This window comes from Hevea brasiliensis, chromosome 14 (assembly GCF_030052815.1).
Source record: "Hevea brasiliensis isolate MT/VB/25A 57/8 chromosome 14, ASM3005281v1, whole genome shotgun sequence".
Classification (NCBI taxonomy): domain Eukaryota; kingdom Viridiplantae; phylum Streptophyta; class Magnoliopsida; order Malpighiales; family Euphorbiaceae; genus Hevea; species Hevea brasiliensis.
Genome location: NC_079506.1, coordinates 67,012,138 through 67,084,226, shown reverse-complemented (window position 1 = coordinate 67,084,226; position 72,089 = coordinate 67,012,138). Strand labels below are relative to the sequence as shown.

General features: G+C 36.3%; 4 protein-coding genes and 1 non-coding gene across 5 annotated transcripts in view; all 5 read left to right on the top strand.

Moving 5' to 3' along the window:
• Positions 1–368, top strand: part of LOC131172971 (uncharacterized) — a 1,468-nt gene extending 1,100 nt beyond the window's left edge. Inside the window, exon 2 of the mRNA XM_058134607.1 lies at positions 1–368. This exon is cut by the window's left edge and continues 717 nt beyond it. Within this exon, the coding sequence (XP_057990590.1) occupies positions 1–368 (368 nt within the window).
• A 9,945-nt stretch (positions 369–10,313) lies between these two features.
• On the top strand, positions 10,314–10,420 carry LOC131173534 (small nucleolar RNA R71). Its single transcript, XR_009143850.1, has one exon. It is a non-coding gene; the product is annotated as a small nucleolar RNA R71 (small nucleolar RNA).
• Positions 10,421–47,187: 36,767 nt separating this feature from the next.
• On the top strand, positions 47,188–48,456 carry LOC131172970 (uncharacterized). Its single transcript, XM_058134606.1, has 2 exons — positions 47,188–47,192; positions 47,508–48,456. Exons 1-2 carry the CDS (start codon positions 47,188–47,190, stop codon positions 48,454–48,456), a joined length of 954 nt encoding a protein of 317 aa, XP_057990589.1.
• An 87-nt stretch (positions 48,457–48,543) lies between these two features.
• Positions 48,544–49,047, top strand: LOC131172969 (uncharacterized). The gene is made up of 2 exons (XM_058134605.1): positions 48,544–48,825; positions 48,940–49,047. Exons 1-2 carry the CDS (start codon positions 48,544–48,546, stop codon positions 49,045–49,047), a joined length of 390 nt encoding a protein of 129 aa, XP_057990588.1.
• Positions 49,048–51,872: 2,825 nt separating this feature from the next.
• Positions 51,873–55,018, top strand: LOC110637329 (dnaJ protein homolog). The gene is made up of 7 exons (XM_058135696.1): positions 51,873–52,034; positions 52,171–52,351; positions 52,840–53,005; positions 53,097–53,238; positions 53,317–53,593; positions 53,687–53,885; positions 54,429–55,018. The coding sequence occupies exons 2-7, from the start codon at positions 52,202–52,204 to the stop codon at positions 54,746–54,748; spliced, it is 1,254 nt and encodes a 417-aa protein (XP_057991679.1). The 5' UTR covers positions 51,873–52,034; positions 52,171–52,201; the 3' UTR covers positions 54,749–55,018.
• The last annotated feature ends 17,071 nt before the right edge of the window (positions 55,019–72,089 follow it).

The window sequence follows — 72,089 nt, the reverse complement described above, 5'->3', positions numbered from 1 at the left end:
GTTATGTGTCAAACATGGGTAGGTGTATAGACATGCGAAAACTAAAGTTGTTTGGGATGAAAAGCCATGATTGTCATGTCTTTATGCAAAGATTACTCCCAATAGCATTTAGGGAATTGCTTCCAAAAAATGTGTGGCAAGCATTGACCGAATTGAGCAATTTCTTTAGAGAGTTAACTTCAACAACACTTAGAGAAGAAGCCATGTTACAGCTCAATGAAGAGATTCCTATAATATTATGTAAACTTGAGCGTATATTCCCTCCAAGTTTCTTTGACTCCATGGAACATCTCCCAGTACATTTGGCTTATGAAGCATGGATTGCTGGTCCTGTGCAATATCGGTGGATGTATCCATTTGAGAGGTAACTAGTTTAATGTATTGTTGTATACTATCATTACATGGAGAAATAAAAACTTTGTTGTGACTAAATAGTAAATGGTGCAGGTACCTTAGGAAGTTAAAAAATAATGTGAAAAATAAAGCCAAAGTGGAAGGTTCCATATGCAATGCATACTTAGTTGAAGAAGCATCGTCATTCTGCGCTCATTATTTTGAACCCCATGTCAACACAAGGCATCGAAAGGTTCCACGCAATGATGATACAGTCGAACATATGGATGAACATCTAGGGAATTTATCAATTTTCACTCATTCTGGTAGGCCACTAGGAAAAGGAAAGGTTAGATATCTCACAGAACAAGAATTTCAAGCAGCACAAATGTACATCTTGTTGAATTGTATAGAAGTAAAACCGTACATTGAGTAAGTTTTTCTAATATTCAATTATTATAATTGTTGCAATGCCATTATTGATTCCAAACATGTAATTAACTATTTTCATTATGTGCAGCATTTTTGTTAATGAGTTACACATGGCCAATCCAAATATCAATGATAAACAAGTTGATGAGAAACTAGAGCGTGAATTTGATAAGTGGTTCAATAAATATGTTCACAATCCCTCCAACAATATATCAAGCCAGTTTTTAAAGGATCTATCAAAGGGTCCATTAAGAAGTGTTATGTGCTACAATAGTTATGTAGTTAATGGTTATAAATTTCACACTAAAGGTTATGGTTCGCATAGGGCAACGATGAACAGTGGGGTATGTATCAAGGGGACTAATTACAGTACTAATGAAAGTGACTACTATGGACAATTAATTGAAGTGCTACGATTGGAGTACCCTGGATTACCTATCAAAAGAACTGTATTGTTTAAATGTGATTGGTTTGATCCAAAACCAAATGTGGGAACAAAGATTCATCCAAAATATAAACTTGTGGATATTAATCATAAAAGATCCTTCAATAGGTATGAACCATTTGTTCTTGCTATCCAAGCGGCTCAGGTGAATTATTCCATATATCCAAGCTTAAAACGTGACAAGGCTGATTGGTGGGCGTGTTCAAAATCAAAGCGAGATCATATTGATCTTCCCGAGCAAGTGAATGTCACAACCCTCAAGACGGGAAGAACCATTTCAAGAAGATGAAATGGAAGTCCCTTTGATTCAAATTGACGATGATGATGATCAACAACAATATTTGAATGATCAAAACGGTGTACTAGTTGAAATTAATGAAGAGGATGTTGAAGATGAAGAAGAGCTTGAATTGGACTCAGAAAGTGATGAGGAATGCGATGATGTATATGATAGTGATACTAATTAGAATTAGGTATTTCTCTTAATGAATTTATATTTCTAAACTTGAAGTATAAACTCTAACTAATTTCATCTGTATTATGTATCATAAGTTGAATGAAGCTAACTAATTAATACAATTATTTATGCAGGATGCGAGGCAACGGTCGCAGGGGAGGTTTGTTGGGTCATTCACAGTCAAGGCAGTTACCTGTGCAGGATGAGCCCAATGATCAACTAGACCAATCTACACAGGGTCAGCCTCAGGTTCCTTCACGATCCACTGGGAGGTCGACACCAGATCCAGAGGGGTCTCCGCTTCAACACAAAGATCGAGCTACACCTCCACCTCCACCGCCACCACCTATTACCCCATCTTCTGAGCCTGCAATTGGATCAACCTCTGGTCATGAAGGTCATTCAGTTGGGGCAGCACCAATATCATCGATGGATGGCCTATCACTCACTACATTTGGAAGAAAGAAAAGAATAAAGCTCATTAATGGCACGTAAGTATTTAAAATTAATTAACTTTATCTATGATTTGGTATTACATATCATTAGCAATTGAAGTACCGTGTTTCTACATTTACATAAAATCAATATATTTGCTGTCTTTCTTTTGTACAGGTTACATCCATCTGAGGAATGTGCTAAGAAGATGAAGAATATCTTCAAGGAGAGGATGGACCCAGAGGGGCACTGTTGGAAAACTATCACGCCTGAAACAAAAAAGTTTTACTGGGATGAATTTCAAGTAATAAAATAAATATTTAAATATAATTAGCTATCAGATAACTAATTTGCATAGTTTATGAAACCTCAAAAAAGAATATTATGAACAAATATCATTTAAGTGATGAGAATTTGTGAATTAATGTAAAAGAATACAATTGAAGTATATTAATGCTTAAATGATCTATATGTACAGCTTGTGTGATATTGAAAATATGTATTGTTGTGAGTTGTTGTAGTTGGGGTGGATGTTATTTATTGTTGAGAATATATGAAGTGTTTTTAACAGGTGCAATTAATACCTAATAACTAGGCTGGATTGTCCAAAATTAAGGGGAAATGCTGTCAATTTTTTTCTAAATATTATCATACTAATACAACTGTCTTAATTTTTATTTATTTTATACCAGAAATACTTTGATTGGCAAGAGGTGACTCCACTAGTAAAGGAAGCTTGGAGGCGTAAGGCTGCAGAGCGCTATAAGGCCCTAATGTGCAATGTTAGGAAAGAAAAATCCAAGGTCATCGTGCCTAATAGTACAATGCAAAAATGGAAGGAGGCATGGAGTAGCCCAGAGTTTAAAGCCAAGAGCCATCAGTTCACTGCTAACCGTTGTAGTGAGATAGGGGGAGTTGGGCGGGCATCTCTAGACACACGGGGTTCGTTTCACATGCTACTCACGCAGATAGAATGGTAATGATTTCATATTTACTATAGGATGGTAATGATTTCATATTTACTAGTTTTGTTATTGTCTGTCTACATATTAGTAGCAAATAATCGAACATTATTATAAACATCACTAAAATCATTATATCTTTTCAGGAAGCCCAGCTTGGCCGAAGACCTTTTCCTTATGAACTTTTCCATAAGACCCACACTAGGAAAGGCACCTCCGATATGGTTGATTCACGAGCGCAATCAATTAAGGTAAGTGAACAATTATTTTATGTCTTTCAATTATATGAAAAAAATGAATAAGTGAGTTTGTTTATTCAATTGCCAAGAAAAATAAATTTAAAATATGTGTATTGACTTATGCAGATGCATTTTTGGCGCTTAAGAGCGATCGTCTCAACCACAAGAGGGTGCAATGACCCTCCTATTGTAGATGAGGTCGCACTATATTATCAAGTTGTGGGGAGAAGAAGACCCAGGTTTATGGCATTGGATCTCAAGCATCAATTTTTTACCCTAGCTCATCACATGGATCATCTTCTACTGCATCCTATTGTGCTCAGTCAGAGGCAATGGAGGAAGAGATTCAACAATTGCATCAAACTGTTGCAACGCTCAAGGATAGTTTGGTTGCAATGGAGGAGAGAGATCGACAACGCGAGTTGATGCTAGAGGAGAGATATAGACAACGTGGCGGACATCGAGGAGCGCATGCAACAAATGATGCAAAACATGATGGCACAAATGATGCAGGGTACGCAGTTTACAGCCCCAACTCCACATACGACTCATCAAGATGATGGTAGAGAGGCTGATAGTGGTGATGAGTGATTATCTTCTTGATGACAAGTAGCTTGTTTTTTTGTTATTATGATATTTTATTTTTTCATACAGTATATTATTGTCATAACCCTTCACTGTCATATTTATATATAATATTGGTGATATTTGATATTTGATAGCTGATATTATAAATATTATGATATTGAGCATTTAAAATTAATATTATATTATATGCTTCAATACAGGAAATAATATATTAAATAAAAAAATAAAAATTTTCTACTAGTAATTTGAAACGGATTAAAAACGAATTTTTCCGTTTCTAATCCAATAACACACGGATCGGTTTCAGAATTTAGAAACCGATTTGAAACGGAATTTCTGTTTCAAAAAAATTGAAACCAAAATATCAGTTTTTAAATTAAAACGGAATTTGAAACCGAATATAAGTGGTTTCTAAATTTGAAACGGAATAGTGGTTTGAAAATAGTTTCAGAATTTGAAACGGACGCCATTTTCCGTTTCAAATTTATTTAGAAACTTGTGGATTTAAAACTGAATATTTCGGTTTCAAATTGGTTTCTAAATGTATTTAGAAACCGATTTTCACTGATTTGAAACCGAATATTCGGTTTCAAATCTCCTTTTTTCTTCTAGTGTGAGGCATTCAAATATATGATCATGACACTATGGTTTCAAAACTGTCTTAGCAATTTATTAAACATTTATTGCCATTTCAAATACATACAAGTAAACTTTCAACAATTTAAGTCAAAAGCATAATAAACATTTCAATACAATTGAGTCACAATTTAATATCTCAATTCATGCAAAACAATTTGCAGAAAAAAATTTACAGAAATTCTATGTTGTGCACAAACCTTATACGAGTCGCCTCTTGGCCTTGACTTGATGCTTCGAGTTCTTTCCCAGTATTCTTTTCAACTGAAACACACCATTTTACAGTGTTTCAGTATCACAATTTATCATAAATTTAAAAATAAATTCAAATCTATTTATGATACTATTCAAGTCAAATTGTTGACTTTCTAATGCTTAATAGGTATGGGACTTTTAATTCACCCACATACCACATTTTGGTTACCTAATTTGTTGGTTTTGGTTGTTTTCCTTAAATCTTAAGTCTCTTAGGTGAAATTCCAAAATTTCAAATTTGGTGTCCTGTTTTACACTGTTCCATTGGTCATGTTGCTATAGTAATTTGGCTAAGTTTTCTTCATAGAAGTTGTTACTTATTGTCTTAACTTTATTTTCCTTTTTGAATCACTCCATTTGGAGTTTTGTAGCACTAGTTATGGCCATTTGAACATGGCTGGCCGGATTTGGTGTTACCCAGAAGTCTGGGCAATTTCCTGGATTATGGCAGTTTTTGTACATTGACTGCAGGTGAGTTTTTGGACAAGTTATGGTCAAATTTTGGGTTTGTTTTCTTCATAAAAGTTGTAGGGCTATGTCTCAGCTTTCTATCAGTATAAAATTCAATTCATTTGGACCTTCCTAGACCAAGTTATGGTCATTTACGTAACTACTGTTCATTTGGTCATTTTTGTACAGGTCAGTGTGCCCAATTCTAAATTTGGTCTAATTGTTCACTAAGTTATTGTCACTTTCTGGGCATGATTCCTAAATCAAAAATGTGTCATTTTGTGTCTAATTTCATTCTCAATTAGCCTCACACCAATTAGGTTAGTAAATTTTTAGTTTTGATCCTTGAAAGGGACCTAGGTCAAGCTGCCTGCAGATTGACCCTCACCTATACGAATTGGAACTTGGTTTTAACAATTCATACACACCACAAATGGTCACAATTGAACATTTCTCAACTCAAATAAGGTCAACTATATCATTTGACCAATTCTCAACTTTTTCTCTAATTTCTTCAAAATGCTCAAACCCTAATTACCTAAATTTCAACTCTAATGCATTTCAAAGTGTACATTCATGATCTACACACCTAATTCACCTCAAATAACCATTCAAAACCATCAAACTCATTCATATCAAACCCCAACCCTAGTTGGACGAATTTCATATTTGGTCCCTCAACAATTATTTTTGTTTGATTTTAAGTTAATTATTTTTGTTTGATTTTATGTTAATTTCTAAGTTACTTACACTAAAAACATAAGTATTAAACAATAAATTTTCAATTTAAACCACTAACCTTAACTTTGAAGTTCAATTCTTCAATTTCTTCCTTTTCTTCTTTTCTTTCCTTCCTCCAACGCTTTCTCAAGTTGAACTAATAAGTTTTTATGGTTTAGTTTGGGGTCAAAATAGGGTTAAGTGGTTGGAAGAACGCTTGGTTTCAAACTTTCATGGAGTTCTTCAATAGAGAGAAAGAAAGAGAAGCCGGCACACTAGGGTTGAGAAGATAAAAATGATTTTTCTTTTCCTTATAGTGTATTTTTAAGTCCTTGAAATTGCTTTTTACTTGGTCAATATTGATGGGCAAAAATAAAATTATTTATGATGTCATAATAGTGATGTAAGCATGATGTAACTAAACTTTTTCTTTTTTTCTTTTCTTTTACATTTATTTTTTCACTAGTTCTTTAATTTAATTCTTGATCCCGAAATTTTCTTTTCTCCAATTTTATTTGACAGTTAGGTCAGGAGTCAGCTCTAGGGGTGAATTAACCAAATTGCCCCTCGCTGGTTCAATCCAGTTTGCAAGTTATTTGATATTTCTTTCTGATCCCTGACCTAATTATTTGACCTGCTTAGCAATTCTTTTCTATGATTTTCTCCTTTCCACTGTGTTCGCAATGGTCCTAAGGACTGCAGCGTCACATTTTCCAGTTCGAAATTTAAGTTTAGACTAACCTCGCAGTCATTCCCGAGAAGATCACCCATCGCTATGACTCCCGGCTCATTTAACTTTTTATGTTTTGTTTTTCTTCTTTATACTTAACTATTTGGCAATTACTAATTATTTGCGTTCAGGGCTTATCTAGGTGTCTTAATTGTGGTTCTAATCCTCTTACTTATCTGGACCGACACCGATCACCGGAACAGTGAAATATACCAGGCTATGCAAATAGGGGTGTTACATTGCAATTTAAACAACTGCTCATCAGGAAAAAATTTCGGTAAAGGAACTAGATCTCCTTGTGTCACTAACCTGCTTAAATAATCTGCTACCAGGTTCTCAACTCCTTCCTTATATTTGATTTAAAGATTAAATTCTTGCAGAAGAAGGATCCATCTAATCAACCTTGGTTTTGCTTCCTTCTTTGCCAAGAGATACTTCAACGCTGCATGATCAGAAAAGACAATTACTTTAGAACCAAGCAAATATGATCGAAATTTATCTAAAGTAAAAACTATAGCCAAAAACTCTTTTTCGATCGTAGAATAATTGCGCTGAGCTAAATTAAGTATTCTGGAGGCATAATAAATCACATGAAAGAGCTTTCCAACACGCTGCCCTAAAACTGCTCCCACTGCATAATTACTCGCATCATACATAATTTCAAATGGCATAGTCCAATCAGGAGCCTGAATAATAGGGGCTGATGTCAATGAAAACTTCAACTTGTCAAAAGCCTCCTTGCACTCTTCACTAAACTCAAAAGAAACATCTTTTTATAAGAGTCTAGACAAAGGCAATACTATCTTATAGAAATCCTTAATGAACCTGTGATAGAAACCTGCATGACCAAGAAAAGAGCGTACTTCCCTCATAGTTGTGGGGTCCGGTAAGTTCACAATTAAATCAATTTTAGACTTATCCACCTCAATACCCCTATTAAAGATAACATGACCCAAAATAATCCCTTATTCCACCATAAAATGACACTTCTCGTAATTCAAAACAAGATTTTTCTCAATGCATCACTCAAGAACAGAAGTCAAATGATGTAAACATGCATCAAATGAATCACCATACACAGTAAAATCATTCATGAACACCTCAATGCAATTATCAATGTAATCTAAAAATATGCTAATCATACATCTCTGAAACGTGGCAGGTGCATTACAAAGCCCGAAAGGCATCCTTCTAAAAGTAAAAGTTCCAAAAGGGCAAGTGAAGGTAGTCTTCTCTTGAACCTCTGGTGCAATCACAATTTGATTACATCCAAAAAAACCATCAAGAAAGTAGAAATAAGACTTACCTGCTAACCGTTCAAGCATCTGATCAATGAATGGCAATGGGAAGTGATCCTTCCTTGTTGTTGAATTCATTTTGCAGTAGTCTATGCACATTCGCCATCCACTCTGAATCCTTGTTAGAATAAGCTCATTATCTTGATTTGCTACCACAATGACTCATGATTTTTTTGGCACTACTTGGATTGGACTCACCCATTTACTATCTGAAATTGGGTAAACAACCCTTGCATCCAGTAACTTCAAAATCTCCTTTTTCACAACCTCCATCATCTGTGGGTTCAACCTCCTTTGAGCTTCTCTACTTGGTTTAGCATCATCCTTCAGTAAAATCCTATGCATGCATACGGATGGACTTATGCTTTTGATGTCAGCTATTGTCCATCTAATTGCTTCCTTGTGCACCCTCAAAACCCTAGTCAATCTTTCTTCTTGAATCTTTATCAAATTGCTTGAGATGATAACTGGAAGTGTTTCATTGTCTCCTAAGTAAACATACTTCAAATGCTTAGGTAAAGGCTTGAGTTCAAGAACTGGTGCCAACATAACAAAAGGTAATAATTTTGTGTGAGATACAAGTAAGTCAATCTTTGATACTCCATACCTTCTTGGAACATAATGTAATGACTGCAATGCCATTACTTTGTCTTGAACCTCTACACTTAATGGCTGATTAATACTAACTTCCTGAATTCCTTTACTAATCACCATTTCTAACTCATCCTCCATGCTTAACTCAAAAACGTCCTGCACAAATGTATCAACAACATCAATAAAAAAGACAGAATTATCATCAGCAGGATACTTCATGGCATCAAAGATATTAAATTTGACAGTCTCTCCATCAAACTTCATCATTAAAGTACCATCATCCACATTAATTTTTATCTTGGCAGTTTTTAGGAAAGGTCTTCCGAAAAAAATCAAAGCTGAGTTTGATGAGGGAGCACTATCCTCCATATCCAAAATATAGAAATCTACAGGAAAAATCAACTCTCCAACCTGCACCAAAACATCCTTAACTACTCCTAATGGGTAAGCATTAGAACGATCAGCTAACTGAATAATGACACTGGTTTCTTTCAATAGACCCAAATTTAAAGTTTGAAAAACTGAATATGACATAACATTAATAGATGCTCCTAAATCTGCCATTGCATGTTCAAATCTAGAATCACCTATTTTGCAGGGAATAGAAAATGAACCTGGACCCTTACACTTAGGGGGTAATTTCCGCTGAATTAATGCTAAAACATTTTCCCCAACACTGATCTTCTCATTATTCCTCAACTTGCACCTTGTAGTGCATAATTCCTTAGAGAATTTAGCGTACCTGGGGACTTGTTTGATCGCATCAAGTAAAGGTATATTAACCTCTACCTTTCTGAAAGTCTCTAAAATCTCTTTTTCTTGTTCTTCTCTCTTAATCTTGGCCAACCTACTAGGGAATGGAGGGAGAACAGAATTATTAGCCTTATTCAGTTCAAGTTCAAATTTACCTCAACTTCAGGAACTTCAAACTCTTTTGCTCCTTGCTTCTTCTTTTTCATTGACTCATATGGAGTCTAATTATCAACTTCTTTTGCACTCTGCAACACTATAGCAGTTGCATTTTCTCTGTAATTCATAACTATTTGTGATGGAAGCTTTCCAGAACCTTGAGCTTCAAGTTTACTCGCAGATGAAGCTAACTAACCAATCTGCTTCTCTATGTTTTGAATGTTATTTCTGGTCTCCTGTTGAAACTTTGTGTATTGTTAGCCAAAGCCTTAACAATTTCATTGAGTGACATACCTTGATTTGAGGGAGGCGGAGATGGTTAATTCACTTGTGGTCTCTGCTGCTAATATCGGTTTTGTACTAGTTGATTCCCATAACTCAAATTGGGATGATCTCACCATCCCGAATTATAAGAATTAGAAAAGGGGTCATACTTGCATTGTGGTTGTCCATAATTTCCTACTGCATTAGCATGTTGCATTGATTCATCCTTTTGTAATGTAGGACACATGTCAATAGCATGACTCGATCCCGAACAAATTCCACATACCTTAACTGTTTGCATGTTCCCTACAGCAAATTGCCTCACCTAAGAAGTTAAATCAAAAATCTGTTTCTCAAGGTTAGATGCACTTACCTCATTAACCTTCTTAGGTGTCTAATCCATTCTCATTCCAAACTGCTGAGAGTTTGCTGCCATGTTAGTAATCAGCCTCCTTGCATCTTCTGGTGTCTTGTCAACCAAAGCTCCTCCACTAGCAGCATCTATCATACTATGGTCCATTGGTAGAAGTCCCTCATAGAAATACTGAATCAAAAGCTGCTCACTTATTTGATGAAGGGGACAACTTGCACACAACTTCTTAAATCGCTCCCAATACTCATACAAACTCTCTCCATTGTACTGCCGGATGCCACAAATTTCTTTTCTTACGTTAGCAGCAAGGGAAGCAGGAAAATACTTTTCCAAAAATATCCGCTTTATCCATGAGTTGACAGATCCAGAAGGAAGGTAATACAACCAATCCTTAGTTGTGCCTTCCAGTGAGAAAGGGAAAGCTCAAAGCTTAATCTGGTCCTCTAAAACTCCTTGAGGTTTCATGCTGGAACACACAACATGAAATTCCTTTAAATGCCTATGTGGATCCTCAACTGAAAGACCATGAAACTTAGGCAATAAATGGATTAGTCCAGACTTTAACTCAAAAGTAACATTTAAAGCAGGGAATTGAATACACAAAGGCTGTTGGTTTAGATTAGGAGCAGCCAACTCTTTCAAAGTCCTAGCAGCCATGGTTTCATTTTCAGAATCTGAATCCGAACTTAATTCCCTTGGAGATTGAACTCCTTTAGATGTACTCGAAATCTGCTTAGCTTGCTTAGCCAATTTTCTCAACTATTTAGTTGTTTTTTCTACTTTTGGATCAAAGCGCAACTCACCAGATTGAGAAGTTCTTATCATAAATAAAAAAAAAATCAAACTAAAAGATAGAAAAATGCCTCAAAACCCTAGAAAACGATAGAATTTGGCCTCAAGAGGGTGGGGCCAATAATCCTTTGGATTGATTGGTTATTTTTATAATGTTGTTTCCTTCAAAACAAGTATAGAATGCCCTCCTAATTCAACCAAAATTTTGCTAATGAATAGTAACACCGTAATTTCCGTAAAAAAAAAAAACCTAAAAATAGCAACACTTCATAAGCAAAGATGATAACAAGATATCCTAACACTAAAAACACAAAATTTAATAAACTTCCAGTCCTAGACAATGGCGCCAAAATTTTGATGGTTGTCGATTCCACCAAAAATTAACGGAAATTAACTGAAATTACCAGTAATGAAATGCTCTTTTATTTTCTGAATGAATGCAATGAGTGGTAATCCAAGTCAAACCCTAGAGACTGAGTTACTAAATCTGGTGCATGTGTGTAACAGGAAAAAAAAATTGGGGGGGGGGGGGGTGTTGTAACACTAAATCAGAAAAAATCAAGTTCAGAAATTAAAGAACTAAATTTAGGTATAAAATTCTCAGTTTAAACAAACTTCAGTCCAAGGTAATTCGCATTCCAATACATGACTCAATCATAGATAAAAGAAATATAATTATCTCTTATTGAATACTTAATATAGATTTACCAAACAGTGAGGTAAAACCCCTAACTTCCCCATACTCGTCAATTCGAGCCTAGCACTCTTGTTGACTCTAATTATTGACTGAATTGGTATTAAGCAATCCTCATCAATTTAATAACTGCTTTAAGAACAGGAAGTAGTTAAGCTTGAATAATGATTTATAAAGCATAAATCATTTAATTCATCATATTGTTTCTTTAGGTTATTATCAAAAACTTGGATCATAATCAATAATACCTAATGGCTACTCACATTCAATCTTACACAATAATTACGGGTTATGAAGATGAACTAGCAATTAATCACATCAAACAATTAACTAATGGGCCTTTTTAGCAAATCATTCAATAGATCAAAAATAATGAAATTGAGAAACAATAGATATTCAAAACGGCATAATTTAAATTAAGAACCTTGTCTCACAAATCATGCATAAGAACTAGAATCCCTTGAACTGAATTTAGAAACTTAGCTGCTCATGTTCATGGCTTACAAAAAAAAGTAAAATAATAAAGAAATCTAAAATTATGAACGTGAATGGAGAATGAAGGTGTGTCTCTCCGCTGCTTCCAAAGATGATCTTTATACTTAAAAACCTAATCTAAAGATAAGAACCAAACTTGGAAAAAAATTTTGAAATTCAAAAAGACAGATTCTCTACTTTGCAATCACGGCCGATTTTCAGCCACTACCCTTCTGATTCTATCTTTGACTTCTTCAAGAAAGTTGTATCCCTACATAGCTTTCCAACGAGTCCTCATTTGCCCAAATTGGAGGTCTACAGCCCAAGTTATGGGCTAAAAATCGAAACTGGTTCTGACAGACAATACAACCCATATATTTGACTTCACTGCCCTTTTTAACCACCAAAACGACGTAGTCTTGTCTTCAGCGCTTCATTGAAATTGTAGAGGTGGTTCTTAAGGTTCAATTGGGCCTAGGTTTGCTTCATTTGGACATCTGGAGCTCTAGATATAAAATAAGCACCAAAACTGGTCGTGACTCGTTAAGTGTGGGCTTTTGTAATAGATTCATAGCTAATTTTGACAACTTTGGAAACTGATTTGGGCTTTGGTTCCTCTTTGTCATTTGTAGTGCTCTGACTTAGCTTTTCAATAAATTAAATAGCATTAGATTTGGAGACCCACAACTTTAGAAACACCTGAAAAATACGGCAAAAGTCAAATTAATGCAAATGCTGAAAATTTCTCAATTTAACACAATTATTCCAACAACTCTCTAAAAATATAGCTAATTGATAATTACACTTTAATCAACTAAATTATGCATAAAAATATACTAGAAACACTAAATGTGATGGGAGTAAAAATATTAATTATGCACTTATCAATCTTTTCACCAATTTTAACTGATTAACAAATATAAAAAAATTGTTGTAGTTGTATTTAAGTTTTGTTGAACAAAAGAGAAAAAAGAAAACATAGTGGAGATATGCATGAGAAACCAAACATTATGAACATTGTATTTTTAATATTGTATTGATTAAATATTTTTAAAAAATAAAACTATAACATCCTCACTTTAGCTAGTCCGTACAGTCTACTGTTCCGGTGACCAATGTCGGTTTGGGCAGCTAGAATGTTTAAAATTATAATTAGACTAGTATGAGGAGTTATAAAGAAACCAAATAATGCTCATAAAAATCAAAGAAAATTTTTAGAAACGAAATACACTAAGGTTAAACGAGCCGAAACCCCAGTGATGAGTAACCCGAAGGGGAAGTGACGGTGAAGGCCGTTAGCAACCCTAAACCCGGGGAAAACTTCATAAAATAATTTTTGGGACCTCAGGGAAGGATTATTGGGGTTCCCATGACAATAGAGTTAAGAAAACACAAGGAAAATTTAATCAATCGGTACACATAATTTTGGCTCGTTAAGCCAAACGGAGGGCATTTTGGTCATTTCGTCTTCAGAGATGATTTTTGACCAACTTGTCCAATTTTGTAAGTGAATTATATGACATAAAATATAAACAAATATTGATGAAAAATTATTTAAAAATGAATAGGAAAGGAAAGGAAAGAAAAAGAAAGTAAATTGGATTTATTACCTAATGCTTATATAAGCATGAGGTAATTAATTCCTTTGGCCAATTAAATTTATGAAACACAATTAAAATGCATAAAAGAAGGTAGAAATCTGGAACAAACCAGCAGCCTTCTCCCTTCTTCAAAACGTCACCCATGCTCTCCTTCACTCCTCCATTAACAAGCTTCCAAACATTCATTTTCCCTAGTTTTCTTTCAACAAAAACCCTAAGTGTCAACACAAAACATTGATATTTCATCTTGGTGAATCTTTTGGGAGCAAAAAGAAGTGTAAAAGAAGAACTCTTGCAAGGTTGAAATTCACTCCATTAGAGGTTAGTGACTAAACTTGATTTTTATCTTTCAATTCATGTTGAAGGAGTGGTATTTGATGCAAATTTACAAGAAAATTGAGTAAACATCATGTGTATGTCTTGCTTAAAATTCTAGCAGCCTTAAACTTGGTTGAGTTTGAAAATTTTCTTAGAATTAAAATGATATTGTGGCTGCCCTTAACACTAATATATTGATTAGGAAGGTGAAGTGCAAGTAATGCAACAATCTAGACCCAAATTGAGACTTTGTTCATGTATTTGGTGAAAGAGAGTTTTAATGGTCAATTACTGACCATTAGGCTGTGTGAATAAGAAATGAAGTGGTTTGTTTAGTGGTAATTGAAGTTAGTGTGGCTGCCCTTGGTGACCTGCAGGACTGGGCATGAGTCCAGCAGGTTTGGGCAGCAATAACTGGAGTTGTAGAGGTTCAATTGGTGCAAGGCCAATTGAACATGAAACTAGACACATAATGGCACAACTTTGGTAAAGACACATGCCCATAAAACCAAACCAAGTTGACCTAGAGATTGCCCTAATCTGGGTGACCTGCATTCTGCCTGGGCAAAATGACCAAATGAACAGTGTTTATTCATTTGGTCATAACCCAGTGTAGAAAGGTCCAATTGACCTGAAATTTTACCAGAAAATAGCTGAGACATATAACTATAATTTTTATGAAGAAACCTAACCCAAATTTTGATCATAACATGTTCAAAAGGTGACCTGTAGTCACTGCACAAACACATGATTTGGTCACCCGTAAAACTGAAGTTGGCAATCCGGCCAGTCATGGTATTTAAGCCATAACTTAAGCTAGAAAACACCAAATGGAGTGGTTCAAAAAAAGAAATGTAACTAGACACAATAAGGAACAACTTTCATGTTGACAACTTTGCCAAATTTCCACTGCAAAAATGACTAAAGGAACAGTAAACACAAAGCTTGAAATCTGAAAATTTTGAACAATTAACATTAAGCTTAGAAATGGTATTGGCAACCAATACCAACAATTTTAGAATGCAAAATGTGGTATATTGGGAGTATTAAAACCAATGTACCTATTGTCTATGCAAAAGTCAACATTTTTGTTGACTAATGGAATGAATAATAACACTTAAACTTAAATTTCAAGAATTGTACAATTTAAGAGTGTAACATGCCCTAGTATACCTAGATAGGTTGGCATGCCAATAGGGTTCTGTTAGCAGTACTGCATATGGCTTCATGCCATTCTGTGTTTTATGGCCTCCCGTGCCATTCTGTGATGTAATAGCCTTTGGCCATGTTTGTTGAGTTGTTATAGTTGGGTTTTATCCCTGATAATTATTACAACTTATTAGCTGTTCTGTTGCACACCGGGAGACACAATGTGACCGATGGTGTGATGGTCTGAGGTACTTAGTACCCAGTACCAGTTTACCTATTTATCCAGTCTAGTCGACTAGTATGGGTTACTCAGGCAATGATAATAAATCCTACCAAATTTAATCGAATAATAATGTAATAAATGTCAAAAATTAAGTCTACCTAAAATGTAAATATGCATTCTACATATTTCTTTTATTTCAGTTATTTTATTTTATATTGTCACCACTAAGCAGAATTGCATAGCGCGTCACTTTTGCCACGCGCAGGTACTGGAGACATGACTGGGAAGCCCAGCAAACCTCAGACCGGGTGAACTTTCAGAGCTGCATACAGAGTCCAGAGTCACCTCTCATTTGCAGTGCATTTGGTAGGACATTAGGCCACTTTGGTATTTTGGTATTTTTGTATTTTGTAAACTTTTGTAAGGTATATTATAAACTCATGTAATTATATTTTTAATGTAATTATCTATGAACTATGTTCAGTAATAAATATGAGTATTTCTTATTGAATTGAGCATGATATAAAATGAATTGAATTTTGAGATACTGAAGTGATTTGAGAAATTGTTGAAAATATGTTGGTGGTTGACTGAGATTGAAATTATGATTATATTGGAAGTGTTTTTAACAGATTTAGAAGAACTGTTTTTCTAATTTACAGCCGGCACTCTGCCGAATTTTCTATAAAATTTGTGAAAATTTCAGATTAATCAAAATTATAAATAAATGAATTAAAAAGGGTAAATTGTAATGAAAATATGATTTGGTGCTCCAGCACACTATGTAGCATTTCTTGCTCAGCTACACTGTAGACGGGTAAGGAGTGTCACATTTAGTGGTATCAGAGCATCGGTTTAGGCGTTTCTGGGCCTAGATAGAGTGCATACCATTGCATTGCATTTGTAAGTGTTAAGGTGACACTGATGTAGATCTGTTTGTTTTCTTATTTTGATTAGGTTATGGATCCTGTTTCTCAAAAAGCAGTTGATGAAGAGGTGGAGAGTCGTGCTCCACCAAGGGCTGAATCTGGAGGCAGGGGAGAATCTGCCCCACCAGCAGCTGAGGCACCTGCCCAACCTCAATTTGCATTATTTCAATAAATGACTGAGTTTTACCAGAAAATGATGGGGGCATTTCCACCACCACAACTACAGCCACAACCTCCACCAGCACCACAGAAGTCCCATCTGGAGAAACTGCGAAAACATGGGACTGTGGATTTCTTTAGGAAGAAGGAGGATGATCCCATGAGAGTGGAAAACTGGTTGGATAGAACAATCAGAGTGCTGAAACAGCTTCATTTTACCCCCGAGCAGAACCTGGAGGGTGTTGTGTCCCTACTTCAGGATGATGCATACCAGTGGTAGGACACAGTAACCAGTGAGGTGCAACCGAATCAAATCACCTAGGATTACTTCCTAATAGAGTTTAGGAAGAAGTATGTCAGTAAGGTGTATTTAGAAGAGAGAAGAAGAGAATTTATCAGTCTGAGACAGAGGCAACTATCAGTGGCAGAGTATGAGCGAGAATTCATCAGACTGAGCCAGTATGGGAGGGAGATAGTCCCTACAGAGGCAGAGAGGTGCAGAAGGTTTGAAGAAGGGCTCAATGACAATATCAAAGTCATGATAACAGCATTAGAGATCACAGATTTTGCCAAATTAGTAGATGTTGCATCGAAAGTAGAAAGGGTCCGAATAAATGAGCAAAATAGAAGGGAAAGACAGCAGAAGAGGGGTCCAAGTCAATCCAGTTCATTTTCTGCTCTCAGTAAGAAGAGTAAGGGTCCTCCTGCTTAGGGTCTGTGATAACCACAAGGTCGTGGTCACCCCAGGCCTGCACCATAGTTCACACCTAGGAGAGGCCAGTCCACACCATTAGTGAGCAGCTCTCCAGGGAAGGTGTTTAGGGGACCAGCCCCAGCATCTTCTACCTGTCCATACTGCCAAAAGTGGCACAAGGGGGACTGTTGGCGAGTGACTAGTGCATGCTTACGGTGTGGATCTACAGAATATCAGATTAAAACTTGTCCGAAGAGGACTACTATAGTTGCCCTAACACAAGCATATAGGCCTGCCCCTGTACCTCAAAGGGATAGGAAGCCCGATAAATCTGAGTCAACTGGTCCATCACTAAGGCCTGCATCCGAGTCAGCTGAGAGGCTAGAGGCTAGAGTACCTGCCAGAGCCTATGCCATCAGAGCTCAGGAGGAGCAAGATGCCCCGGACATCATCAAGGGTACACTCTCTCTCTACAACACTTTTGTGCATGCATTGGTGGATCCAGGATCCACTCATTCATACATTTGCATCAAACTACCCGTAGAGAGGGGAGTTCCAGTAGAGGAGAGTGATCAAGACATTCTGGTCACAAATCCACTAGGCCACACTGTAGTAGTGAATAAAGTGTATAAAGGTTGCCCGTTGAGGATTCAGGGGTATGAATTCTTGGTAGACCTAATTGAATTGCCCTTCCACGAGTTTGACGAGATTTTGGAAATGGACTGGTTGTCACGTCATTAGGCAATAGTTGATTGCAAACTGAAGAGGATTTCTCTGAAAACTCCTGAGGGTAATGAGATTTCAGTTGTGGGTGAAAGACCAGATTTTCTGTCCAATGTTATCTCAGCCACAGTTGTAAGAAGATTGATGAGAAAAGGCTGTGAAGCTTACCTAGCACCCGTGGTTGATACTAGGCAGGCTAAGCCGAATCTATGTGATATACCCACAGTAAGAGACTTCCCATATGTATTTCCTGAAGAATTGCCTGGTTTACCACCAGAAAGGGAAGTCGAGTTTGCCATTGAGGTAAGGCCGGGTACAGCGCCAATTTCTATTGCTCCTTATAGGATGGCACCCACTGAATTGAGAGAGTTGAAAATTCAGTTACAAGAGTTACTTGATAAGGGGTTCATACGCCTCAGTGTGTCACCATGGGGAGCTCCGGTGCTATTTGTGAAGAAGAAGGATGGAAACTTGAGATTGTGTATTGATTATCGGCAGTTGAACAAAGTAACTATGAAGAATAAATATCCATTGCCCAGAATTGATGATCTGTTTGATCAATTAAAGGGAGCCAGTGTATTTTCAAAAATTGATCTCAGATCAGGGTATCATCAGTTAAGGGTAAAGGATGCAGATGTGTTAAAAACTGCATTCAGAACCCGATATGGGCATTATGAATTTTGGTGATGTCGTTTGGGTTAACAAATGCACCAGCAGCATTTATGTACCTTATGAACCGTATCTTTCATCCATATTTAGATCAGTTTGTAGTGGTCTTTATTGATGATATTCTGGTGTATTCCAAGACTAAGGAAGAACATGATGAACATTTGAGGATTGTTCTGCAAACCATGCGAGAAAAGAAGCTGTATGCTAAGTTGTCCAAGTGTGACTTCTGGATAAGTGAAATCTCCTTTCTTGGACACATAGTATCAGCTGAGGGGATTAGAGTGGATCCCAAAAGATAGAAGCAGTGATGAAATGGAAGCCTCTCGGAAATACAACTGAGGTCAGAAGTTTCTTGGGGCTAGCTAGGTATTACAGAAGATTTGTGAAGGGGTTCTCTCTTATAGCTGCTCCAATGACCAAGTTATTGCACAAGAATGTGAAATTTGGCTGGAACGATAAGTGCCAAGCCAGTTTTGAGAGGCTGAAGGCTATGTTGACAGAAGTACCAGTGTTAACACAGCCAGTGTCGAGAAAATACTTTGTGATCTACAGTGATGCCTCGCATAATGGGCTAAAGTGTGTATTGGTGCAAGAGGGAAAAGTGGTTGCCTATGCTTCCAGCCAGTTAAGGCCATATGAACAGAACTACCCTACTCATGATTTGGAGTTAGCAGCAATTATCTTCACACTGAAGATATGGAGGCATTATTTGTATGGTGAAAAATGCTACATCTATACAAACCACAAGAGTCTAAAATATTTGCCAACCCAGAAGGAGCACAATCGTAGACAGAGGCGATGGATTGAGTTCTTAAAGGACTATGATTCTGTGATAGATTATCATCCTGGGAAGGCAAATGTAGTTGCTGATGCCTTGGGCAGAAAATCCATCACAGCTTTAAGATCACTAAATGCCTATCTGTCCTTAGCTCAAGATGGAGCTACTTTGGCTGAGTTACAAGTGAGGCCAAACCTGTTATAGCAGATACAAGATGGGTAGAAGGCAGATGAAAAATTAATGGCTATTGTGGGTAAAATTCCAAAGGGAAAGGAAATTGATTATGAGATGAAAGTAGAAAGGTGTCTTGTGACACCCCTTACCCGTCTACAGTGTAGCCGAGCAAGATATGCCACACAGTGTATCGGAATACCCTATTTAATTCAATCATTTTTATTCTTTCTAATTTATTTTTTTCATAGTTATGAAGTACAATTTGTGAAATATAATTTATTTAAGTCATTTATTGAAATTATAATTTACTTGAGGTTCCACAAATTTTATAGAAAATCCGGCAGAGTGCCGGCTAAAAATGGATAAAACAGTTCTTCGGAACCTGTGAAAAGCACTTCCAAAATTTTCAATCATTCTCAAACTTCATTTCATCAACAAAATCCCAATATTTCTCATATATACTCCCATTCTCATTCATTCATTTCATATGAAATTCATATACAAGTCATACATAAATATTCAATTTTTTTTTCATTCATAAACACAATTCTCACTATTTACATTAATACCAAAATACATTACATGAGTTTCAATTGCACATGAGAAAGTAAAAGTTAATTACAAAATATCAAAATAAAACCTAGTGTCCTACCAATGCACTGATGACGGTGAGGTGACACGGATACTATGCAGAGCTGCAGAAGGTCTCACCCAGTCTGTGGTCTACTGGGCTCTCAATCGGTCTCTCCAGAACCTATGCGTGGCAAAAACAACGTGCTAAGCAATAATGCTTAGTGGTGCCAATAATAAAATAAAAAGAAATAACATAAAATAAATATGCAGTGCATGTCCTGATGTCTTATGCAGACAATTTTTCGATCATTATTGGTAATCATATTTATTTTGTACTTGTTATATTCATAATTTTATTAAATTTATTTACTTTCATTTTTGGTTGCCCAAGTAACCTATACTGGATGACTGGACTAGATAAATGGATAAACTGGCACTGGGCATCAAGTACCTCTGGCCGTCACACCATCGGTCACATATGTATCTCCCAGTGTGCAACTGAACAACTAATAAGCTGTAATAACATTAGGCACAAGGCCAAGTATCAACATAGTGTCAGAATGGCTAAAAGCCATGAAATCACAGAATGGCATAATGCCATGTGCAGTACTGCTAACTGAACCCTATTGGCATGCCAACCTATCCAAACCAATCTTGCTAGGTGTACTAGGGCATGTTATACTCTTAATTTATACAATTCTTGAAATTTAAGTTTAGGTATTACTATTCATTCCATTAGTCAACAAAAATGTTGACTTTTGCACAAACAATAGGTACATTAGTTTTAATACTCCTAACATACCACATTTTGCATTCTAAAATTGTTGGTATTGGTTGCCAATACCATTTCTAGGCTTAATGTTAATTGTTCAAAATTTTCAGATTTCAAGCTTTATGTATACTATTCCATTAGTCATTTTTGCAGTGAGAATTTGGCAAAGTGATCAACACGAAAGTTGTTCCTTTTTTTGTCTAGTTACATTTCTTTTTTTTTTTAATCACTCTATTTGGAGTTTTGTAGCTCAAGTTATGGCCTAAAAACTATAACTGGCCGGATTGGACAGAATCCAAAATTCTGAGCAAAACTGGTTCTGCTAGATTTGGTAACCTAAGTTTGGTTAGCAATTTGACTAGGTTATGATCAGAATTTGGATTTGTGTTCTTCATGAAAGTTGTAGGTCTATGTCTCATATTTTTACTGGTAAAATTTCAGGTCATTTGGACCTTTCTACACTGAGTTATGACTAAATGAATAAACACTATTCATTTGATCATTTTGCCCAGGCAAACTGCAGGTCACCCGGATTAGGGCAATTTTTAAGCCAACTTGGTTTGGTATTCTGGGCAGGTTTTCTGCACCAAAGTTGTGCCATTATGTGTCTAGTTTCATTTCCAATTGGCCTTGCACCAATTGCACTTGCACCTTTCAAGTTACAGCTACCCAAACCTGCTAGACTCACACCCAGCCCTACAGGTCACCAAGGGCAACAAACCTAACTTCAATTCCATTGTCCTAAATCACTTCAATTCCTCATCACATATAGTTAAATGGTCACTAATTGACCATTACAATGTTCCTATACCATTACATGAGCAAACCCTAATTTTGTTCAAGTCTCCAAGTTCTCAAAGTACAATTTATGTATTAAACTTACAATTTCAACTTATATTATGTCCTTAAACATGAATTGAGTGAGAAAAAGAATAAATTGGGCACTAACCTTGATTTAGCTAATTCCCAAAGCTTGAGAACTCTTCTTTTTCTCTTGCTTTTTGCTTCCCAAGACTTGCTTTAGGTGTAAGGGTAAATATTTGTGAAGGGAAGCTAGGGTTTTGGGCTGATTTGTGTGGGTTAGCTCAAGCTTGATCAAGCTTCCATGGAGTTTTCTTTCCTCTCTCTCTCTCTCTCTCTACACGTTTTTTGGCTGCCCAAAGGTTGAAGAAGCAACTGATTTTTCTTTCTTTTTTTCTGCCCATTAAGTCATTTTAAATAAGTTAATGCCATGTGTCAAAGTTTGATTGGGTGGGAGGATTTTTAATGACATCATAATAATGTCATAATTTTAATTCCTTTAATTTTCTTTCCTTTCCTTGTCTACTAAATTTCAATTTAATTTTTAGTAATATTTATTCACATATTATGTCATAATAATTATTTACTTAACTAGACAAGTCGGCCAAAAATCATCTCTGAAGACAAAATGATCAAAATGCCCTCCGTTTAGCTTATTGAGCCAAAATCGTTTGTACCGATTGAAAAAAAATTTCTAAGCATTTTCTTGGCATTCTAATGTCATAAAAACCTCAATGAACCTTCTCTGGAGTCCCAAAAATTATTTTATGAATTTTCCCCCCAGTCTAGGGCTCCTAGTTGTGAGAACGGTAACTTCCCACTAGGTTACCCATTGCTAGGGCACCGGCTCATTTAATTTAGTTGTATTTTATTTCTAAAATTTTCCCTAAATTTCTCTTATTAATATTTGAGTTAATTATGGTTCCTCACTTTATTTTAAATATTTTTTCGGACGTTCTAGCTGTCCGGACCGACACTGGTCACCGGAACAGTAAAATGTACGGAATTGCTACAGTGAGGGTGTTACAACTCTTCTCCTCTAATTTAAATTTCGTCCTCGAAATTTACCTGATATAAATAGTTGGGGGAACTATTGCCTCATCGTCTCTTCACTTTCCCAAGTTGCCTCCTCAGTGTTGTGGTGCCTCCAAAGCACTTTCACCAGTGGAATCTGCTTATTCCTCAACTCTTTCACTTCCCGAGCCAGGATCCGTATGGGTTCTTCTTCATATATCAAATCTGGTTGTACTTCAATTTCTTTCATGGAGATGACATGTGAAGGATCTGAGCGGTATCTTCTTAGCACAGATACGTGGAACACATTATGGATCTTATCCAGCTCTGGTGGTAAAGCTAGCCTGTAGGCCACTGGACCCACACGTTCAATGACTTCATATGGGCCAATGAACCTAGGGCTTAACTTACCTTTTCTTCCAAACCTTAGTACCTTCTTCCAAGGTGACACCTTAAGGAACACTTTGTCGCCAACTGCATATTCTATTTCTTTCCTCTTCAGGTCGACATAAGATTTCTGTCTGTCTGAGGCAACCTTCAAATTGGCTTTGATTAGTTTTACTTTCTCCTCAGTCTGTTTCACCAGGTCTGGCCCTACCAGTTTATCTTCACCCAATTCCGTCCAGCACGCTAGAGTTCTACATTTCCTCCCATACAGTGCTTCATACGGGGCCATTTGGATGCTAGCTTGGTAGCTATTGTTGTATGCAAATTCTCCCAGTGGGAGGTATCTATCCCAACTTCTCTCAATTTCAATGACACAACTCCTCAGCATATCCTCAAGAACCTGACATATATTTCATGTTATTATTATCATTTCAGTTCAATATTTGTATTAATTCAATTGATTTCAATTATTTACCTGGATTACTCTTTCTGATTACCCATCCGTCTGAGGATGGAAAGCTGTGCTGAAGTGAAGTTGTGTACCCAAGGATTCATGCAACTTCTTCCAAAATCTCGATGTAAACTTTGGGTCTCGATCAGATATGATAGAAAGTGGAATTCCATACAGTCTAACTATCTCACTGATATACGATTCTGCTAACTTCTCCAGTGAGTAGTCAGTCCTAGCTGACAGAAAGTGTGCTGACTTCGTCAATCTATCTACTATCACCCACACTGCATCATGCTTCTTCTAGGTGAGAGGTAGACCACTTACAAAATCCATGGTGACCCGATCCCATTTCCATTCAGGTATGCGTATAGGCTGTAGCAAACCCGATGGAACTTGATGTTCTGCCTTGACTTGCTGACATGTCAAGCATTTAGTCACATAGTCAGCTATGTCCTTCTTCATACCAGGCCACCAATAATGAAGCTTCAGATCATGATACATTTTTGTACTTCCTGGGTGCATAGCGTAAACACTGGTGTGTGCCTCTTTCAGAATATTGGCTTTCAATTCCCCATCATCTGGTACACACAGTCTTCCTTTGTAGTACAAACACCCATCTGCTTTCACCTCATAGTCAGTTGCTTTCCCTTCTAAGATTTTACTCACAGTAGTCATTAATTTCTCATCTATCTTTTGCCCATCTAAAATCTACTGTAGCAGGTTTGGCCTCACTTGTAACTCAGCCAAAATATCTCTATCTCGAGCCAAGGATAGACGGGCATTCAATGATCTCAAAGCTGTGATGGATTTTCTGCTCAAAGTATCAGCAATTACATTTGCCTTCCCAGGATGATAGTCAATTACACAATCATAGTCCTTCAGGAACTCAATCCATCGCCTCTGTCTGAGGTTAAGCTCCTTCTAGGTTGGCAAGTATTTCAGACTTTTATGGTCTATGTAAATGTAGCACTTTTCACCATACAAGTAATGCCTCCATATCTTCAGTGCAAAGATAATTGCTACAAGCTCTAGATCATGGGTAGGGTAATTCTGTTCATGTGGCCTTAGCTGCCTGGAAGCATAAGCGATCACCTTCCCCTCTTGCATCAGTACACACCCTAACCCATTATGAGAGGCATCACTGTAGACCACAAAGTCCTTTCCCGACACAAGCTGTGTTAACACTGGTGCCTCTATCAACACATCCTTCAACTTCTCAAAACTGGTCTGACATTTGTCATTCCAGTTAAATCTGATATTTTTGTGTAACAACTTGGTCATTGGAGTAGCTATTAAAGAAAATCCCTTCACAAATCTTCTGTAATACCTAGCTAGCCCCAAGAAACTTCTGACCTCAGTTGTATTTTTGGGAGGCTTCCATTCCATCACTGCTTCTATTTTCTTGGGATCCACTCTAATCCCATCAGCTGACACTATGTGTCCAAGGAATGCAATCTCATTCAATCAGAAGTCACACTTGGACAACTTAGCATACAGCTTCTTTTCTCTGAGGGTTTGCAGAATAATCCTTAAATGCTCATCATGTTCTTCCCTGGTCTTGGAATACACCAAAATATCATCAATAAAGACCATTACGAACCGATCTAGGTATGGATGGAAGATATGGTTCATAAGGTCCATGAATGCCGCTGGTGCATTTGTTAGGCCAAAGGGCATCACCAAGAACTCATAATGCCCATACCGGGTCCTGAATGCAGTCTTTGGCACATCTGCATCCTTCACCCTCAACTGATGATACCCTGATCTGAGATCAATTTTAGAAAATACTCCTGCTCCCTTCAACTAATCAAACAGATCATCAATTCTAGGCAACGGATATTTGTTCTTCACTGCCACTTTATTCAACTGCCGGTAATCAATGCATAACCTCAAAGTCTCATCCTTCTTTTTCACAAACAGCACTAGGGCTCCCCACGGTGACACACTGGGGCGTATGAACCCCTTATCCAAGAACTCTCAGAATCGATTTTCGCCACTTTAATTCTGTGGGCGCCATCCTATAAGGAGCAATAGAGATTGGTGCTGTACCCGGCAGTATCTCAATAGCAAATTCAACTTTCCTTTCTGATGGCAAGCCAGGCAATTCTTCAGGGAACACATCTGGGAAGTCTCTTACTGTGGGTATGTCACATAGATCTGGCTTAGCCTGCCTAGTATCCACCATATGTGCTAGGTAAGCTTCACAGCCTTTTCTCATCAGTTTTCTTGCAACTGTGATCTCATTACCCTCAGAAGTTTTCAAAGAAATTCTCCTCAATTTGCAATCAACCATTGCTTGATGACGTGACAACCAGTCCATTCCCAAAATCATGTCAAACTCATGGAAAGGCAACTCAATCAGGTCTGCTAAGAATTCATACCCCTGAATCCTTAACGGGCAACCTTTATACACTTTGTTCACCACTACACTGTGGCCCAATGGATTAGCGACCAGAATGTCTTGGTCACTCTCCCCTACTAATATCCCCCTTTCTATGGGTAGGTTGATGCAGATGTATGAATGAGTGGATCCTGGATCCACCAATGCATGCACAAATGTATTGTAGAGGGAGAACGTACCCCTGATGACGTATGGGGCATCTTGCTCCTCCTTAGCTCTTATGGCATAGGCTCTGGCAGGTGGTCTGCCTCGTGCCTCTCTGGCTCGATACTGAGCCTCGTGATGGTCCCACTGCCTTAGATTTGCCAGATTTCCTACCCCTTTGTGGTGTAGGAGCAGGTCTGTCTGCTTGTGTTGGAGCAGCTGTAGCAGTTCTGCGTGGACAGTTCCTCAACTGATGCTCTATCGACCCACACCTTAAGCAGGCACCAGTCACTCTCCAACACTCCCCCTTATGCCACTTCAGGCAATGTGGACATGCAGAAGATGCTGGGGCTGGTCCCCTGAACCCCGTCCCTGGAGAGCTGCCCACTGATGGTGTGGACTGACCTCTCCTAGGGGTGAACTGTGGCCTGGGCCCCTGGGTCTGACCCTGACTTTGTGGTTGACTTGAACTCTGTGCAGGTGGACCTTTGAACTTCTTTCCTGGTGTAGGAGATGAGCTAGACTAATCCGGGCCCCTCTTCTACTGTCTCTCTCTTCTGGTCTGCTCACTTATTCTAACATTTTCAACTTTTATTGCAGCTTCCACTAACTTGGTGAAGTTTATGATTCCTAAGGCAGTGATCATGATCTTTATATTATCATTTAATCCCTCTTCAAATCTCTTACACCTTTCGGCCTCATTAGAGACTCTCCCTTCCATAGCAGCTCAGTCTGACAAATTCCTTCTCATACTCGGCCACTGTCAGCTGTCTCTGCCTCAGGTTAATGAATTCTCTTCTTCTCTCTTCCATGTATACACTACCCACATACTTTTTCTTGAATTCTGAGAGGAGGAAGTCCCAAGTTATTACTTTTGGCTGTACTTCACTGGACACCGTATCCCACCATTCATATGCATCATCTTGTAACAGAGATACAGCAGCTTCTAAATTTTGTTCAGGATTGCAGTGGAGTTGTTTTAAAACTCTGCCTGTTTTGTTCAACCAGTTTTTGGCTGCAACAGAATCATCTTCTCTCTTGCCAAAGAAATCCACTGCTCCACATTTTCTCAGTCTTTCCAGATGTGATTTTTGCTGTGGAGGTGGTAGTGGTGGTGGCATTACCCCAGCCATTTGTCTGAAAAACTCGGCCATTTGCTGGAACATGGCCTGTGGAGGTTGAGCAGGCTCTGCTGGAGCTGGTGGAGCAAGTTCTCCTCTACCCCCAGCCTCAGCTACTGCAGGTGGAGCATGACTCTCCACTTCCTCCTCAACTGCCCTCTAAGATGTGGGGTTCATATCCTATTCAAAATAACAAAGACAAACAGATCTGCAATAATGTCACCTTGACTCTTACAAATGCAATGCATGGTATGGACTCAATCTAGGCCCAGAAACGCCTAAACCGTGCTCTGATACCACTAAATGTGACACCTCTTACCCGTCTACAGTGTAGCCGAGCAAGATATGCCATGCAGTATACCGGAACACCCTATTTAATTCAATCATTTTTATTCTTCCTAATTTATTTTTTTCATAGTTATGAAGTACAATTTGTGAAATATAATTTATTTAAGTCATTTATTGAAATTATAATTTATTTGAGGTTCCGCAAATTTTATAGAAAATCTGGTAGAGTGCCGGCTAAAAATGGATAAAACAGTTCTTCGAAACCTGTGAAAAATACTTCCAAAATTTTCAATCATTCTTAAACTTCATTTCATCAACAAAATCCCAATATTTCTCATATATACTCCCATTCTCATTCATTCATTTCATATGAAATTCATATACAAGTCATACATAAACATTTAATTTTTTTTTTCATTCATAAACACAATTCTCACTATTTACATTAATACCAAAATACATTACATGAGTTTCAATTGCACATGAGAAAGTAAAGTTAATTACAAAATATCAAAATAAAACCTAGTGTCCTACCAATGCACTGATGACGGTGAGGTGACACGGACACTATCAGAGCTGCAGAAGGTCTCACCCAGTCTGTGGTCTACTGGGCTCTCGATCGGTCTCTCCAGAACTTACGCATGGCAAAAAGCAACGCGCTAAGCAATAATGCTTAGTGGTGCCAATAATAAAATAAAAAGAAATAACAAAAAATAAATATGCAGTGCATGTCCTGATGTCTTATGCAGACAATTTTTCGATCATTATTGGTAATCATATTTATTTTGTACTTGTTATATTCATAATTTCATTAAATTTATTTACTTTCATTTTTAGTTGCCCAAGTAACCTATACTGAATGACTGGACTTAATAAACGGGTAAACTGGCACTGGGTATCAAGTACCTCTGGCCGTCACACCATCGGTCACATATGTATCTCCCGGTGTGCAACTGAACAGCTAATAAGCTGTAATAACATTAGGCACAAGGCTAAGTATCAACATAGTGTCAGAATGGCTAAAAGCCATGAAATCACAGAATGGCATAATGCCATGTGCAGTACTGCTAACTGAACCCTATTGGCATGCCAACCTATCCAAACCAATCTTGCTAGGTGTACTAGGGCATATTATACTCTTAATTTATACAATTCTTGAAATTTAAGTTAGGTGTTACTATTCATTTCATTAGTCAACAAAAATGTTGACTTTTGCATAGACAATAGGTACATTAGTTTTAATACTCCCAACATACCACATTTTGTATTCTAAAATTGTTGGTATTGGTTGCTAATACCCTTTCTAGGCTTAATGTTAATTGTTCAAAATTTTCAGATTTCAAGCTTTATGTTTACTGTTCCATTAGTCATTTATGTAGTAGGAATTTGGCAAAGTGATCAACATGAAAGTTGTTTCTTTTTTTGTCTAGTTATATTTCTTTTTTCTTGAATCACTCCATTTGCAGTTTTGTAGCTCAAGTTATGGCCTAAAATCATAACTGGCTGGATTGGACAGAATCCAAAATTCTGGGCAAAACTAGTTCTGTCAGATTTGGTAACCTAAGTTTGGTTGGTAATTTAACTAGGTTATGATCATAATTTGGATTTGTGTTCTTCATGAAAGTTGTAGGTCTATGTCTCAGCTTTTTGCTAGTAAAATTTTAGGTCATTTGGACCTTTCTACACTGAGTTATGACCAAATGAATAAACACTGTTTATTTAGTCATTTTGCCCAGGCAGACTGCAGGTCACCCAGATTAGGGCAATTTTTAAGCCAACTTGGTTTGGTTTTCTGGGCAGGGTTTCTTCACCAAAGTTATGCCATTATGTGTCGAGTTTCATTTCTAATTGGCCTTGTACCAATTTCACCTACACCTTTCAAGTTACAGCTGCCCAAACCTACTGGACTCATACCCAGCCCTGCAGGTCACCAAGGGCAGCGTACCTAACTTTAATTCCATTGTCCTAAATCACTTCAATTCTTCATCACATATAGTTAAATGGTCACTAATTGACCATTACAATGTTCCTATACCATTACATGAGCAAACCCTAATTTTGTTCAAGTCTCCAAGTTCTCAAAGTACAATTTACGCATTAAACTTATAATTTTAACTTATATCATGTCCTTAAACATGAATTGAGTGAGAGAGAGAATAAATTGGGCACTAACCTTGATTTAGCTAATTCCCAAAGCTTGAGAACTCTTCTTTTTCTCTTGCTTTTTGCTGCCCAAGACTTGCTCTAGGTGTAAGGGTAAATATTTGTGAAGGGAAGCTAGGGTTTTGGGCTGATTTGTGTGGGTTATCTCAAGCTTAATCAAACTTCCATAGAGTTTTCTTTCCTCTCTCTCTCTCTCTCTACGTTTTTTGGCTGCCCAAAGGTTAAAGAAGCAACTGATTTTTCTTTCTTTTTTTCTGCCCATTAAGTCATTTTGAATAAGTTAATGCCATATGTCAAAGTTTGATTGGGTGGGAGGATTTTTAATGACATCATAATGATGTCATAATTCCAATTCCTTTAATTTTCTTTCCTTTTCTTGTCTACTAAATTTTAATTTAATTTTTAGCAATATTTATTCACATATTATGTCATAATAATTATTTACTTAACTGGACAAGTCGGTCAAAAATCATCTCTGAAGACGAAATGACCAAAATGCCCTCCGTTTGGCTTATTGAGCCAAAATCATTTGTACTGATTGAAAAAAATTTTCTAAGCATTTTCTTGGCATTCTAATGCCATAGAAACCACAATGACCCTTCTCTGGAGTCCCAAAAATTATTTTATGAATTTTTGCCCCTGTTTAGGGCTCCTAGTTGCGAGAACCGCAACTTCCCACTAGGTTACCCATCGGTAGGGCACCGGCTCATTTAATTTGATTGTATTTTATTTCTAAAATTTTCCCTAAATTTCTCTTATTAATATTTGAGTTAATTATGGTTCCTCACTTTAGTTTAAATATTTTTCCGGACGTTCTAGCTGTCCAGTGAGGGTATTACATGTCTGTACTACAGAGGAAGAGTGTGTGTACCAAATGATGGAGAACTGAAGACTAGTATTCTGAAAGAAGCACATACTAGTGTTTATGCTATGCACCCGAGAAGCACAAAAATGTATAATGATTTGAAGCCTTATTATTGGTAGCCTGGAATAAAGAGGGATTTAGCTGACTATGTGACTAAGTGTTTGACATGTCAGCAAGTTAAAGCAGAACATCAAGTTCCATCAGGATTGCTACAGCCTATAAGCATACTTGAATGGAAATGGGACCGGGTCACTATGGATTTTGTTAGTGGTTTACCTCTCACCCAAAAGAAGCATAATGCAGTATGGGTGATAGTGGATAGATTGACGAAGTCAGCACATTTTCTTCCAGTTAGGACTGACTATTCATTGGAAAAGCTAGCAGAATTGTATATTAGTGAAATAGTTAGACTGCATGGAATCCCACTTTCCATCATATCTGTCACACCTTACCCCTCTGTAAGGCATAACATGATCCCATAGAATACTTAATGAACTATCGAACTTCACCTACCGATAACTCATTAAGTATCCTACAAGGGATTTTTAAATAATTTTCTTACATTTTGGAAGTGGTGAGCATTTTGATAAGAATTTAAAATCATTTATTCAAGTTTAAATATTAATAAAAAATTTTGTCCATTTTAATTTTGCCGCAAATTTTATAAAAATTTTGACAGAGTTCCCTCTGTATTTTGAGAAACCAGTTCTTCAAAGACCTGTAAAAAAGCACTTCCAAAAATATTTCACAACTCCCAACCTTCAATAATTCACAATTCAACTCAAATCAATTCATTCCAAAACAGTTCCACAATCCAAATCAAATTTGTCAACTCAGAATATTTAATAATTCCATTCACAAAACATAAAGCAGGAAATTCATATGTACAAATATTAGATTTACAGAAGAAAATCCAAAATAATATTATTACAATTTATTTACAACTACTCGACTTTATATTGATACATACAACATTTCCATACTTACATCAAAATTTATCTACAAGGGCATAAAATAATACCCGTACAAAAGATCAATGTAATCCTCAATTTAATCGCAGCTCACTCTGCTGCTTTTTCCTTGCTCTTATCTGCGACAGCAAAATAAGCCATCGCTGAGTATAAAAATACTCAGTGGTGCACAATAAAAATTTAAAATGTAATAAATAAATCATTCATTGCCAAACACAATTCAAATGTTTCTCAATCACATTTCAATAATGATCAAAGTTCATAATAACACCATTTTGTCAAATAATCTATTAAACACAGTTTAGTCCAACAATTTCATAAACACAGTGTTGCCAAAGTCATACACAACTTAAGCCATGACACAAAATTTCTGATCAATGCCGCGTTGTACACCACGACAAAGCAATCTAAACCCCATTAATCGAAACCAATGAGGGAGGTGGCTAGCTAGCTAATGAGTACTCATCCGATCTACAACCTCAACTGGCAAGCCAGAGAGGGAGGAAAATAAACGATCTCAACCCCATAAATGGAGGAGGAATAATAAGTAACTGTCATGCTAAGTGTGAATCAAGAATCCATTTCAAACATTTCATTCAAATATTGCATACGAAAATCAAATCAATTTCCAAAGTTACAATTTGATCACAAGGTGGCAACATAAAAGTTCATAAATTCATAATACGTACTAAATCAATTTTTCAAGGATAAAATGCTTAAATAGGGTTTATTGTGCACAAACCTCAAGCGAGTCGTCCCTTAGCCTCGACTCTGCTCCTCGGGTTCCTTCCCGATATTCTTTTTAACTGAAACACACAATTTTACAATGTTTCAGTACTAGAACTTAACATAAATCCAAAATAAATTTAGCTTCATAATTACCTAGCTCTAACGTGCTAAATTCGACGTTCTTTAAATTTTGTGTTTCGGGTTACTATTCACTGCACTATTCAAGTCAAATAGTTGACTTTCTAAGGCTTAATAGGTATGGGAATTCCAACTTCACCCACATACCACATTTTGGTCACTAAACTTGTTGGTTTTGGCCATTTTCTCAAAGCTTAGGTCATTTTGGCAAAATTGCCAATTTTCGGTTTTGGTGCTCCGAAGTTGCACTATTCCATTGGTCAATCTACTGTTGGAATTTGAAAAAACTTCCTTCATAGAAAATATTCCTTATTGTCTTAAGTGTATTCTCATTTTTGGATCACCCCAATCGGAGTTTTGTAGCTCAAGTTATAGACAAAATACAATTACTGTTCACGTGCACTGTTCATGCTGAGATTTTGGTTCTGGCAGATTTTTGGCCCAACTTTGCTCAGTAATTTGATCAAGTTAAGTTCATAATTTGGTCTAACTTTCTTCATATGAAATGTTCTACTATGTCTTAGGTTTCCATCGGTTTAAGAATCGCCTAAATCGGAGTTTTCTAGAGAGAGTTATAGCCATTGGAACTTTACTGCTCAATAGCAATTCTACAAAATCGCAGGTACAGTAACTCCACTTTGCTCAATAATTTGACTAAGTTAATGGCATAATTTGGGATGGTGTTCTTCATGAAAGTTTTAGGTCTATATCTTATCTAATTTTTGGTAAAATTTCAGGTCAATTTTACCTGTCTAGCTCGAATTATGACCAAATGAACAGTTACTATTCATTTAGTCAGTTTGGTGCAGTGGCAGCCTGCTCTCATTTCACTTTGGTCAATTGTTTCACCAAGTTTTAGTCAGTTTTTGGCCATGGTTCCTTAATGAAAATTGTGCTATTTTATGTCTATTTTCATCTCCAATTGGTGGCATATCAATTGGGCTTGTAAAATTCCCGTTTTGGTCCTTCAAAGTAGGTTTGGTCATCTTGCCAAAGAAGATGACCAATTGACCTACGAATTTGTCTTCCATTCTAACACTTCCCATACATTTCCTTTGGTCATTATTGACCATTTTTCAGTCCACAATTGGTCAAAGATATCATTTATGCATTTCTCCAAAATTTGGTTCACAAACCCTAATATTCAAACCCTAACTCACTCATTCAATCACAATTGGTGCATTTCCATCTTAACACCATACTAATGTAAGTTTATTAACATCTTTAATTCCCTTTAAACACATCAAACCATAACAATCATACTCCCATCAACCAGGCCAAAATTTCAGTTTATTCCTCTTCACATATTTTTATTTCATTTTAAGGTTATTTACAAGCTCTTAATGCCATATAAACACTAATTAAGCAAGAAAAATTGAGGTTTGTATTACCAACCTTGAGCAGAATTTTCTTCCTCCTTTTCTTCAAATTTTCCTTCTTTCTTCCTTGCCCAATCCTCTTCTCAAGTTGCCTAGATAAGCTTTAACTATGGTGGCTAATTTTTCTATGGTGAAATTTTATGATATACAAGCTCAAAATTGAGCTTTAATGGAGTTTGTGGAGAGGGAGAGTTGAGAGAGGAAGTGAGGCGGCACCATAAGAAAAAGAAGACCAAAATTGATTTTTTTTTTCATTTCTTTTCTTAATTTATTTTAGTTGATGGAAGACCATAAAATCCCATTTAATAAATAACTTAATTAATTCTTTATGACATCATTCATGATGTCATCACCTTTGACTTTTCCATCTTTTTCTTTTTTTTCTATTTATTTTTTTCTATTAGTTCTTTAATTTAATTCTCGATCCCGAAGTTTTCTTTTTTCTGATTTTATTTGACAGTTAGGTCAGGAGTCAGCTCTCGGGGTCAATTGACCAAATTGCCCCTCGCCGGTTCATCCCGGTTTGCAAATAATTCCATATTTCTTCCGGCTCCCTGACCTAATTATTTGACTAGCTTAACAGTTCTTTTTCGTGATTTTCTCTTTTTCACTATGTTCATAAGGGTCCTAAGGACCGCAGCGTCACTTTTTATGGTTCGAAATTTGAGTTTAAAATGACTTCGCAGTCATTCCCGAGGAGGTCACTCATCGCTGTGACTCTCGGCTCGTTTAACCTCTTATGTTCTGTTTTCCTTATTTATACTTAACTAGTTAAACATTACTAATTATTTGTGTTTATGGCTTCTCAAGTTGTCTTAAGTGTGGCCCTAATCCCATTAATTGTTCTGACCCTGGCCGTCACCAATAGCGATGAAATATACCAAGCTATACCAATAGGGTGTTATAATTCTCCCCTTAAATAAATTTTGTCTCGAAATTTTACAGTATCAATCTCACGAGCAGTGTGGATGTTGTCTCCTCATGTCCTCCTCTCGTTCCCAAGTAGCTTCTTGGCCTGAATGATGGTTCCACAGCACTTTTACCAATGGTATCTGCTTGTTTCGTAGCTGCTTCACCTTATAAGCCAGAATCTTTATGGGTTCTTCTTCATATGTGAGGTCTGGATTCACTTCAATTTTCTCTACTGGTAGTACATGAGATGGGTCTGATCGATACCTCCTTAACATAGACACATGGAAGACATTATGTATCTTTTCCAACTCTGGAGGTAGTGCCAACCGATATGCCAAAGGACCCACTCTTTCCAATACCTCATATGGCCTGATAAAACGAGGACTTAGTTTCCCCTTCCTGCCGAATCTCATAATCCTCTTCCAAGGAGAAACTTTGAGGAAAACTTTCTCACCTACTGCATACTGAATATCCCTTCTTTTCAAATCAACATAGGACTTCTGACGGTCTGATGCAGCTTTAAGTCGACCTCTGATCACCCTGATTTTCTCTTCAGTCTATTGAATTATTTCGGGTCCAATCATTTTTCTTTCACCCACGTCATCCCAACACAACGGGGTTCTACATTTTCTGCCATACAAAGCTTCATATGGAGGCATTCCAATGCTTGATTGGTAGCTGTTGTTGTAAGCAAACTCAATCAAATTCAAGTGTGTATCCCAACTACCCTCAAACTCAATCACACAAGCCCATAGCATGTCCTCCAAGATCTGAATTACCCTCTCGGTGGCCATGCATGCGTGGGTGGAATGCGATCTTGAAGTTCAATCTAGTTCCTAGTGCTATCTGAAGACTACCCCAGAATATAGAAGTGAACCTAGGATAACAGACTGATACAATGGATACTGGCACTCCATGAAGTCTCACAATCTCATCAATGTACAACCTGGCCAATCTGTCTAGACTGTAGTCCATTCGGACTGGCAGAAAATGAGCAGACTTAGTTAGTCTGTCGACAATGACCCATACTGCATCATGACTCTTCTGTGTCCTCGGAAGTCCCATTACAAAATCCATAGTTATTCTTTCCCATTTCCATTCTGGCACTGACAGTGGATGTAATAACCCAGTTGGTACTTGATGCTCTGCCTTTACTTGCTGACAAGTTAGGCATTTGGATACAAACTCTGCCACATCTCTTTTTAAACCCATCCACCAGTAATGCTCCTTTAGCCCTCTGTACATTTTTGTACCACCAGGGTGCATAGCAAAAGGAGACTCATGTGCTTCCTTCAAAATGATCTGCCTCAAATCAACATCATTAGGAACACATATTCTACCCTGGTGTAGCAATAGACCATCATCTCTGATTGAGAACTCTGGTTTCTTGCCCTGTCTGACTTCTTCCAACAGCTTCTGATACTTTTCATCATTCTGAGCAGCCATTCTGATCTGATCAATCAACACTGGCTGTACATGCCATGCAACTGCTGTTTGTCCCTCATCATTAATCTCTAAACTGGCATGTAATGATCTCAACTCATGTATCAAAGACAAGGGAGTAACTTGTAGACTTGCCATAGTCTTGCGACTTAGGGCGTCAGCCACAACATTAGCTTTCCCTGGCTGATAGTCTATCAGACAATCATAGTCTTTTATCAACTCTAGCCATATCCTCTGTCTCAAATTCAACTCTTTCTGGGTGCCCAAATATTTCAAACTCTTATGATCTGTGTAAATGTAACATTTCTCCCCATACAAATAATGTCTCCAAATCTTAAGAGCAAACACAATAGCTGCAAGCTCCAAATTATGTGTCGGATAATTCCTCTCATGCGGTTTCAGCTGGCGTGATGCATAGGCAATGACATTTCGATCTTGCATCAACACACAACCTAATCCATTGTGAGAAGCATCGATGTAAACTGTATATTCTTTACCCGGTGTGGGTAAAGTCAGGACTGGAGCCTCTGTCAAACATCTTTTCAATTCATTAAAACTTTGCTGGCATTTGTCCATCCACTGAAATTTCACATCCTTTCTAAGTAGCTTGGTCAATGGAGATGCCAACATAGAGAATCCCTTCACAAATCTACGGTAGTATCCAGCTAAACCCAGAAAACTGCGAATCTCTGTGACATTTCTGGGTGGCTTCCAATTAAGGACAGCTTCAATCTAGCTAGGATCTACCTTAATACCCTCTGCTGATACTATGTGCCCCAAAAAGGATATCTCTTTCAGCCAAAATTCACATTTCGACAATTTGGCATATAGCTGTTTCTCCCTCAAAGTTTGCAGTACAATCCGCAGATGTCTATCATGCTCTTCTGCATTCCTCGAATAGACCAATATATCATCGATAAATACCACAATAAACTGATCAAGGTATGGTCTAAAGACAGTGTTCATCAGATCCATAAAAGCAGCCGGAGCATTAGTTAACCCGAATGGCATGACCAAGAACTCATAATGGCCATAACGGGTTCTGAAGGCAGTTTTTGAAATACTCTGCTCTTGTACTTTCAGCTGATAATAACCTGATCTCAGGTCAATTTTGGAGAATACAGCTGCACCCCTTAACTGATCAAATAAGTCATCAATGCGGGGTAATGGATATCTGTTCTTTATTGTCACCTTATTCAACTGCCGATAGTCAATACACAAACGGAGAGTGCCATCTTTCTTCTTTACAAACAACACTGGCGCTCCCCAAGGTGACACACTAGGGTGGATAAAGCCCTTGTCAAGCAATTCTTGCAATTGCACTTTCAATTCTTTCAATTCTGCTAGTGCCATTCTATATGGCGTTATGGAGATTGGGTCCACACCAGGCATAACATCAATTTCAAACTGCACTTCTCTTTCTAGAGGTAATCTTGGCAATTCATCAGGAAACACATCCGGAAAGTCACACATAGTAGGAATGTCCCTCAGTGCTGGACTCCCCACTTGGGTGTCTATCACATGTGCGAAGTACACCTCACACCCTTTTCTAATCATTTTTCTGGCCAATGCAGCTGAAATGATGTTTGAAGGAAATAACTGCCTCTCCCCATGTATTACTACATCACCATACTAAGGAAGACCAAAAGTGACTGTCTTCAGCCTACAGTCAATCATCGCATGATGCCTGGCTAACCAATCCATGCCCAAGATAATGTCATAATCTCTGAAGGGCATTTCAATTAAATCTGACAAAAAGGTGTGTCCTTGGATCACCAAAGGACAGTCCCTATATAGCCTATTTACCCTAACCTCCTGGCCTAATGGACTAGTTACTAGCACATCATAATCCATTGGTACACACTGAATAGTAGTAGAACACATCACACTAGCACTAACATATAAATGTGTGGAGCCAGGATCAAATAACAGATACACATCTTGGTCAAGGATGGAGAAAATACCAGCTACTACGTCTAATGTTTCAGCCTCCTCCCTCTGATGCATGGTATACACTCTAACTGGTGCGCCACTGGATGCTGGCTAGTTAACAGTGGTTTGACTTCCAAGAGTGTTACCAGGACCCCTACCTCTGCCTCTACCTCTAGCAACTGACGGTGACCCTCTAGGTGCAAAGACTTGGGTTGATCCTTCAGATGTGGCAAAAGATCCAGACCGGCGCGGACTAGTGCAATCTTTAGCGAAATGTCCGCTCCCTCCACAGTTAAAACATGCTCCGGTGGCCTTGAAACAAACCCCATTATGAGTTTTACCACAAGTTTCACACTGTCGAACTGATAGAACTCCTCGAGAAGCTTGTTGGGCCTACCGACTGCATCGGTGGTCTTTGGCCGTAAAATCTACCTCTGCGGATCTACGGACTGGATCCCCAAACTGCTTCCTCTTGCCGTAACCACTTTCGATGCTTGTCCAAAGAGTCTTTTCACCTTTTCTTTCTCTTGTGAACCCTTCTACACTGCCACTTCTGAATCTATCATTTCTAATTACAATGCATGTGAGATCAATTCAAGAAAATTCGATGTCCAAACCCACAACTTGCATTCTCAGACTCTGCCTTAGCCCGGACTCAAACCTCTTGCATCTGTCTCTGGGGGTGGAGACTAAGCTTCCAGCATAGTGGCTTAGCCTTGAGAAATCTCTTTCATATTCTGCTACAGTTCGGTTCCCTTGTTTCAAACTCAAGAATTCTTGCAACTTCATGTCCACATATGCATCGGGAACCCATTTCTGTCGGAACTCCCTCAAAAAGTCTGTCCATGTCAGCACAGGTGGCTCAACCAGGCTGTGGGGGATGGTCTTCCACCATTCAAATGCATCCCCTTGCAACAAGGAAACAGAATACTCAAACTTCAGCTCTTCCGTACATTGCAGCTTTCTGAAAACTCGTTCCATTCTTTCCAACCACTGTTCTGCCTCCAGTGGATCCACAGTGCCTTTAAACTCAGTGGCCCCAAATTTCATCAACTTTTCATACTGCCGAGCTGAGGGCTGTGGTTGTGCTACAGGTACTGGCATCTGAGCTTGGGGTAGCACATTACCCGCCATTTGCTGAAAGAAGGCAGCCATCTGCTGCATAAATTGAGCAGGAAACTGCGGTGCTGGAGCAGGAGCTGGAGTGGCTGACCCACTCACATTCTGGAGTGCTGGGGCTTCCTCTTGAACCTCAGCCTCAACAGATTGTTCTTCGGAATGATCTCCTCCTTCCATTTCGTTTTCTCAAATTTTCTACTTCCTGTGATCAAACACAAGGAGGTTGACCTCCGTTAGTGCATATTCATAATGTAAATATGTCATATGTATCAATTAAAGACACTTGAGCAGTTGTACTTGTCAATAAAATGTTCATACACATAGTCAAAATTTATTGAAAAACCATGCTCTGATACCACTAAAACATGTCACACCTTACCCCTCCGTAAGACATAACATGATCCCGTAGAATACTTAATGAACTACCGAACTTCACCTACCGATAACTCATTAAGTATCCTACAAGGGATTTTAAAACAATTTTCTTACATTTTGGAAGTGGTGAGCATTTTGATAAGAATTTAAAATCATTTATTCAAGTTTAAATATTAATAAAAAATTTTGTCCATTTTAATTTTGCCGCAAATTTTATAAAAATTTTGACAGAGTTCCCTCTGTATTTTGAGAAACCAGTTCTTCAAAGACCTGTAAAAAAGCACTTCCAAAAATATTTCACAACTCCCAACCTTCAATAATTCACAATTCAACTCAAATCAATTCATTCCAAAACAGTTCCACAATCCAAATCAAATTTGTCAACTCAGAATATTTAATAATTCCATTCACAAAACATAAAGCAGGAAATTCATATGTACAAATATTAGATTTACAGAAGAAAATTCAAAATAATATTATTACAATTTATTTACAACTGCTCGACTTTAAATTGATATATACAACATTTCCATATTTACATCAAAATTTATCTACAAGGGCATAAAATAATACCCGTACAAAAGATCAATGTAATCCTCGATTTAATCGCAGCTCACTCTGCTGCTTTTTCCTTGCTCTTATCTGCGACAGCAAAATAAGCCATCGCTGAGTATAAAAATACTCAGTGGTGCACAATAAAAATTTAAAATGCAATAAATAAATCATTCATTGCCAAACACAATTCAAATGTTTCTCAATCACATTTCAATAATGATCAAAGTTCATAATAACACCATTTTGTCAAATAATCTATTAAACACAGTTTAGTCAAACAATTTCATAAACACAGTGTTGCCAAAGTCATACACAACTTAAGCCATGACACAAAATTTCCGATTGTACACCACAACAAAGCAATCTCAACCCCATTAATCGAAACCAATGAGGGAGGTGGCTAGCTAGCTAATGAGTACTCATCCGATCTACAACCTCAACTGGCAAGCCAGAGAGGGAGGAAAATAAATGATCTCAACCCCATAAATGGAGGAGGAATAATAAGTAACTGTCATGCTAAGTGTGAATCAAGAATCCATTTCAAACATTTCATTCAAATATTGCATACGAAAATCAAATCAATTTCCAAAGTTACAATTTGATCACAAGGTGGCAACACAAAAGTTCATAAATTCATAATGCGTACTAAATCAATTTTTCAAGGATAAAATGCTTAAATAGGGTTTATTATGCATAAACCTCAAGCGAGTCGTCCCTTAGCCTCGACTCGGTTCCTCGGGTTCCTTCCCGATATTTTTTTCAACTGAAACACACAATTTTACAATGTTTCAGTACTAGAACTTAACATAAATCCAAAATAAATTTAGCTTCACAATTACCTATCTCTAACATGCTAAATTCGACGTTCTTTAAATTTTGTGTTTCGGGTTACTATTCACTGCACTATTCAAGTCAAATAGTTGACTTTCTAAGGCTTAATAGGTATGGGAATTCCAACTTCACCCACATACCACATTTTGGTCACTAAACTTGTTGGTTTTGGCCATTTTCTCAAAGCTTAGGTCATTTTGGCAAAATTGCCAATTTTCGGTTTTGGTGCTCCGAAGTTGCACTGTTCCATTGGTCAATCTACTGTTGGAATTTGGAAAAACTTCCCTCATAGAAAATATTCCTTATTGTCTTAAGTGTATTCTCATTTTTGGATCACCCCAATCGGAGTTTTGTAGCTCAAGTTATAGCCAAAATACAATTACTATTCACGTGCACTGTTCATGCTGAGATTTTGGTTCTGGCAGATTTTTGGTCCAACTTTATTCAGTAATTTGATCAAGTTAAGTTCATAATTTGGTCTAATTTTCTTCATATGAAATGTTCTACTATATCTTAGGTTTCCATCAGTTCAAGAATTGCCTAAATCAGAGTTTTCTAGAGAGAGTTATAGCCATTGGAACTTTACTGCTCAATGGAAATTCTGCAGAATCGCAGGTACAGTAACTCCACTTTGCTCAATAATTTGACTAGGTTAATGGCATAATTTGGGATGGTGTTCTTCATGAAAGTTTTAGGTCTATATCTCATCTAATTGCTGGTAAAATTTCAGGTCAATTTGACATGTCTAACTCGAATTATGAGCAAATGAACAGTTACTGTTCATTTGGTCAGTTTGGTGCAGTGGCAGCCTGCTCTCATTTCACTTTGGTCAATTGTTTCACCAAGTTTTAGTCAGTTTTTGGCCATGGTTCCTTAATGAAATTGTGCTATTTTATGTCTATTTTCATCTCCAATTGGTGGCATATCAATTGGGCTTGTAAAATTCCCGTTTTGGTCCTTCAAAGTAGGTTTGGTCATGCTGCCAGCAGCATGACCAATTGACCTACGAATTTGTCTTCCATTCTAACACTTCCCATACATTTCCTTTGGTCATTATTGACCATTTTTCAGTCCACAATTGGTCAAAGATATCATTTATGCATTTCTCCAAAATTTGGTTCACAAACCCTAACATTCAAACCCTAACTCACTCATTCAATCACAATTGGTGCATTTCCATCTTAACACCATACTAATGTAAGTTTATTAACATCTTTAATTCCCTTTAAACACATCAAACCATACCAATCATACTCCCATCAACCAGGCCAAAATTTCAGTTTATTCCTCTTCACATATTTTTATTTCATTTTAAGGTTATTTACAAGCTCTTAATGCCATATAAACACTAATTAAGCAAGAAAAATTGAGGTTTGCATTACCAATCTTGAGCAGAATTTTCTTCCTCCTTTTCTTCAAATTTTCCTTCTTTCTTCCTTGCCCAATCCTCTTCTCAAGTTGCCTAGATAAGCTTTAACTATGGTGGTTAATTTTTCTATGGTGAAATTTTATGATATACAAGCTCAAATTTGAGCTTTAATGGAGTTTGTTGAGAGGGAGAGTTGAGAGAGGGAGTGAGGCGGCACCATATGAAAAAGAAGACCAAAATTAATTTTTTTTTTCATTTCTTTTCTTAATTTATTTTAGTTGATGGAAGACCACAAAATCCCATTTAATAAATAACTTAATTAATTCTTTATGACATCATTCATGATATCATCACCTTTGACTTTTCCATCTTTTTCTTTTTTTTTCTATTTATTTTTTTCTATTAGTTCTTTAATTTAATTCTCGATCCTGAAGTTTTCTTTTCTCTGATTTTATTTGACAGTTAGGTCAGGAGTCAGCTCTCGGGGTCAATTGACCAAATTGCCCCTCGCCGGTTCATCCCGGTTTGCAAATAATTCCATATTTCTTCCGGCTCCCTGACCTAATTATTTGACTAGCTTAATAGTTCTTTTTCGTGATTTTCTCTTTTCTACTATATTCATAAGGGTCCTAAGGACCGCAGCGTCACTTTTTACGGTTCGAAATTTGAGTTTAAAATGACTTCGCAGTCGTTCCCGAGGAGGTCACTCATCGCTGTGACTCTCGGCTTGTTTAACCTCTTATGTTCTGTTTTTCTTATTTATACTTAACTAGTTAAACATTACTAATTATTTGTGTTTATGGCTTCTCAAGTTGTCTTAAGTGTGGCCCTAATCCCATTAATTGTTCGGACCGACATCGGTCACCGGAACAGTGAAATATATCAAGCTATACCAATAGGGGTGTTACAATATCTGATCGAGACCCAAGGTTTACATCGAGATTGTGGAAAAAGTTGCAAGAAGCCTTGGGCACACAACTTCACTTTAGTATGGCTTTTCATCCTCAGACGGATGGACAGTCGGAACGAGTAATCCAGGTAAACCTAAAAACTAATTGAATTTTCACAATTAATACATTGAAATGATAGTAACAATGTGAATTATGTGATAGATCCTGAAGGATATGCTGAGGAGTTGTGTCATTGAGTTTGAGGGGAGTTGGGATAGATACCTCCCACTGGCAGAATATGCATATAACAATAGCTACCAAACTAGTATTCAAATGGCCCCGTATAAAGCATTGTATGGGAGGAAGTGTAGAACTCCCATATGTTGGACTGAGTTAGGTGAAGATAAGCTGGTAGGACCAGACCTGGTGATTGAGGAGAAAGTGAAGATAATCAAATCTAATTTGAAGGTTGCCTCAAATAGATAAAAATCTTATGCTGACTTGAAGAGAAAAGAGATAGAGTATGCAGTTGGCGACAAAGTGTTTCTCAAAGTCTCACCGTGGAAGAAAGTACTGAGGTTTGGAAGAAAGGGTAAGTTAAGTCCTAGGTTCATTGGCCCATATGAAGTCATTGAACGTGTGGGACCAGTGATCTATCGGCTAGTTTTACCACCAGAACTGGATAAGATCCATAATGTATTCCATGTTTCTATGCTAAGAAGATATCGCTCAAACCCTTCACATGTCATCTCCATGGAAGAGATTGAAATCCAACCGGACTTGACATATGCAGAAGAACCCATACGGATCTTGGCTTGGGAAGTGAAAGAACTGAGAAATAAACAAATTCCACTGGTGAAAGTACTTTGGAGGCACCACAATACTGAGGAGGCAACTTGGGAAAGTGAAGAGACGATGAGGCAACAGTTCCCTCAACTGTTTGCATCAGGTAAATTTCGAGAATGAAATTTTTATTAGAGGGTAAGAGTTGTAACATCCTCACTTTAGCTAGTCCGTACAGTCGCTTTTGCCACGCGCAGGTATTGGAGATATAGCTGGGGAGCCCAGTAAACCTCAGACCGGGTGAACTTTCAGAGCTGTATACAGAGTCTAGAGTCACCTCTCATTTGCAGTGCATTTGGTTGGACATTAGGCCACTTTAGTATTTTGGTATTTTTGTATTTTGTAAACTTTTGTAAGGTATATTATAAACTCATGTAATTATATTTTTGATGTAATTATTTATGAACTATGTTCAGTAATAAATATGAGTATTTCTTATTGAATTGAGCATGATATGAAATGAATTGAATTTTGAGATACTGAAGTGATTTGAGAAATTGTTGAAAATATGTTGGTAGTTGACTGAGATTGAAATTATGATTATATTAGAAGTGTTTTTAACAGATTTAGAAGAACTATTTTTCTAATTTATAGCCGACACTCTGCCGAATTTTTTATAAAATTTGCGAAAAATTCATATTAATTAAAATTATAAATAAATGAATTAAAAAGGATAAATTGTAATGAAAATATGATTTAGTGCTCCGACACACTGTATGGCATATTTTGCTCGGCTATACTGCAGACGGGTAAAGGATGTCACAAAAACAGTAATTAAAACTGCACAAATCTCTATTAAAATTTGATCTAATGGCCAAAAGGCACATTGTCATATGAGAACGCGCTTTAGATTTTCTAATTAAAACATATAAAATAATTAATTTTATAAAATTTTCTAATTTTCAGTATTGACTTACTCAATTGGTAATTTATTTTATCAATTTCATCAAATTTTAAAAGGGATTGGCTATTTTTACAGTGGTATCTTTAATAAAAACTTTCAATTATCACTTGTTTTACGAAGAAAACAAGTGATAAAAGTGTATATATAAATAAGAATTTATTTAAGTTAAATTATTATTTATTAAAAAATTTTATTATCAATATATAATTTTTTTTATAATTATTTTTATCTGAAATTTTCCCTTTGAAGAAATTTTATAATACAACTATTATATGTATAATAATTTTATTATAATCATTAATCATAATATATTTTATATGAATCCCATCATAATTATTAGTTAAAATATATCGATCATATATTGTATAGTAAGATCATTAAACTTTCAAATACAAAACCTCACAACCCCAAAAAAAATTGCCGAAATATAACTCATTCATCATTATATAATTTTATTATATCTTTTCTTCTTCATCTGAAAATTATAGATTATTTATTAAAATAATATGTTTAAAAATTTATTTATAAATTTAATGTAAATTTAAAATTATTTAAAAAAATAATGTTTACTTAATCAAAAATAATTTTATGAAAATGTAATTAACATAAAAAAAAATTGTCATTTGAAAATACAATATTAAGTATTTGTTGTGTTAAAATATGTGAAAAATGTTAAAGAAAACATTATTTCAATTAGTGTTTTGTTATGCATGTATCAGCTTTGCTCGAAACATTAATGACAAAAATATTAAGAATTATTATGTAGAAGTCCAATCACAACGATCACTTTTTTTTTGTTTTCTTAACAAATGCAAAAGATTACAAAAGCCATCATCGTGGCAAGGATGAAAGAACAAAATTCATCTACAATGAAAACTTACACCTAAAAGCATTGACGAAGCTACTATAGGGCCAAGGGGGGCACTGGGCCCCCCTGAAATTTTGAAAAATTTTGAGGGTATAATGGTAATTTCACTTTTTAAACCTAAAATCTTTTTAAACCAGCTGCATCTCCCTCTCATTCCCACTTCTACAGCACTGCCGACACAGAGAAGCCATTTTTTTCTCACAATTTCACTAATTTACTTCACCTCATCCCTTCCTTCTTTCAACTCTTCAATTTCTTGGATCATTTGGCTAGCTCTATATATAAGTACTCACTCCTAAATTCACTTTAACTCTATAATTTTTTGTATTAGTTTAATTTTTGTATTTTTTTTATAAAATCTATTTTTTTTTCTTTTCTACTTTATATAATTTTTTTTTTTGTGTATAATCAATCAAAGAAGGAGGCCATAAAATAATAGATAGCAAATCTGAAAATGGATTTGATTATTATTTTTTTTTCTATCTGTTGGTTAATTATTATTTGACAATTCTAGTTAGGCAATTAAATCCATCTAATGAAATTTAGTTAGGCAATTTCCTTTTTTTCAAGCAATTTGCAATTAAAAAAATTGATAATAATGCATTAGAAAATCTATCATTTCATTCATTATTTTGTTGTGAGTTGATACTTAAAAATAGACATGTATAGATAAGTAGATGTATTAATATTATTTGCTATTGTTTTATAGAAAATATTAGATGGAGTATGAATTTGAAGTTTTAAATTGTAATCAAAATTTAATTAACAAAAAAAGTATACATTTAAAATTAATATATCAAAGAAATTATAAGACTTAACTAGATATTTCATTAATTATTTATAAATTAGAATGTATGTCCTGTAACACCCTAGGCAAATCCCACATCGACAAAACACGGGAAAGATGCTGGGTTTATAATTTGGTGGTTCGTAACCCCTATTGACGCGTTTTAAAACCGTGAGGGCTTCAGCCCAGAGCAGACAATATCACTAGTGGGCCGGGCCATTACATTCGTGCAAACTTGAACGATGGTGGGGCAAACCTCAGCGAGGACGCTGAGTCCCATAAGGGGGGTGGATTGTAACACCCTAGGCAAATCCCACATCGACAAAACACGGGAGAGATGCTGGGTTTATAAGTTGGTGGTTCGTAACCCCTAGTGACGCGTTTTAAAATCGTGAGGGCTTCAGCCCAGAGCGGACAATATCACTAGTGGGCCGGGCCGTTACATGTCCAATCTTCAAATATTTACTATAACAGAAATATAAAATTTGCAAAATATTGTTGTCCTTTTGTTTAATAATAAAAATTACTCATTATATTCATTGATATTATTATCTCTTTTTTATATAAATATTTTATATATTTTATTTGATAAAATTTATTTCATAGTTGCATTGATATTGTTATTTCAAATTTATATAAATATTGACTTTTTTATTTTTATAGATATGGAGTGATTTTTTAAAAGAAAATCAAACACTGCAGAATCATCATCATCAATCAATCAACCTGTTCAACCAACAACACCTAAGCAGGTGATTATTGAGGAAGTTGAGGTTGATATAGAAAACATTCCTTCTGATCTAGGACTGCGACCTAATATAATGAGCTATCCACCTGATATTAGGAATTAGGTACGTAAAGCTTACTTACTTAAAGGTCCATGTCAACCACGCCATTATAAATTTCCTCAAAAGATAGGTGTAACTCAAAAATGGAGATTTATTGCATCTTAGTTTGATGAATTTGATAATTGGTTGGAATATAGTATTGAAAAAGATGCTACATATTGTTTATATTATTATCTTTTTGCAACTGGGCGTAGTGAAAGAGATCATGATGCTTTTGTATCTGAAGGTTTTACTAATTGGCGAAAGAAAGAAAGATTGAGAGAACATGTAAGAGACCATAATAGTGATCATAATAAATGTTGGTTTGCTTGTGAAGATTTGATGAACCAAGCTCAACACATTGAAGTTTCTTTTTCAAAACAATCAGAACAGTCAAAAATTGAGTATCATTGTAGGTTAAATGCATCAATTATATATCTTCGTTATCTCTTAATGCAAGGATTGGCTTTTCGGGGCAATGATGAGTTTGAAAATTCATTAAACCAAGGAACTTTTCTTGAACTGTTAAAAGTTTTAGCTTTATGTAATGAAGAAATTAATAATGTTGTATTGAAGAATGCTCCTGACAATCTCAAACTCACATTTCCTAATATTCAAAGAGATATCATTAATGCAGCTGCAATTGAGACAACGAAGGCTATCATTATAAATTTGAGAGATGATTTGTTCTCTATTTTAGTTGATGAATGTCGAGATGTATCAGTTAAAAAGCAAATGGGAGTTGTCATACGATATGTCAATGGATTTGGATGTGTTGTTGAAAGATTTATTAGTCTTGCGCATGTCCAAAATATAAGTGCAGCATCTCTTAAAAAAGGTATTGAGTCTTTACTCTCTACTTATGGCTTGAGTGCATCTAGTTTGAGAGGTCAAGGCTATGATGGAGCTAGTAATATGCGAGGTGAATTTAAAGGCCTTAAAAGTTTGATTTTGAAGGAGAATTCTAATGCTTATTATATCCATTATTTTGCTCATCAACTCCAACTCACACTTGTTCCTGTTGCTAAAAAGCATTCAAGTATAAGTTCTTTTTTCAATACTGTTACTCATTTGGTCAATGTTATTAGAGGTTCTTGTAAATGCTAAGATATACTTCGAGAAAATCAAAAAGCGAAAGTGCTTGAAGGGATTGCAAAAGGTGAAATAAAAATCAAACAAGGTCTAAATCAAGAAATGGCATTGAAGAGACCGAGAGATACTCGTTGGAGTTCTCATTATGGTACGCTTATTAACTTGATGCATTTATTTCCTTTTATCATTGATGTTCTTAAGTATATTGGAGAAAATGGTAGTGATGATCCACAAATGGCTGAAGCAATTGATTTGCCAGATATTATGAATCGATTTGAATTTGTCTTTGTATTGCATCTTATGAAAAAGATTTTGGGAATCATATATGAGTTATCACAAGTTTTACAGAGGAAGGATCAAGGTATTTTAAATGCTATGAATCTGGTTAAAGTCTCAAAATATTGTTTACAAGTGATAAGAGAAAATAGTTGAGATTTTTTATTACCTGAGGTATTGGAAATTTATGGTAAATATGATATAGCTGCATTATATATGTAGAATGTCTATGTGGCTAAAGGGAGATCAAGGCATGGAAGTGAAGAAATGATAAATCTTCATCATTATCGTGTTGAGTTGTTTTATTCTGTGATTGATATGCAGTTTTAAGAACTTAATAATCGATTTGACGAAGTGAATACAAATTTACTTTTATGTATGGCATGTCTTGATCTTAAGGACTCATTTTCTGCATTCGATACGAGCAAATTGATTCAACTTGCAAAATTTTATTCATGTGAATTTTCTTCAGTTACTCTAATTGAACTTGAATCTCAGAACTTTGTCTTTAATATGCATATGAATAAGAAATTTTCTAAAGTGAGTGGAATTGGAGGTCTTGCTGAGAAGATGGTTGTTACAAGAAAGCATATTGTTTCTACAAGAAAACATATTGTTTTTCCTTTGGTGTATTTGTTAGTCAAATTATCATTAATCTTGCCCATTGTTATAACCACAGTAGAAAGAGCTTTTTTTGTAATGAATATCATTAAAAGTTCACTTTGTAATAGAATGGGAGACAATCTACTAAATGATTATTTGGTGACTTACATTGAAAGAGATATATTTGCAAGTATTGACAATGAAATTATTATTATGAATAGATTTTAGTTAATGAAAAATAGGCAAGGATTATTGTAATTTAATTGTAATAGTTTATTAATATTTTCTAAGCACTCATTCTTGTCAATTTATATTTGTTTATGTATATTATTTTTATAAATTATATATTTTAATTTGGACCCCCTCAATTGAATTCCTGGCTTCGTCACTGCCTAAAGGAATCCTCTCATAAGAACTTTGTGGCTAAAGCACATGCTGCACTATTACAAAACCTTCGCATAGCAGAGAATTGAACCTCTCCTAGCAAACTGGCAATCCCTTGAGCTTCTTGAATAACACCTTATATATTGACTAGGGAATTATGTCCTCGCAAGGCATTAATCACCATTATAGAATTACCTTCATATATAATGTTTGATAACCCCCTGGTTTGAGCTAGAAGAACAGCCTCACAACTTGCTAGCCCTTCAAGCAGCAAAGATTTATTTATTGCTTGATGTGTAAGCCAAATTATTGTAAGCTCATATATGTTCAATTTTTAATTGTCTACGTTTCATTGTACCAAATAAGTCCAATCCTCAGCTTTTGGATGAGCAACGGGTAGAGTACTGATGAAAATTACCATATCTAAACCCCCAAATTTAATTAAATTTTCAAAATCTGAATCCATCCTAAATCTGATTAAAATTTATTTTGACTTACTCGAATCTATTCCAAACCCGATTATTATTACAGAAAAATATCTGAACCTATTTAATTTTATATATTTTAATTAAAAATTTACATAAAAATTATTTTTTATAAATAATTTATATTTAAAATTTTAATAATTTCATAAAATATTTCAATTTTATTTTTTATAAAATAAAATATATAAAAATTTATAAATACTATTATAAAAAAATATATTTTATATTTAATTAAATATTTATATAAATAATTCGGATAACGGATATTCAATATATAAAATTTAATCTCGATTCAAATCCGTTACGAATATTAAATATCATATTCAAATCCATCTCAAACTCAATTATATTATCTAAATTTATTTTATTAGAATTCAATTAAATCAAATATCCATAAAAATTCTACCCATTGACATCCTCTTCAGCTTTGTATGTAAAATTTGTTGCCTTGCAAATGGCTTTATCTCAGTCCTTTGGTCTTCATTTAACTTGTTGTAAAGATGCCCAAAGGGCCTGACATGATTTTAATGTTAAGAGTTATGGTCATTAAGTACATTATTTTTTATTCAAGAGTTTCAAAGCTTAACAATTATAATTATACAAAAAAATATTAAAATGAAAAGTTTGTCTTTATCTTATCAATAATTTATTTCCACAAATCATTAAAAAAAAAGTGAAAACTAAAGAAAAAACTTAGTAAAATATGTGAAGAAATTAAATTATTATATGATATGCAACAAATATGATACTATTATATTATTAAATTAATATAAATTTAAATAAATTAATATTATATATATTAATTTAATATTATATTATTATAAATTAATATTAATATAAATATGACAACATTATTATAATTTTATAATAATTTATCATATTAATAATATAATATTATCATATTTGTTGCATATCCTATATTAATTTAATTTCTTTACATATTTTACAGAGTATTTTCTTTAGGTTTCACTTTTCTTTAATGATTTGTGGAAATAAACTATTGGTAAAGTAAATAAAAAAACACGCATTTCATAATGAAAACGCCATAAAAAAGTGGTTTTAGAGTATTTGATGCATGGTTGATATGACTGAACGATGAAAAAAAAAAAACCATTTTAATCAATAAAACTATTTTTTAATATAAAATTTCATTTAAAAATGAATATAAAATTTAAAATAATAGATTATTTTATTAATAAATAAATTTTAAAAATTATATTATAATTTATTATTAATAATTTTAAATTTAATTTAATCATTCAAATATAATCGTGATAAATATTAAAAATTTAATATTTTTTATATTAAATTAAAAAATTAAATATAATTTTGAATTCTTGTAAAGATTTTTCATTTTTAAATAATTTTAATTTATATTAAATTTATAAATAATTTTTAAAATCATATTAATTTAATAATTAAGTAAAAATTATATTATTTTAAAAATTAAGTCAAAATTTTTTTTAAACTGCTTTTAAGCCGAAAATTTTACTCTTTAAACTAGTTAGAATGCAAATAATGGACAGATAAAAAAGAATTAGTATTTTTTTTTTCGAAGAAATGTAGTAATCTTCACGGCACAAATTCTGGATCCTTCCGTGAATACAACAACAACTCTCAACCATAAAAAATAACCTTTAAAAAATCTATTATTTCATTTATAATTAATAAATATAAATATGAATATAAACCTACTCATCATCTGCCATGGGAAGTCTCAAATCTGCACCGTCCATTTTCTGCCTTAAATGATCAGATCCGACTCCACTTGCAACCCTCTTTCTCTCTCGCTTCGCCGTCTCGCTTGTGTTTCTGGGGGCTCTCTGTAGACAAACCTAACAATCGGTACGTTTCATTTGGGTTTTTTTTTTTTTTTTTAACAATTTATTTATAATTATTTTTCGTTTCTTTGTTTCTTGACCATGATTTCTTTGTTTCTTTGGTTTCATGATCTTGATTGTTTTATTGGGTCTTTTCTTAGGATCTTTTACTGATAAAGGCAAGGAGAGAAGATGTTTGGAAGAGCACCCAAAAAAAGCGATAACACCAAGTACTATGAGATTCTTGGGGTCTCAAAGAACGCTTCACAGGATGATCTAAAGAAGGCTTATAGAAAAGCTGCCATCAAGAACCATCCTGACAAGGGTGGTGATCCTGAAAAGGTCTATATAAGCATATTTGTTACTGTAATGTTTTGTTTATGTTTGGTCATTCTTTCTATTGATGGATCAGCTTACGGAATTGGGTATCTATTGACGTTGACTTGGTTAACGGCTCCTGAATTTATTTATTTATTTTGTGTTGATTATGAGGGTTAATTTTGTTCTTTCAGGTACAGATCTGATCTTATGGTTATTTATTGGGGTTTTGTGATTATGGTTGCACAAATATTGGGATGTTGTGGGTTTATAAAAATTATCTTTTGATGGTTTGATTGCTGATAAGTTAGGTTTTGATGCTGATATGCACTAGGAACAAATTTTGACAATTTCAGTGGACATTTAATAGTTTGATAATTTTAATGTTTAATTTCCAGTTTAGTAAGTGTTCTCGGTGGAAATGGAATAGTTTCATATTGTAGTTGTCACTGTAATGGTTATCTTATTTTATTTTTTTATCTTGAACTTGTGTATTTGTGCCTGCCTTTCAGTTTAAAGAGTTGGCCCAAGCTTATGAGGTTTTGAGTGATCCAGAGAAACGTGAGATATATGATCAATATGGAGAGGACGCCCTCAAGGAGGGAATGGGCAGTGGAGGTGGTGCTCATGACCCATTTGACATTTTCCAATCCTTCTTTGGTGGCAACCCATTTGGTGGTGAGGATTACTAACCATTAAATCTTGTTTTTTTTTTCTTTTGTGCCATGACTGCCTAGCATTTTTTACTTGAGAATTTTGTTCCTCACAGGTGGTGGTAGCAGCAGAGGCCGTAGACAGAGGAGGGGAGAGGATGTTATCCATCCTCTCAAGGTTTCTTTGGAAGATCTCTACAATGGCACCTCCAAGAAGCTGTCTCTTTCCCGTAATGTTATCTGCTCAAAGTGCAAAGGGTTAGTGTTGGAATATGGTTGGTGTGTTGAGTTTTTGTATTTTATATGAAAACTTGATGTTTTTGTGGAAAATTGCAGTAAAGGGTCCAAATCAGGTGCATCAATGAAATGTTCGGGTTGCCAAGGTTCTGGAATGAAGGTCTCCATAAGACAACTTGGTCCCTCTATGATCCAGCAAATGCAGCATCCTTGTAATGAATGTAAGGGTACTGGTGAGACCATTAATGATAAGGATCGTTGCCCTCAATGTAAAGGTGAAAAGGTTGTTCAGGAGAAGAAAGTGCTGGAAGTTATTGTTGAGAAGGGTATGCAAAATGGACAGAGGATTACTTTCCCTGGAGAAGCTGATGAAGCTGTGGGTCACAGAACACTAGCTGGATTTTTTTAAAAAAATAAAAATTTATGTACCTGTTTCTTATATCCTTATTGTTTCCTGCTATTTTTGCAGCCTGATACTATTACAGGGGACATTGTTTTTGTCCTTCAGCAAAAGGAGCATCCTAAGTTCAAGCGAAAGGGTGATGACCTAATTGTTGATCACACTTTATCTCTTACAGAGGCACTTTGTGGCTTCCAGTTTATATTAACCCATTTAGATGGAAGACAACTCCTCATAAAATCCCAACCTGGGGAGGTAGTGAAGCCTGGTAAGTTGCTCACTTGCTCTGCATGTTTATGGCTTTTTTAAAATGTTGCATTCAATAAGAGTTTTAATTTTCTGTGCTAGTTACCAGAGCTATTGTTATTCATGGCGTCATTGTACTTTGTTTTTCACTTACAATTGTCCTTCCAACTTTTGATGTATTATTTATGAATAAACTTGTTTATAAAGTGGCAAGCAGCATTTGTTCTTATGTTCTGTGGTAATATTTTCCTCATCCACTTTTCAAATTTTCTTTTCTTGAATTGATGTACTTGGTTTTATTGGGCGATATTACTTATGGCTTGTGATTTGTGAATCTACAATATTGAATGGGGTTTCAAGGAAGTGGCATAGTCTAGCAAATTTTGCTGCTCGATTATGTATTTGCTTACTGCACAAAATCTAGATTCTAACATTGGTGAACGCTGTGTGCGCTTTTCTGTAAAACGCTAGATTTCTGGCTCAATTGTTGCTGATGTTAATATCTAGTTTTCTTTTGTCCTCTTATTTTCTGGCGATTAATGCTTATGTCTTTGTTCCATCACAGATCAATTCAAGGCCATAAATGATGAAGGGATGCCAATGTATCAGAGGCCATTCATGAGGGGGAAACTGTACATTCATTTCAGTGTTGATTTCCCAGACTCTCTGCCCCCTGATCAGTGCAAAGCCCTAGAGGCAGTTCTTCCCTCAAGAACATCAGTCCAGCTGTCTGACATGGAGCTGGATGAATGTGAGGAGACAACTTTACACGATGTGAACTTTGACGAGGAGATGCGAAGGAAGCAACAACAGGCCCAAGAGGCATATGATGAAGATGATGATATGCATGGTGGTGGCCAGAGGGTGCAATGTGCTCAGCAATAAATTAACAAAACGAGATCATCTGAATTAGCACCAGGATCGATTGATGTTGGTTTGACTGATGGTTTGCGAGTATAAGATTCTGAAACATTCATTGTCTTCTGTTATAGGATTTTAGACTTTTAGCTGTTATGGGATTTCACTTTTGTTTGCAAAGATAATGTATGCAAGATCTAGTATCTGGAACTTAAAAGATTGCCATGTTCAAGAATGTTTCTACGTGGTTTTTTATTATTTTTTTTGGTATAATCTGGATTGCTAGTTTGCTGTGTAGTTCTTTGGTATGTTTGCATTTCTGTAACAGATGCCTGAACCTAAATTTTTTAGTTACTTTTAGGTGTGTTTTGAATAATTAGGAATATCCCGAGGAACACGAAGTCACTAGGATGAAAAGTGAATGTGAATGGCGAGCGACTGTTCTCTGATGAGTGAATGGTCAGCAGATCACATTTAATGGTTTCTGTAAGTGGCAATCTCAGTCATTAATTGACTTATGAGCTAAAGCCATATGGTCACATGGGCCCCGTGTGACCATTGGAAACAGCATTCTAAAATGCAAGACGATCCAATGGCCGCTTTTAGGTCATATAGGTTTTGTTTCGGAGGAAAGATCAATTTACCTCTTATACCTGTCGGTGAAGGTTTAATTTAACTTATATTTAATTTTTTATTTAATTTAACTTAAAAGTTTTGACTTATGAAGTTCAATCTTTCTAATTTATGTTACACGTGTCATTTATTAAATATTTAACTATTATTTTATATTTTTAATTAATTAAATTAAATTATAAAAATATTATTTTTATTATTAAATATTATTGATTAAAACGAAATATAAAACTTTTTTATACTTTAATATAATTAGTTAAAAATATAAATTATTGTAATTATAATTGATTAAATTGAAATTAACAAATAAATATTTTTTATTTTCATATAATTAATTAAAATTATGATTGTAATAAATTTTAATTACTTAAATTAAAAATTATTTTATATTTACATGTTTTAATTAAAATTAGAAAATTATAATTAAATAAAATTAAAAATATAAAATATTATTTTTATATTTCTATATTTTAATTAATATTAAAAAAGTAAAATATAATAAAATTAACTAATTATAATTATTGAATTAACATTAAGGAATAATTAACTATGTTTAAAAAAAATTAAAAAATAATTAACTAAGTAATTAATATTTAAACTATTAAAAGATAATAAAAAAAAAAGCAATTCACCATCAAGTGGTAAGTGTGTCGCACATTTTTCAAGTTTAAGCTAAATTAAACATAAATAAAACTTTTGCATTAAATTAAACTAAAAATTAAAATGAATTAAATTAAAACTCCCCAATAAGAATCAAATTTTATTCTATTCTGTTTGAAAAAAAAAAACCCTTCATTCCTCAATTATTTTTTTATGGAATTATTTTACCTTCAATATCTACAAATACAATATAATTTTATATTATAATTAACTTTAATAGTCTATTTCTCCATCTTTTCTAGCGATTTCTTTCGATTAGTTTCTTTCTAGGGATGACAACGAGTAGAGTATCTGTAAAAATCACCTAACCCGAATCGAACCTTATTAATATTTTTAAAATTTGAATCTATCGTAAACCCAATTAAAATTTATTCTCAACTACCCGAATCCGTCCCAAACCCGATTATTATTACCTGAAAATATCCTAACCCTTGTAATTTTATATTTTTAATTAAAAATCTATGTAAAAGTTATTTTTATTAATAATTTGTATTCTAAAAATTTAATAATTCTATAAAATATTTTAATTTTATTTATATAAAATAAAATATATAAAAATATATATATATATATATTATTATAAGAAAAAATATATTTTTTATTTAATTAAATATTTATATAAATGAGTTTGGGTAATAGATATTTAATATGTAAAATCCAAACTCAACCTGAACCCATCAAGGCTATTAAATTTCAAACTCGAACCTGGCCCAAACCCGATTATATATGTAACACCCCAAAATTTTAAATTTTATGAGCATCTTTGGTATTTTAATTTTATTTAAATTTTAGGAATTTTTTTGAGATTTTTCTGATTTTAAAAATCGGGTTTGATTTTCTGAAAATATAAACTTTAATGAATTTTAAAAATTAATTTAAAGACCACGTGGCAAAACTAAAAATATTTTTGGAGTCTACGTATTTTTCTGAGTTTTCTGAAATTTTTTCAGAATTTTTGGACCTCGTTTTCGGTCCCGAAGCAGAGTAAAAAATTCAAAATTTTGTATTTCGAATCGAACCGGCCGAATCGAACCGGACCGGATCGGACCGATCGAATCGGACCGGTCTTCTTCCCTTTTTCTTCCTCCCGTGCGCGACGTTCCCTCTCCCTTTTCTCTCTCCTCCCCTCCCCTGCCGCCGGCCAGCCGCCTCCCCTGCGTCCCCACCTTGCCGTAGCCTCCCATCCCGGTAGGCCGCGCCCCAAACGGCCCGAACGCTGCGTGAACGCCTCCCACTGCTTGCGTTCGGCTTCTCCGGCCAAAATCCGGCCGATCCGGCCACCAATTGGACCGGGTCTTGCGTTAAAAATCATCTACTCGGCGAGAGCTTTCCATAGACACCAAGAACGCCGAAATCCATCGAGCGGTTTGTCCAATTTTTGCTCGGGAAGTTTTTAGCCCATTTCTACTTTTGGGCTAGATTTCTCGAAAATCGTGAATCCCACGAGAAAACCGAGGCTACCAGCACGCTCCACTCGTCGAGAGCTTCACAACGACATAAATTTCGAATTTTTCCGACACCGTTTATCGGTGGGTCCCATGGAACTTCGCAGTGTTTTTCCGAGCATTAAATGAGCTTAGAAAATTCTGAAAAATTTATGTACTAACCCCCGTGTTATGGGCTTCGTGTAGGTATCCTCAATTCGCGGAAATTCGGCTGATTGGCCAGATGCAGAATTTCCGGCCAGACAGACCCGTTACCGGAAAAGTCTTCGAATTGGATCGAGGTTTTGGCTACCCCCCCATTGTCAGACGTCCCGAGCGCATCCCTGAAGTCGGAATCGGCAAAGGTAAACCCGAACCTTGCTTTTTCGTAATTTTCTAGTGCTTAAATAGGATTAAAAATTCATAAAATATTCGTGGTAGCTTAGAAAATTACGATTCTTTTTGCAATAGCTTAGTAATATTACTAAGGACCGCGGGGCAAAGTTTTATAATTTTTAGAGCTTGTTTGGGCAGTTTTTGCAAAAATGATCAATAATAAGGACTAAATTGAAATTTTGCGTATTGTGATAGATGACTGATTTGATGGGCCCAGGAGGGGCTGTGTGATATGATTGAACTGTGGATATATGGATTGTGAATATAGAAGTGTGTTTTGAACCATTTTGCAGGTTGGGTAGGTCCTAGGTATAGGGGAGACTCTGCCGGATTTTCGGCACGACTTAGGACGTATTGGTCTTTTCTTTGTTTGTATTGAGTCAAATTTATTAAATGATTGTAATAAAATTGTCAGGTGAGCCGGGACAGCCTTCTTCCTCCGCCCAGCCGCCTCAGTGACCATCGTCAAGTCTGTGAGTAAAATATTAATTTTAATTGTAATTTCGATATTATTATATGTTCAAGCATGCCCATGCATCACTTATATGCATATATTTATGTAGTTAAACTCTAGGCACGATTTATGTTGCATTCATAACTGTTGATGTGCCATGGATGTTGTTGTGGTAATTTGGAGCAGTGTGCGTGCGTTGGCGTGCGTGTGATGTGGTGTGGACTATGGATAGGACGGGGTAGTCGCGGCTTGAGTAATTCGCTGGGACCCGATCCTTCGAGGGGTAGTCACGGCTTGAGTAATTCGCTGGGACCCTCGATTTGGTTATTAAGTGGAAGTCCGAAATGAGTAATTACCGGCACCAAAGTTGGATTTAAGAGAGTCAGATAGGGGATCAGCTCCCATATGTTATGATTGATACTACAGGGTGTGTGAGTGCTCCAAATTACCTTTTTGATGTTATGATGTGAAAATGTTGTTGATATTGCATTTCACTCTACAGGGTGCATTAGTTCTAGATAGTTATAGAGATTATGGTTAAAATTGATATTTTACTCTCTGAGTCGAACGCTCACTCCTGTTCAAAAATTTTTACAGGCCACAGGAGGATATTTTTTTGAGGTTAACCTGCTTTCTCCCTCGCAGGTCAATTATTACTGTTTGTATAAACTTGTTAAATCTTAGAATTTCCGCATGTGTTAGAAATGTTTATTTTATTTGGGTCTGTAAACTAAATTATGATTTTGGGACATGTAAAATTAATATGCTATGCATGTTTGATGGATTGGATGAGGGAGCTGAGCTCCCATTTATTATTATGTTGATGAGTATGTGGAGGGTGAGCTGAGCTCCCCAATTGGCTATATATTGTGTTTACAGGTCGGGTGAGTCGAAAACTCCCCGTTGGTAAGTCCATTTTATGGTCGGACTCTGTCCGTTTGTTTTCTTGAAATTGGGCCCAAATGGGCCTTAGAGTTGGGTTAATGAACAGTTAGGCTTACTACGGGCCTCGGGGGCTTTAGGCTGGCCCAGGTCCTAGTGCCGGTCCGGCCCATAGGTTGGGTCGTGACAGATGTGGTATCAGAGCCTAGGCTCCAGATTCTTAGGGAAAAATTGTCTAAGTGTTGGGAATAGTCTACTAGGAGTCACATGCGGAAAAATAGGGTCCACATTCGTCTTGCATCGTCATCTTTGCTTCTAGTTTCTGCTTCAAATAATTATGTATAAATATGAGTCCATAGAGTTGTGTAACATGTTTTGAATTTTGTGGGCTAATGCTGCTGAATTTTAGGAAAATGCGTAGAAGCAGGAGAGCTGCCACTGCACCAGAACCAGATGTGCCTGACGAGGTGTCGGCACAGGATGAGGCGCTTGCCCGAGGAGGCGGGGTAGGAGGCCTAGAGCTGTTCGAGTAGAAGAGCAGCTGCCCACAGTTCAGGAACAATCTTTCATGGCACAGGGTCCCATGGACCCCATGATAGCTACTCTAGCTGGGTTGCAGAGAACCATCGACATGATGGCGCAGTATATGGTCCACCCTCCACAGCAGCAGCAGTCCACCGCACCAAGAGGGGAACCTTACAAACAGATCATAAATTTCAAGAAGTTGGTGCCTGGTATTTATGATGTGTCAGACGATGCATATTGGTTTTTGGATTCCTGCAGACAGGCAGGAACAGAATTATAGTTGACTGATAGAAGACTGATAGAGTGTATGCAGCATGTCATGGGGCCTATGCCTAGACAATGGATGAATGACTACGTGTTACCCCGGATGGAGGGCTTGACATGGCTCAGTTTGTGGAACTTTTTATCAATCGGTTTGTGCCAGAAAGCTTCAGAGATCAGAAGCAGTGGGCCTTTGAGGCCTTAAGACAGAATGGCAGGTCTGTAGATGAATATGCTACAGAATTTCTGGAATTGAGCAGATATGCCCCTACAGCAGTATCTACAGAGACTATGAAGGTGAAAAGATTCCTAAAGGGGCTTGACAGGAGGTATGCAAACTTGACCATGATGTCTGATCAGTCTTTTGACGTGGTAGTTGATCGAGCCAGACAGATAGAGATTTGCTATGCTGTGGATGACAGCGGAAGAGCAAAGAAAAACAGAGCAGAGGGTTCTACCGGTGTTCCCCAAATGGGTACTCCGGATAGTGGTGGCCAGAGTAATTACAGAGGAAAGAGTAGGAACAAGAGAAGTGGTTTTAGACACAAACCACGAGGATTCGCACTGTGCGGATCCAAAGAAAGGGTCACAGCCTGGGTACATGAGTTCTGGTCTGGTTCAGATCTCTTTGGCACCGTGTGCACAAAGGTGGAAGAGGACATTCAGGACCTTGTTTGATGGGGTCAGGAGTATGCTTCAGGTGTGGCCAACCAGGTCACTTTGCTAGGGAATGCCCCATGTTCAGCGAGCCACAGATGGGGTCATAGGGTTCTGTTACAAATATTCCTCGCCAGTTGTATCCGGGTACTTCCAACATGGCAGTGATCGGGCCAACAGGGCCGAGGACAAGGGGGACGTGGATTTGGAGGCAGATCAGGAGGTAGAAGTCAGTATCAAGGTTTTGCCACTTAGGGTAGGGGTCAAGCTCGAGTTTTCACCCTGACCCACCAGGATGCTCAAGCTTCAAATGCAGTTGTGGCAGGTATTCTTCTGGTCTGTTCTTATGAGGCTCGTGTTTTGATAGATCCGGGTGCTACGCACTCATTTGTCTCCCCTGTGTTTGCCATGAGGTTGGGTAGAAACCCTACAACTTTAGAATGCCCTTTGTCGGTAGCCACCCCACTTAGTGACAACATAGATGTAGATATGGTTTTTCCGGGTAGCCCAGTAGTAGTGGATGGAAAGATCCTCCCAGCAGACTTGGTTCCTCTACCAGTAATGGATTTTGATGTAATCCTGGGGATGGATTGGTTGTCAACTCACTATGCCACTTTAGACTGCAGGAACAAAAGGGTGTATTTCCACATACCTGGTGTGGAAGAGTTTAGCTTTGATGGTGACAGGAGCGTGGCTCCATATAATTTGGTGTTAGCAATTAGTGCTAGAAAAATGTTGAGGCGTGGATGCCAAGGGTATTTGGCATTGGTGAGAGATACATCTATAGAAGGTGTCAGCATGGAAAACGTTCCTGTTGTCAGAGAATTTATGGATGTCTTCCCAGAGGAGCTTCCAGGGTTGCCACCAGGAAGGGAAATAGAGTTTTGTATTGATGTTGTGCCGGGTACAAACCCCATATCCATGCCACCTTACAGGATGGCACCAGCAGAATTGAAAGAGCTGAAGGAGCAACTACAGGAGCTTTTGGACAAGGGTTTCATACGTCCAAGCACTTCACCCTGGGGTGCTCCTGTTCTATTCGTGAGAAAGAAGGATGGGTCATTGAGGTTGTGTATCGACTACAGACAGCTGAACAAGGTGACTGTGAAGAACAAGTATCCACTTCCTCGGATCGATGATTTGTTTGATCAGCTCCAAGGAGCTAGATTCTTTTCCAAGATAGACCTGCGATCAGGCTACCATCAGTTGAGAATTAGGAATGAGGACGTGTCCAAAACGGCTTTCAGGACAAGATATGGTCATTATGAGTTCTTGGTGATGTCTTTTGGACTCACTAATGCACCAGCAGCCTTCATGGACTTGATGAATAGGGTGTTCAAGCCATTTTTGGACCGTTTTGTCATCGTATTCATAGATGACATTTTGGTGTACTCTCGGGCCGAGGAAGAACACGTGTGGCACTTGAGGATGGTGTTGCAGACGTTGAGGGAGCACCAGCTATATGCCAAATTTTCAAAATGTGAATTTTGGCTAGAAAGCATCTCATTCTTGGGACACGTGGTTTCTAGTGACGGCATTCAAGTGGATCCCAAGAAAATTGAAGTCAGAATCGATTGGCTTAGGCCTACAATCCACCGAGGTGCGAAGTTTTCTGGGTTTAGCTGGCTACTATAGGCGTTTTGTGCAAGATTTCTCCAGGATAGCGGCTCCCCTAACTAAGTTGACCAGGAAGAATGTTCCATTCATTTGGACAGATGACTGTGAGGTGAGTTTCCAGGAGCTTAAGGAGTGTCTAACCACTGCCCCTGTGTTGACACTACCTGTGAGTGGTGAAGGATACACCGTGTATTGTGACGCCTCCAGAGTTGGCCTAGGGTGTGTCTTGATGCAGAATGGAAAGGTAGTGGCTTATGCTTCAAGGCAGCTGAAGAGGCATGAGCAGAACTACCCCACCCATGATTTGAAAATGGTGGCTGTAATCTTTGCACTAAAGATCTGGAGACACTATCTGTATGGTGAAGTGTGCGAGATATACACCGACCATAAGAGCTTGAAGTACATCTTCCAACAGAGGGATTTAAACTTGAGACAAAAGAGATGGATGGAGCTTCTGAAAGACTATGATTGCACCATCCAGTACCACCCTGGAAAGGCCAATGTTGTGGCAGATGCCTTGAGTAGAAAATCTTCTGGCAGTTTGGCGCACATTTCAGTAGAGAAGAGACCATTGATTCAGGAGGTACATGAGTTGATGGATCAAGGTTTAATCCTAGATCTTTCAGATGAGGGGGTATTGTTGGCTCACTTTTCAGTGAGGCCAGACTTGAGGGACAGAGTTAGAGTTTCCCAGCACAGAGACCAACAACTGATGAAGATCATAGAAAGAGTACAGCAAGGTGAAGGTGGTGAGTTTGGATTTGCCAATGATGGCGCCCTAGTGCATGGTTCGAGGATATGTGTGCCCGATGTAGACAATCTCAGAAACGAAATCATGTAAGAGGCACACTATACACTGTACAGTGTCCACCCAGGTTCCACCAAAATGTACCATGATGTGAAAGATAGCTACTGGTGGAATGGCATGAAGAGAGACATAGTAGACTTTGTGTCCAAGTGCTTGACTTGTCAGAAGGTGAAGTTTGAACACCAGAGACCGTCAGGGAAGCTGCAAGAGCTCCCTATCCCAGAATGGAAGTGGGAAATGATCACTATGGATTTTGTGACTGGGTTGCCTCGTACCACGCGAGGATATGATTCGATATGGGTAATTGTAGACCGCCTGACCAAATCAGCTCACTTCTTACTCAGAAGACTACATACTCGTGGGCACAGTATGCCCGGCTCTACATTCGAGAAATAGTCAGATTGCATGGAGTTCTAGCTTCCATAATATCTGACAGAGGGCCCCAGTTCACTTCTCGGTTTTGGAGAAAGTTGCAGGAGGCACTTGGCACACAGTTGAACTTCAGTACGGCTTTCCACCCTCAGACAGACGGACAGTCCGAAAGGACAATCCAAACACTGGAAGACATGCTTCGCATGAGTGTCTTGGATTTTGGAGGTCAATGGGATGAGCAACTAGCTTTGGTGGAGTTTGCCTACAATAACAGTTATCACTCCAGCATAGGGATGGCACCCTATGAGGCATTATATGGGAGAAAGTGTAGGTCTCCTCTGTGTTGGACAGAAATGGGGGAAGCGAAGGTGCATGATGTAGACCTAGTGCAGTACACTTCAGAGGTAGTTCCTTTAATCAGGAACGATCAAAACAATTTTCAAGAGGCAGAAGAGTTATGCAGACCCCAGACGAAGGGATGTGGAGTTTGCAGTGGGCGACTATGTATTTCTGAAGGTTTCTCCAATGAAGGGAGTCATGAGATTTGGAAAGAAGGGCAAGTTGGCACCTCGATATATTGGACTTTTTGAGGTTACGGATAGAGTTGGAGCAGTTGCCTACCGGTTGGAGCTACCACCCAACCTTTCTCACGTTCATCCCGTGTTTCACATCTCCATGCTCAAGAAATACATTCCCGACCCTTCTCATGTACTGCAGCCGGATGTGATAGAGCTAAAAGAGAACTTGACATTTGAGGAGCAGCCTGTAGCCATAGTGGACTACCAAGTGAGACAGCTGAGATCAAAACAGATCCCTATGGTTAAGGTTTTGTGGAGGAGTCAGTCAGTGGAAGAGTGCACCTGGGAGTCAGAACGGGACATGTGTAGCAAGTACCCTTATCTGTTCAATGTGTAATCATGTGCTTTATTCTACCTTGTGTAAAAATTCGAGGACGAATTTTCTGTAAGGGGGGAAGAATGTAACACCCCAAAATTTTAAATTTTATGAGCATTTTTGGTATTTTAATTTTATTTAAATTTTAGGAATTTTTTTGAGATTTTTCGGATTTTAAAAATCTGGTTTGATTTTCCGAAAATATAAACTTTAATAAATTTTAAAAATTAATTTAAAGACCACGTGGCAAAACTAAAAATATATTTGGAGTCTACGTATTTTTCTGAGTTTTCTGAAATTTTTTCGGAATTTTTGGACCTCGTTTTCGGTCCCAAGGCAGAGTAAAAAATTCAAAATTTTGTATTTCGAATCGAACCGGACCGGATTGGACCGGTCTTCTTCCCTTTTTCTTCCTCCCGCGCGCGACGTTCCCTCTCCCTTTTCTCTCTCTTTTCTCTCTCCTCGCCACCCACGGCCACCGCCTCCCAGTATCCCGGCCACCGCCCCAAACGGCGGAATGCGCGAACGCCTCCTCAGCGGCATTTCGGCTTCTCCGACCAAAATCCGGCCGTTCCGGCCACCAATTGGACCGGGTCTTGTGTCAAAAATAATCTACTCGGCGAGAGCTTTCAATAGACACCAAGAACGCCGAAATCCATCGAGCGGTTTGTCCAATTTTTGCTCGGGAAGTTTTTAGCCCATTTCGACTTTTGGGCTAGATTTCTTGAAAATCGTGAATCCCACGAGAAAACCGAGGCTACCAGCACGCTCCACTCATTGAGAGCTTCGCAACGACATAAATTTCGAATTTTTCCGACACCGTTTATCGGTGGGTCCCACGGAACTTCGCAGTATTTTTCCCAGCATTAAATGAGCTTAGAAAATTCTGAAAAATTTATGTGCTAACCCCCGTGTTATGGGCTTCGTGTAGGTATCCTCAATTCGCGGAAATTCGACAGTTGACCGGGTCTGTGAATTTCCGGCCAGACAGACCCGTTACCGGAAAAGTCTCCGAATTGGACCGAGGTTTTGGCTACCCCATTGTCGACGCCCCGAAAGGCCCTCAAGTCGGAATCGGCAAAGGTAAACCCGAACCTTGCTTTTTCGTAATTTTCTAGTGCTTAAATAGGATTAAAAATCCATAAAATATTCGTGGTAGCTTAGAAAATTACGATTCTTTTTGCAATAGCTTAGTAATATTGCTAAGGACCGCGGGGCAAAGTTTTATAATTTTTAGAGCTTGTTTGGGCAGTTTTTGCAAAAATGATCAATAATAAGGACTAAATTGAAATTTTGCGTATTGTGATAGATGACTGATTTGATGGGCCCAGGAGGGGCTATGTGATATGATTGAACTGTGGATATATGGATTGTGAATATAGAAGTGTGTTTTGAACCATTTTGCAGGTTGGGTAGGTCCTAGGTATAGGGGAGACTCTGTCGAATTTTCGGCACGACTTAGGACGTATTGGTCTTTTTCTTTGTTTGTATTGAGTCAAATTTATTAAATGATTGTAATAAAATTGTCAGGTGAGCCGGGACAGCCTTCTTCCTCCGCCCAGCCGCCTCAGTGACCATCGTCAAGTCTGTGAGTAAAATATTAATTTTAATTGTAATTTCGATATTATTATATGTTCAAGCATGCCCATGCATCACTTATATGCATATATTTATGTAGTTAAACTCTAGGCACAATTTATGTTGCATTCATAACTGTTGATGTGCCATGGATGTTGTTGTGGTAATTTGGAGCAGTGTGCGTGTGATGTGGTGTGGACTATGGATAGGACGGGGTAGTCGCGGCTTGAGTAATTCGCTGAGACCCGATCCTTCAAGGGGTAGTCACGGCTTGAGTAATTCGCTGGGACCCTCGATTTGGTTATTAAGTGGAAGTCCGAGCTGAGTAATTCGCTGGCACCAGGTTGGATTTAAGAGAGCTGTATAAGGGATCAGCTCCCATATGTTATGATTGATACTACAGGCTGTGTGAGTGCTCCAAATTACCTTTTTGATGTTATGATGTGAAAATGTTGTTGATGTTGTATTTCACTCTACAGGGTGCATTAGTTCTAGATAGTTATAGAGATTATGGTTAAAATTGATATTTTACTCTCTGAGTCGAACGCTCACTCCTGTTCAAAAATTTTTACAGGCCACAGGAGGATATTTTTTTGAGGTTAACCTGCTTTTTCCCTCGCAGGTCAATTATTACTGTTTGTATAAACTTGTTAAATCTTAGAATTTCTGCATGTGTTAGAAATGTTTATTTTATTTGGGTCTATAAACTAAATTATTATTTTGGGACCTGTAAACTTAATATGCTATGCATGTTTGATGGATTGGATGAGGGAGCTGAGCTCCCATTTATTATTATGTTGATGAGTATGTGGAGGGTGAGCTGAGCTCCCCAATTGGCTATATATTGTGTTTACAGGTCGGGTGAGTCGAAAACTCCCCGTTGGTAAGTCCATTTTATGGTCGGACTCTGTCCGTTTGTTTTCTTGAAATTGGGCCCAAATGGGCCTTAGAGTTGGGTTAATGAACAGTTAGGCTTACTACGGGCCTCGGGGGCTTTAGGTTGGCCCAGGTCCTAGTGCCGGTCCGGCCCATAGGTTGGGTCGTGACAATATACTACCTAAACCCTTCATATTAGGGTTTGGTCAGATTGAGTACCCGTAAAAATCTAACTCGTTGCCATCCCTATTCTTTCCTTTAAGTTAGAAGCCTTTCCTCCTGCTGAGAACTCTGGCCGTCTCTTAACGTATTAAGGGTAGGGGATAGCTTTCATAACCCATGTTAGAGATTGAGTCTTTTTCTCCCCACCTCCGAGTGCGGCTATACATATTTTCGATTGTTGGTGTGCTAGTGTTTTGCAGGTTCTTCTCCAACAGTGACAAGTACATGCACCTGAATTAATCTGCGACCAAAGGTCCAAGGTCTATCAAGGGTTAAAAATGTTATAGTGGGTGTTTTGAATGGTTGGGTTTACTAATTTGAGCCACCGGTTCTATTTCTAGGGATGTAATCATTGGGAGATGATACCGATGTGAGTTTTGATGCATCCTGTCCCTTAATACTCTACAAGAGAATAAAAAGACCAAAGGTGCTATGCCAATCGCTTATGGTGATCCTCTATCTAACTGGCCCTATCATTGACTTGAAATGACTTTGTTTGACAAAGGAGGGTTCTTTTTCAAACTTCACCAGCTTTACTTCTTTCTTTATAACAAGCCTTGTCTTGCTAGTATTGTTGGAGTAGCTCTTCTTCTCTAGCTATTGCATGGCCGAGATGCTCATGGTTCCGACAATTCCTTTACTATTTGGCTGCATTGAATAGCATTTTGGCAAAATGGGTTCTAGGTCATAGGGATCCTTTATTGTTGGATCTGATTCTAATTTTTTATTAGGCCAAGTGATATTAATATGTTATTGGATCTTATCATAATTAACGGTTAAAATATATCCATCATAAATTTAATAATAATATCACTAAATTTTTTAAATACAAAACTTCGCAACCTTAAAAAATTTCAATATTACAGTCATTCATCATTATATAATTTTATTATGTCTTTTCTTCTTCATTTGAAAATTTCATTCTTTAAACTAGTTAAGAGTACACATAATGGATAGATATGTACAAAATTGTAGTCATTTTCACAGCATAAATTTGAGATCCTTCCAGGAATACAACAGTAAATCCCCACCATCAAAAATAGGGAAAATGGAAAAAAAATATTGAACTTTGCAAAATTTAACAATTGTACCATAAACTAAAAATTTTAATAATGATACCCTACAAATACTATTATAATTAAACCTTGTCATTTGGAATGTTGTTTATTACTAACGGAAGAGAGAGCCTCCTGCCTTAGTCCCCAAATCATCCCATAATACCCTAATAATTAAAAGAGCTCTCTGTTAAATTAAAATGGCTTCTGTTACTTTGCTATTTTGTTAGCTCTCTCTTAAACCCATAATTTTTCAATTCCTCTCTCTCCATCACCTTAATCGCTTCTCTTGCCAAACCTGATGGCTGGATTGAATGGCGATCAACCTATCATTTGGAGTATTTTGTATTCCATGTTTGAGCTTTGATTTGGTGAATAATTAATTGACTGGAAGGAGTTTTGAGTATAATGAAGGCAAAATTCGTGTTTTTCTATTAAATTTGCTATGGGTATTTTTTCATCTATTCTAGAATTAGTTATTCTTCTTGTATGTTCTTCTGTGGACTTTACTTGGCAAAAACTGAAATGCTAGAAATAGATGAATTTAGGTTCAGGTGGGGGGGTGTAGGGAGGGGGGAAGAGAGAGGGGATGGGGGGGAGGGTTCTAATAGAAGTGCAAGCTTGTTATTGACATATATCTTTTTGGAAATCTAGAATTTTGCTTGTTTTGCAATTTTAATTTCAAAGTTATTTTTTGTTGCAATTTGATGCAATGATTTTTAGCATAACTATATTATTTTGTTTTTATTTTAATAACTACTTGTGAGGAGTTCTAAAACTAAAAGGTTGGCAACTCTGCATTTTACTAGTAGCGATCAACCCAACATTAACATCTAATGTTCCCATATCAAAGCTCATTGCTCCTCTTTCCGGTTCATAGTTTGTGCCATGTGAGACATGCTATGGTAGTTGTAAGATATCCTATCTATGAATGTGAAGAAGAAGAAAGAGAAGAATTAGGTTAATTTATTTAGTCGTATTTAATTTATAGATAATTCGGGGATTAAGGCAGTTAGTATGGATACACTGTTAAATTTAACGAATTAATTAATGGTAGGGTGTAATTGTATATTGTCAATAGTATGTGGTATATTTTTAAAATTTTTAGTTTAGGATACAATTGTAAAACATGATAAAAGTGCAAAATTTTTTGTCATTATCCTTAAAAAATAACCTTAAAAGAGTAATGTTAGTTCAATTATAATTAATCTATATCTATGTTATATATAAATGTTTGAGGGGGAAACATTAGCTTTGTTCAAATTACGTCTAATTACAATTATATTTTTATTATTAAAATTAATTTTAAAGTTTATATAAATTTAAAATTATTAATTTTAAAGTTCATATAAATTTGAAATTCTTAATTCTACTTATACTTAATTTCAATTAAATATAAAATTTTATAAGAAGTAATTAATTAAAATAAAAAATTAATAAATAAAAAATAAAAAATTATTAATCTATCCATTATTTACAAAAATAAAAAAAATATTTATAGCAACATAAAAATAATTTGTTGCCAATAATGCATATCAAAGGCAATAACATATAATTAATCTATATAAATTCGTTGTTAATACTATTTAGCGATAAAAATATGCATTACTAATCATTTTAGTAATTAGTGCCTTCCATATATTGTCGTTGCTAATTTTTTAGCGACAAAGAATTTGTCGCTAAATACTTTATGATGCTAATTTTACAATATTTTATATTACCACTAAAAATTATTTAATTTAATTTAATAAAATTAATAAGTAATTATATTTATATATTTAATTAAATAAAAATTTAGCATTAACTACATATTAAAATTAAGAATTTAAATTTTTAATTGAATTCAAGTAGCTCAACCATATTATTGGATATAAATTTATATCCTTTTTTTAATTAGTTATATTGATAAAAATATAACTTTAATCAAACTTAAAATTTATTTTTAAACAAATTTTATGTCACGACTCAACCTATGGGCCAGGCCGGCACTAGGACCTTGGCCAGCCTAAAGCCCCCGAGATCCGTACTAAGCCTAACTATTCCTTAACACAATCCTAAGGCCCATTTGGGCCCAGTTTCAAGAATTCAACCAGACAGAGTCCGGTAATAAAATGGACCATTCAATAAGGAGTTTTTGTCACACCTTACCCCTTTGTAAGGCATAACATGATCCCGTAGAATACCTAATGAACTACCGAACTTCACCTACCGATAACTCATTAAGTACCCTACAAGGAATTTTAAAACAATTTTCTTATTTTTGATAAGTGGTGAGTATTTTCTAATAGGTATTAAAACATTTAATTAAAGTTGAAAACTAGTTAAAATTTTTTGCCCATTTTATTTTTCCGCAAATTTCATAAAAATTTCTGCAGAGTGCCGTCTGTATTTTGAGAAAACAGTTCTTCAAATACCTGTAAAAAATACTTCCAATTATTTATTTCAACCACTGCTTCAAATTCACAATTAATCTCTCAACACATTTATCAACTTCCAAATTTTAAATCTACTATCCAACGATCATCAAAATACTAGCAATCCATTTCATTCAAATTAAATAAAATAGTTCCATTCATATTTCATTAAAGACAAAATAATTTATATACATCATTACAAAATTTACATTAAGAGAAATTCAAACTAAAATTTATTACAAACTTTACACAAGCTTTATACAAGCTGCTCAAGACCAATTTTACATGTCCATACATTTATGTGTATTACATATATCAAAAGAAATATTTACAGTCAGGGTATAAATTATACCCGATAACTTCAAGCTGATAGATCATCAATCCTCAGCAGCTCAGTCAGCTGCTCCTCTAGTCTCTAAATCTGCGACAGCAATAACAGCCATCGCTGGATACTAGGACTCAGTGGTGCACAACATACTAAAATAATCTTTATGCAGAATTTAAATCACATTTATTCAAAAATTTGACTAAACATGAGCATTAAACACAAAACATGAATTATTAGATTTTGATGCAAACAAGTTCATTTCGAAGTATCAAAACACATTTCATAAAACCCACAGTTAAATCATGCCATTCGAAACAAATATAATCTCAATAGCCAGAGGCTAAGGAGAAGTCACATCACAAGGCTAGCTAGCTCAAATATATGGATATCCATTCAAATTCCTCTTCTACTGGCACACACCTCAACACTTCATCCAGAGAAGGAATCAAAGTTCGAAACTGATTACCCCCACTATTCATGCTAGTGAGGTGTTCAAATATATGGTCATGACACTGTGGTTTCAAAACTTATGTTAACAATTTGCTAAACATTGCCATTTCAAACATACACAATAACTTTCAACAATTTAGATCAAAGCATCATAAATAATGTCACAATTCACTTTTTCAAATCATTCAAAATAATATGCAGCAAATAATTTACAGAAATTATACGTTGTGCCAAAACCTCAAGCGAGTCGCCTCTTGGCCTTGACTCGATTCCTCGGGTTCTTTCCCAGTGTTCTTTTCAACTGAAACACATAATTTTACAGTGTTTCAGTATCATAACTTAACATAAATCCAAAAATAAATTTAACTTCACTTTTACCTAGCTTTAACGTGCTAAACTTGATGTTCTTTAATTTTTGTGTTTCGGAGTTACTATTCACTATACTATTCAAGTCAATTTGTTGACTTTCTAAGGCTTAATAGGTATGGGAATTCCAACTTCACCCACATACCACATTTTGGTCACTAAATTTATTGGTTTTGGTTGTTTATTCAAATTCTAAGTCTTTTAGGCAAATTTGATAATTTTCAGTTTTGGTGTCTAAGGTTGCACTATTCCATTGGTCATTTTACTGTTGGAATTTGAAAAAACTTTCTTCATAGAAAATGTTTCCTATTGTCTTAAGTTTATTCTTCTTTTTGAATCACTCCAATTGGAGTTTTGTAGCTCAAGTTATAGCCATTTGAGTCATGGCTGCCGGATTGGACTTAACCCAGATTTTCTGGCAATTTTAGGTCACAAACTTGGGTGGCGAAATGACTTGGTTAATGGCATAATTTGGGTTTGTATTCCTCATTAAAGT

Bases quoted from the DNA above. Each gene is read 5' to 3' on its own strand.
- LOC131172969 (XM_058134605.1), top strand. From the start codon at position 48,544: ATGGCATTGAAGAGACCGAGAGATACTCGTTGGAGTTCTCATTATGGT. The intron at 48,826-48,939 runs GTTAAAGTCTCA...TTATATATGTAG, and splicing joins TTTTAAATGCTATGAATCTG to AATGTCTATGTGGCTAAAGG.
- LOC110637329 (XM_058135696.1), top strand. From the start codon at position 52,202: ATGTTTGGAAGAGCACCCAAAAAAAGCGATAACACCAAGTACTATGAG. The intron at 52,352-52,839 runs GTCTATATAAGC...CCTGCCTTTCAG, and splicing joins AGGGTGGTGATCCTGAAAAG to TTTAAAGAGTTGGCCCAAGC. The intron at 53,886-54,428 runs GTAAGTTGCTCA...GTTCCATCACAG, and splicing joins TGGGGAGGTAGTGAAGCCTG to ATCAATTCAAGGCCATAAAT.